At 42.8% G+C, this 72,089-nt stretch overlaps 1 protein-coding gene across 3 annotated transcripts; it reads left to right on the forward strand.

Annotated features, from left to right (window-relative positions):
• The first annotated feature begins 29,432 nt into the window (after positions 1–29,432).
• Positions 29,433–55,687, forward strand: MMD (monocyte to macrophage differentiation associated). 3 transcript variants are annotated; one of them, XM_078437337.2, is made up of 9 exons: positions 29,442–29,800; positions 34,469–34,691; positions 37,259–37,340; positions 40,682–40,842; positions 43,993–44,067; positions 45,816–45,917; positions 46,945–47,045; positions 47,750–47,819; positions 53,816–53,929. In XM_078437337.2, the coding sequence occupies exons 2-8, from the start codon at positions 34,537–34,539 to the stop codon at positions 47,809–47,811; spliced, it is 738 nt and encodes a 245-aa protein (XP_078293463.2). In that variant the 5' UTR covers positions 29,442–29,800; positions 34,469–34,536; the 3' UTR covers positions 47,812–47,819; positions 53,816–53,929. The 3 variants fall into 3 exon arrangements, with proteins under 3 accessions (XP_078293464.2, XP_078293463.2, XP_060502449.1); XM_078437338.2 differs by lacking the exon at positions 46,945–47,045 and having other exon boundaries at positions 29,433–29,800; positions 53,816–55,687; XM_060646466.3 differs by lacking the exons at positions 34,469–34,691; positions 46,945–47,045 and having other exon boundaries at positions 29,456–29,800; positions 53,816–55,687.
• The last annotated feature ends 16,402 nt before the right edge of the window (positions 55,688–72,089 follow it).

Raw genomic sequence — 72,089 nt, forward strand, 5'->3', positions numbered from 1 at the left:
AGGTTGTTTGTTTTTTAGTGATTTCTGACCCTAACAGTTCTTTCTCTTCTGTAACGCATATCAAAATGCCATGACACTCCCTTTCTCAGTTCTTCCTATGTTAACTTGTTTTATTTAAGGGTCTCATTTATTTCTTTTTAAAATGTTTATTTATTGGGGCACCTGGGTGACTCAGTTGGTTAAGTGTCCAACTTTGGCTCAGGTGATGGTCTCACGGTTTCCTGAGCTCAAGCCCCACATTGGGCTCTGTGTTGACAGCTCAGAGCCTGGAGCCTGTTTCAGATTCTGTGTCTCCCTCTCTCTCTGCCCCTCCCCTGCTAGAACTCTCTCTCTCTCTCTCCCCCTCTCTCTCTCTCCCCCTCTCTCTCTCTCCCCCCCTCTCTCTCTCTCCCTCTCTCTCTCTCTCTCTCAAAATTAAATAAAAATTTAAATATTAAATTTAATAAAAATAATTAAATTAAATAAAAATTTTTTAAATTAAATATTTATTTATTTATTTATTTTGAGAGACAGAGAGTGTGTGCATTGGGGGGTGGGGGTAGGGGCAGAGGGAGAGGAAAGAGAGAATTCTAAGCAAGAATTTGAGGGGCTCCATCTCATAAACCATGAGATCCTGACCTGAGCAGACTGGATAAATATACTGTATAAATACTGTGCTAAATTCCTATGTGCAGGGGGAGGAGAGAGTGATGAAAGATTCCCAGGAGCTGGTAATGTTTTGTTTCTTCTTCTCAATGCTGGTTATAAGCTTTAGCTTCTAAAAATCTACCTAGTACACATATGTGCCCTTTTTGGGTATGTATGATATATTACATCTGAGGGTTGATGGAGGGTAGGGGAGAGGGGAAAGTGGGTGATGGGCATTGAGGAGGGCACTTGTTGGGATGAGCATTGGGTGTTATATGGAAACCAATTTGACAATAAATTATACTTTAAAAAAATTAAATAAATAAATAAATAGATAAAAATAAAATTACAGAAAACCTTCTTAATTGAAAAAAACATTTTTTTTTTTAAGTTCTAGATAAAATTTAAAAACCAACCTGGGACCCCTACTGCTATTCTCAAAGCAAGGATCCTTATAGTCGGACGAGTACGAAACTTGCTGAGAGCCTGTAGGATCATTTATGTGGTTTGAGGGCCTCTTCAGAGTGAAGGGAAGCAAGAAGGAGAGTGGGAAACAGGAGTGACCTATAGACTTGGAGACCAAGCTGTGTGGCCTCATACTCTGAGGAGCTGGCGGCTGGTGCACTTCAGAGAATGGGGTGGGTGACAGTTGGAAACACAGCCTCCTATTCCCAGCCATCTCACAGGAGACGTAGATCACTGAGCAGCTTACTTTTTCTCCCTGAACTTCAGTTTGACCAACCACAAAAGGAGGCTGTTTGATCTAACTAGCTGTGACCTAATGGCTTTATTCTCACTGGCTTTCTGCTTAAGGAGACCCATAAAGGGAGCCGGTGGAGGCAGGGGAGTACTAAATACAGCAATGACTGTTGGATTCATTTTTCTTACTAGAAAACAAACATTTACAGGTCACTCTCAGGTCACCCAGAGACAGGATATAGCTGAGTGATGACAAAGCCCACTTTCCAGAACAGGATGGCCACTATGTGAGCTGAGCACTTGGGGCCAGCAGAATTGGAGCCTTCTTGTCAGTCGTTCCACAGCAAATTTTTGGTTCAGTTACAGCCCCGGTGGGAAAGCTACGTGGTCCAGCCCATTTCCCCTCCAGACAGTGTTAGTGATCTAGGGGTCAATGTCAGAGCTCCTGCTTCTCCATCCTGGGGATTTTCCTTCTAGGATCACCATATGCCACAGTCCTATCACCAATTTTTCTCTGCTATTTCTATACACAAAGCTGTGCGTGCACATGTGTGCAGTCTGGAGTCAACTGCCTATTGTTAAGCAAACTGATAGTTTAACTGGATGCAGCAGGATTTTTATACCAAAAGTTCCCAGGATATGCTCTGTAGAACACCTATACTCCAGGATACTTATACAAATCCCTTGACAACAGAGTATGTGGCCAAATATATTTGGGGAATGCTGGGTTTGGTAAAGTGTTTACTTTGGAACTTCTCAGAGCCTTTGATATGATTATGAGTGTTCAAGGGGATATAAAACTCTTCACTCTTTTTTTGTAGGGAATTCATGGTAATTTCTCAGGCCACCTAGTTTAGGAAAACTGGCAAATTCGTTCATTCAAACAAACATTTATGAAGTACCTACTATGTGTCAGGCACTGTTCCAGGCACAGAGAGGATGTATCTTTCGCACGATCCTTTTCAAAACATTTTAATTCTACTGGCAAGAGACGATAACAAACCAATAAAAAAGAAAGCTTCAGTGTGTAGTAACAAACATATAGAGGAATAGCCAGGGACTACTTTAAGGTGTCTCTGGAGAGCTATTTGATCAGAAAGTTGACAGTAAACATGAGTCAGCCACAGGAAGAGCTATGAGGAAAGCGTTCTGGGCAAACAGAAGAGTAACTGCAAAGTCCCAAAGGCGGGAAAGACTTTGGGCTACTCCAAGACCAGGTCAACTTCTGACCAGGCTGGTGGTGCTAGAGGGTAGTGAGGGGTGGAAACAGTGGTAAGAAATGAGGTTGGGGAAGATGCAGATATTGGATCACGTAGGGCCTTGTGGGGAACAATCAGGAATTTGGATCTTAGTCTAAGGACAATGAGAAGCCAGTAGGGGACTTTAAGCAGTGAGTTGCTGCAAAAGGAGATAGGGAAGTAGATGGATTAAAAATGTGTCTTGGTGGGAAAACTCTTGGCTCTAATTCCCCAGACTCCATACCTTTGAATTCTTTTTTTTTTTTCAATTTGAGAGAGAGAAAGAGAGAGAGAAAGAGAGAGAGAGAGAGAGAGAGAGAGAGACTTTTAAGCAGGCTCCGTGCTCAGCACAGAGCCCAATGCAGGGCTCAATCCCACAACCCTGAGATCATGATCTGAGCCGAAATCAAGAGTCAGATGCCCAACTGATTGAGCCACCCTGGAGCCCTCACACCCTTGAATTCTAATGCCTGTTTCCCAAGCCCTAATACTCCAGCACCTGAAACTCAAATGCCAATCCCTCAGATCCCATGTCTGATGCCTGTGACCCTGATCCCCGGTGTACTAGGACCAGGTGCCCCAACACAGAAGCCTTAGCACCCAGCTGCCCTGATTCTCACATCCCAGGCCCAGCTTAGACTGAGTGTGTGGAGAGGCCTCCAAACGCCAAAGCAGAAAGTTACCCTCTGAGCTCTAGACATACAATTCTAACTCTTCTGGAATATCACTTGAAACACCCCTCCTTGCCCATACCAGAATAAAACAAGCCCATGTTTTCTTCAAACCACCGCCCCCCCCCAACCCCCCTGCAGAAAGGAAAGAAATATGTCTTGGTGGGAGAACCTCTGGGGCTCTCTAGTTTTATCGTCTGACTACTGGTGCCTAAGCACATTATCTGTGCTATTCTTGTATTATCCTATGGTGGTTGTGAACTTCTGCCTCCTAGCTCAACTGCAAGTTCTCTCTCTGTAGGCTGTAAACAGAAAGCAAAGATATCCTGTGGCACTTGGGTGGCCCAATCGGTTGGGCATCCAACTCTTGATTTCAGCTCTGGTCATGATCTTGCAGTTGTGAGATCAAGCTCTGAGTTGGGCTTGGTGCTGGGAATGGAGCCTACTTAAGAGTCTCTGTCTGTCTGTCTGTCTGTCTCTCTCTCTCTCTCAAAAATAAAAAGAAAGCAAAGATATCTGGGTATCAGAAGACCCAAGTACCAAGTCTGGGCTCACACTAAGCAGCTGTGAGAGTATGAACAAGTCACTTCAACTCTCTGGACCTCAGGCACCTCATCTGTAAAGTGAAAACAAAGGACTAAGTGATCTACTTCTAACATTCAGAGATCCACATTCTATGCCTCTCAAGTCAGGGAGGGACATAACCAGACAAATAGAGAGAGGGGAAATGGGGATCTGCCCCCATCCCTTGAGAGATAGCAAGGAAGAAAAATTAAAGGTCAAAGGTTAACCTTTATGTTGGGTTTGTCGATGATTTCTTGGATATTACACCAAAAGCACAGCAACAAAAGCAAAATTAGAGAAGCTGGACTATGTCAAACAAAAAAGCTTCTACACAACAAAGGAAACAATCAGCAGAGTGAAAAAGCAACCTACAGAATGGGGAAGAAAAACACTTGTGAACCATATATCTGGTAAAGGATTAATATTCAAAATATACAAGGAACTTATACAACTAAATAGAAAAGCAACAACAACAACAATAATCCAATTTAAAAATGAGCAAAGGACTCGAATAGACATTTGGCTGAAGAAGGCATACAAATGGCCAACAGATCCATGAAAAGATGCTCAATGTCACTCATCACTGGGGAAATGCAACTCAAAACCACAATGGGGTATCACCTCATACCTGTTAGAATGGCTTTTATTTAAAAAAAAAAACTTGGCAAGAATACGGAGACACTGGGACCCCTTGTATACTGTTGGTGGGAATGCAAAATGGTGCAGCTGCTGTGGAAAACAACACAGAGTTTCCTCAAAAAATTAAAAATTAGGACTACCATATGATCCAGCAACCCCACTTCTGGGCTTTTATACAAGTAATTGAAATGAGGTCTCAAAGAGATAGCTGCTCTCCCATGTTCAATGCAGCATTATTTACAATAACCAAGATACAGAAACACCCTAAGTGTCCACTGACCAATTAATAGCTGAAGAAAGTGTGGTATATACATTAAAGGGATATTATTTGGCCTTGTAATAGAAGGAAATCTTGCTATCTGCGACAACAACGTGGATGAACCTAGAAGACATGATGCTAAGTGAAATAAACCAGTCACAGAAGGACAAACATGGCATGATCCCTCACCTGTGAAGTATCTGAAATAGTCTAACTCAAAGAAGCAGCAAGTAAAATAGTGGTGACCAGAGACCAACGGGAGAGGGAAATGAGAGTTGCCCTTCAACAGGCATAAAGTTTTAGTTCTACAAGATGAATGAGTTCTAGAAATCTGCTGAACAACATCGTGCCTACATTTAATAATATTGTATCACATACTGAAACATTTGTTAAGAGAGTAAATCTCAAGTTAAAGTGTTCTTACCACACACACACACACACACACACACACACACACACACAGGGCCAGGAGAAAACTTCTGGAAGTGATGGATAATATTTTATTACCTTGATTGTGGTGATAGTTTCACAGAGGCACACACATGTTCAAACCCACTACTTGTATACTTTAATTATATACATTAAATGTGTGTAATATTTTTAGAGTCAAAAAAGATTAGATATTGTATTAGTTTCCTGTGGCTGATATAACAAATTACCACAAACTGAGTGTCTTAGAACAGAAATTTATTCTTTCACATTCCAGAGGCTAAAAGTCTGAAGTCAAGGTGTCTGCAGGGCCATTCCCTCCAAAGGCTGTGGGGAGATTCCTTCTTGTCTCATTCTGCTTCTGGCATCTCCAGGAGGTCTTGGCTTGTGGCCAGATCACTCCAATCTCTGCCTCCCTCTGTTGGCATTTTGCCACCTCCTCTTCTGCCTCAAAACTCCCTCTGCTTCTTTCTTTCTTTTTTTTTTCTTCTCTGCTTCTTTCTTATAAAGATAATTGCGATTGCATTTGGAGCCGATCTGGAAAATCTAGGCTTAGCTCCTACTCTCAAGAGCCCTAACTTAATCATGTCTTTTGCCATATATAGCAATATTCAATCTTTTACCACATAAAGTAAATATTCATAGTTTCTGGGGGTTAGGACGTGGACATATTTGAGGCAGAGCATCATTAAGCCTGCTACAGATATCAACTACCACCGCACCCCAAATATGCCCTCATGCTATTTTCAGATATTTGTTCTTTATCTCCAGAATCCCCATGCCAGCATGACTTTTTTCTTTCATTTCTCTTTCATGGAGCCCAGTAAAAGACTTTGCATAGGTAGGTAGTTTTTTTTTTTTTTTCTGAGGAGTACTGCTCCCAAATAGAAACTTCTGGAAACAGTGCAGTAAGAGTCTCCTGGGCACTTCCCTTACAACTCAAAGATTGGAAAATCAGGCAGATATCAGCTGACTTGTAAAGCAGGAAAAAAATGGTAAGGGTTTTAGTCCCTACTCTGTACCAATCTGTTTTATGACCCTGGCTAGGCAAGTGTCTCCAGCTGTCTGGGCATTGACTTTCTACAGACAGGGGCCTAGCACAGTTGACTTCTAGAAACTCTTACTTCTAGGGGAGAAAAAGAAAACTGTGTTCCTCTAATCATCTCAGGTTCATTGGCCGGGGCCCTGCATATTAGAGTGGGAAAGACAGATTAAGAAGAGAAAACCATACAGAAGTTTTATTAGCACACGTGTATCACACATACACAGGGGAGTATTCAGTGATAAGTACCCTAAAGGGGTGGTTAGAATTTTGGCTTATATAGCAGTTAACAAAAGAACAATAAATTTGTAGTGAAGAGACAAGACTGAGGTTCAGAAGGAAAAGAACTTTGAGTTTTTATGGTGGTAAATTGCGGAAAGGTAAATATGTGGGAGACACTAAGGGGGAACAAGAGCTAGTTAGGAAAGTTTCTTATGTGGATTCCTCTGGTGCCACCTGGGAGCTGATAAGAGTCTCCAGAGTTGTCTCCAGTGGTTAAGAATCATCCTGTCCTTCCTAGTAGAGAGGGGAAGGCAGAAAGTTTTCCCCGTGTTTGGTTTTTCTTAATTTCCTCTAGCTCAAAATAAACCTTATGTCAGAGTGGCATATATTTTTTTATTTCATTCTTTTTTTAAAATATAATTTATTGTCAAATTGGTTTCCATACAACAGCCAGCGCTCATCCCAACAAGTGCCCTCCTCAATGCCCATCACCCACTTTCCCCTCTCCCCCACCCCCCATCAACTCTCAGTTTGTTCTCAGTATTTAAGAGTTTCTTATAATTTGCCTCCTTCCTCTCTGTAACCACCGCCCCCTGCCCCCCGCCCATGGTCTGTTAAGTTTCTCAAGATCCACATATGAGTGAAAACATATGGTATCTGTCTTTCTCTGACTGACTTATTTCACTCAGCATAATACCCTCCAGTTCCATCCACGTTGCTGCAAATGGCCAGATTTCATTCTTTCTCATTACTAAGTAGTATTCCTCAAAAAATTAAAAATAGAGCTACCCTACGACCCAGCAATAACACTGCTAGGAATCTACCCAAGGGATACAGGAGTGCTGATGCACAGGGGCACATGTACCCCCATGTTTATAGCAGCACTTTCCACAATATCCAAATCATGGAAAGAGCCTAAATGTCCATCAACCGATGAATGGATAAAGAAGATGTGGTTTATATATACAGAGTGGCATATTTTGGAGTTGCATGCTCTGAATACCCTTCAAATTCAACATTAAATACATTCTTTCTCGGGATCCTTTGAAGCACATATTTCTTCTAAGTTACAAAGGAAAAGCATAGCCCTTTGCCCCCTCCCACTACAATTTGGAGGAACACATCTGCCCTAGATAGAAGAATTGAAGTGAGATAAAAATCTTCATTTTCCAGTCCTGATAGCCCAGATCTGAACACTTGAGGCTTTTGCAATAAGGAGGGTCAAGTTTCAAAGATCACTATCTCTGCAGCAAGCTCCATTGCTGTTTTGGAAAAAGTTAAATCCTTCAGCTAACAAATGTTCTTAGGTTTAGCAACATATAGGGGTTGGATGACTGTTTCCGACTCCCACCCTCACCCTGACCCCCTCCATCCTCCTCCCCACATCCCAGCAGATCCTAAAGAAACCTTCCTCCGGTAAATCATTTAAATATCCAAGCTATCAATTGGAGACATTGTAACAGAGGACCAGAAAAGGCGCAAGGAAAGAAAAAAAAAAAAAACAAAAAACGACCCTGTCCTCTTCATCACACCCCTTTGCTTAAGTTCTAAAGGAAATATATGAACTTTAGTAACCAGGGGAAAGGAAGAACATAATACTAACTGAGCACCTATTGTGTACCAGGCCTTTTCCTGGCTATCTTACCCTCACACCTACCCTGTGGAATTAGACCTGATCATCCTCTTTAAAAGATACAGACACAACAACAAGAAAGGGGGAAACAACCTAGGTGCCCATTGTCAGATGAATGGATAAACCAAATGTGGTATACACGTACACTGAAATATTACTGAAACTTAAAAAGGAATAAATTCCGATCCATGCTACAACATGGATGAAACATTTGGACAGGATCCTTAAGACATTATACTAAGTGAATGGAGTCAGACACAGAGGGATATTATATCATTCCACTCACATGAGGTACCTAGAATAGGCCGATTCATGGAGACAGGAGATAGAATAGAGAATATCAGGGGCTGGGAGGAAGGGAGAAGAGGAGTTATTATTTAATGGGTCGAAACTTTCTGTTTGGGATAACAAACAAGTTCTGGAAATAAACAGTGGTATCGTGGCACACTGAATGCCACCAAACTATTCACTCAAAAATGGTTAAAATGGTAAAATTTATGCTATGTATATTTCACTACAATTTTTAAAAAAAAATTTTTTATGTTTATTTATTTTTGAGACAGAGAGAGACAGAGCATGAACAGGGGAGGGTCAGAGAGAGGGAGACACAGAATCTGAAACAGGCTCCAGGCTCTAAGCAGTCAGCACAGAGCCTGACGCGGGCTCGAACTCACAGACCGTGAGATCATGACCTGAGCCGAAGCCGGACGCTCAACCGACAGAGCCACCCAGGCACCCCTTCACTACAATTTTAAAAAGGACATGGAAACCATAAAGTTAACTGTCCCCAACCACACAGTTTGAGGCCAAGTTTTGAAACTCTGTCTGACATGTAATAAATTATCATGTGGAGAAAAAAATTCAGTAGATAATGGTAGGACTGATCTTCAGACAAAGCAGAAACTGCAACTGAATTACCAGTAGCCTTTCATGTCTCTTCCAAGCTAATTTCCTGACCTGTGGTTGTTTTTTTGGATGACAGCTGGGTGAGTGGAAAGAATGTTAACACATCACTCTTTGAATATTATCTAACCACATCCTCATCAAGTCTCTGCTGGGGGATGGCCTCCTCGTTGTGTCAGCCCCTAGTTCTACCTCTGTTTGAACTTTGTGAATAATTAAAGAATGAAAAGAAAAACAAATATGGCCCTGAAAGCCTTCAAATAATTGTCTCAAGGAGAGTAAATATGGTGATTCCCTTTAGCCACTGTTAGAGCATTTTGAGAAGTCACTAGACTGTAACTCTTAAGTTCATCTTTGTCTCCCAGCCCAAGTATTTGACACAATATCTGGCCCAGAGAAATATTTTGAATTTTTTTTAATTAACTGAATGAAATTTTGATATTTCAACCCCAAACCTGCCAGGAGACATTCCATAGGACCAGCCTAGATACTGGGTAATCCAAAGTCTCTAATGGGAATCAGTGATCTAAATGAATTCTTTGGTGGCGGTGGTGGTTGTATCCCTTCTACCACCATAGCAAACAGAGATTAAGTCTCCTTTCTAGTACATATCCTAGGCATGTTTATCAAAGGATAGCTGGAGAAGGTTTAAGTACTGTATCCTTTCCTGGTAACATTAATAGCTAATGTTGACAGCCTGACATGATGTGCCTACCTAAATAATGCAATATGGAATACCCAACATAACCTATGAAGCCTTGTCTTTTTGCCTAAAATATTTATCCTGGATCTAACGAAGTCTTTAGACTTAGTCTCCAATTTATGGGAAATATACAAGGCAGGGGAACAAGTTAAACAACACCACAAACAATTAAATAATGACAGAATGTAAGACATTCCTCAAGACAACTGGCCTTACTTTAAAACATTGGTGCCATAGAAAGTAAGATGGGGAAGGGGCTGCTGTTCTAGATTATGGGAGAGTAAAGAGATATAAAATCAAAATGCACGACATGAGCTCTCAATGGATTCTGGCTTAAAAAAAAAAAGCTATAAAATGGGCAATTAAAAACATCTGATTACGAACTGAAAATTAGGTATCAGAGAATTATTGTTTATTTTCTTATGCGTGATTCTTCTTTTTAAGGCATGCATGCTGAAGTGACAGCTTGGAGCCTGGAGCCTGTTTCAGATTCAGTGTCTCCCTCTCTCTCTGCCCCTCTCCCACTCACACGTGCATATACGCTCTCTCTCAAAAATAAACATTAAATTTTTTCTTTAAATAAACATCAAAATTAGGGGAAAAAATAGTCAATGCTTATTAAGTGACTATTTTCCTCATCACTAAAATGAGAAGAATATTAGTACCTGTCTCATAGCGTTGTTATGGAGATTAAATGAGCTGTTAATATAAAGCTTTAGAACATTGCCTGAGGAAAACATTCAATTATACAGCACAGATCTCTCAAGGAAAGAACATGGGGCTGTTTCAAGGCCATTTCCCGACAAGGCTGCAGTGAAGTGTTTCAGTTACAATAAATGCCAAAAAAAAAAAAAAAAAGATAAGAGACCAGCTTGGAACAACCCCCCCCCCCCCCCCCCCAGGAATTCCAGATTATTTAGTGCTTTCCTTTCCTGACCCAGGACACTCATGTCCTCCTTTTCTCATTACTTAAATATTCATTAATGCAGCTACTGATATTGCTTAAAGCACCATCTTTTAGGAAGTTGTGTAATAAAATGACCTCAACCCTGCCAGAATACTGTTTAGTTTCTAATGTAGGGGTCAGCTTGCTCAGGTCTGATAGCAGGAAACAGAAGCAGTCAAGCGAAGGCACAGCACCCTGGGCCGTTTTTCCCACCTCTCTGTGGAACAGCTGTGGGATCTGGGGACATAATTTTACCTCTCTGGGCCCTTCCCTTGTGAAATGGAGAGTTTGGCCACAGAAAGGATAAGGCCCTTTCCAAATGAGACTTGCTGTAACCAGAGCTTAGAAAAATCAGTTTCGCAACCAATCTGATTTTGTTCAATTACGGAATTTTTTTTAAAGAAAGTTTCTCACGCTGGGTAAATTACTTCCCTTCTAAAGTTTTATGGTTCTATTTTAAAAGTGTCCTCTGTAGCCACTCCCTGACCTGTTTTCCATCCCATCAGTCCGTTTATCTGATAATGCCTTGCGAGCTGAGGCAGGAGATTCAAGGTTCAAACAGTGGGGTGTGGGGGGCATTTTAAATTGCCAAGTCTGTCTCTCTGGCCCAAAATGGTCTAGTATACTTAGTTCAAGTCTCAACCTTCTTCCCTTCCTCAATTTCATGTCTCATGCATTATGGGAAACTTCAACTACCTACAGGTTAGGAGTAGTTAGATTGGTGGGTGGAACGTATAAGAATTCTGCTACAATCTGTTCAGTCTCCAAAACCATATCAGCCAAAGAGCTTAGCCATCAAGTCAGAAAGAATGGCCAAGCCCAAGTCTTCCAAGTTCCAGGTGATGGGATTTTATTGTATTTTTTAATTTTTTTTTTTAACGTTTATTCATTTTTGAGAGACAGAGAGAGAGCTCAAGCAGGGTTGGAGCAGAGAGAGAGGGAGACTCGAATCCAAAGCAGGATCCAGGCTCTGAGCTGTCAGCACAGAGCCTGACCTGGGGCTCGAACTCACAAACCATGAGATCATGATCTGAGACAAAGTCAGATGCTTAACTGGGTGATCTGAGTCACCCAGGCACCCCAGGTGATGGGATTTTAATCTTGTAACTGAATTGTCGAAAATGGGCCCTGGGTTTGATTTCTACAAGTTTCATGCAGGTCTGTGACAACCCCCATATTGCAGGTGGAAACCTCAGAGCAAACTGCAATGTGGATGACCTTGCCAGAACCTGGCCAGGTGAAGGACATCAAGGCAGGAAGCTAACTCCCACCCCGCTGCCCACCCTCCACCCATCCCGGCTGCTACCAGTCCCACCCCCAGCTCCCCCATGGAGTGGTTCTTCAGCATTTTCCCACTTAGGGAAAAGTTTATAGCAACAGTAACTTTGCATTGTGATTGATTTTTCACCTTTATTTCACACACTTTCAAAAATCTTTGAAATGAAGGCATGTCAAACTTTTTGGGGGAAGGGATTTCAAATCACGGTGGCCAGTTGTCTGTCATTGCTTCTTAAAATACATAGTGGGTTCGTCCACTTCAAGATGTAGCACTAAACCCAAGAAGCCCTGCAGAGTGGGAGGACTCTCTTCACCACTCTACCCAGCAGGCTGTGGGAAACGGACCTTGCTCATTGCCAAGCGTGGGTGGGAACATAGAAAAGCCTTGTTCCATTTTGCTAGTGCCATCCTGGCTTAGAGGCTGGCCTCCCTGCCTTTGCCCAGGACACCAGTATTTCTAAATCAGGACCAAAGGCAACAAAGTATAAACTCTACATTCCATTCCTTCTGCAGGAAAGCACTGGGAAAGTTCCCTTCTAGAAAAGGGGAAGGTGGAGGAGTATGCGGGCAGCTGTCCCGGGAACATGTTTTCAGGGCAAATTCTATCTTCCCATGGAAAGAGACTTCAAAAGGGGACTGGTTAGAGTAATGTGTTGTGTCCCCAAATGCAGTCCAATGTACATTCTGCTACAAAACAATTCCATTTTTGGGGAAGGTTGGGGAAAATGCATATTAATAACTCTCCTGGAGATTCACGCTGTGCATTGGCATGTTAAAGCCTACTGTGAGGAAACTTATTTCTGTTTAATTATGCAAGATTTCCATATTTGGAAATCTTCCATATTCCTATTTGACCATATAATCTTTTTAAAATCTTTTTTAAATGTTTATTTAGTTATTTTGTTTCCATGTAATTTTTTTTACTTCTTCTTTGATTTCTTGGTTAACCCATTCATGGTTTAGTAGCATGCTATTTGTTTATTTGTTTTGAGAGAGAGAGAGAAAGAGAGAGAGAGACCATGCAAGCAGGGGAGGGACAGAGAGAGAGAGAGGGAGACTGAGAATCTGAAGCAGGCTCCACACTGCCAAAGCGGAAGCCTGACTTGGGGCTCAAACCCACAAACTGTGAGATCATGACCTGAGCTGTGGCTTAACTGACTAAGCCACCTGGATCCCTAAAATCTCTTTTATGTAACACCTATTACCATCTGTTCTGAGGAGTACGCTGGTTTCATGGGAAATTGTGAATTTTTGGGTCAGCAAATCTAGGTGGGAATCACTATCTACCATTTCCTTGCTGTGAGTTCCTGGGAAATTTGCTTGACTTCTCTGAGTCTCTGGTTTGCCACCTTCAAATATAGGCAAATAATTCCAACCTCACCATGGTACTGAGGATGAAATAAGCAAACTTATTGCCTGGCCCCTGATGGGAGCCCTGATGACACCTTATGGAATGGAGGGCTGTGAGGCACTTTCTAGATCCCCTTCTGGAATAAAGGAAAGACTTGCTTCCCCAGCTTCTGAGAAGGCTGCCGGAGACAGCTTCTCAGCTCTTTTCAGAAACTGTCTCAGGGGCACCTGGGTAGCTCAGTTGGTTAAGCGTCCAACTCTTGATTTCAGCTCAGGTCATGATCTCACAGTTTGTGAGTTCAAGTCCTACGATGGGCTCTGTGCTGACATTGAGAAGCTTGCTTGGGATTCTGTCCCTCTCCCTCTCTCTCTCTTCCCCTCCCCTTCTCTCTCTCTCTCTCTCTCTCTCTCTCAAAATAAATAAAAACATTAAAAAAAGAGAGAGAGAAAATGTCTTTGCTAAAGAGAAACATCTGTCCCAAAGACATGTCCCACCCCCTGGGAAGCTGTGGATTGGGGGGTGGGGGGTGGTTAAAAGGTCTGACTCTCTCACCCAATTTTAGTCTGAAGGGCTATCTCAGATTCAGGGTTTCCCCATTGGGTTGAAACTTTATTTCAGCCTATCCTTTCCTTCTCTCCAATCCTACTTCCATTTCCTCCTTTCCCCTCCCTTCCCCTCCACCCTTCTTCCTTCTACAGGTGTTAATCCAAGAGCACTCCCTAGTAAACCTTCTTCACACAAATTGCCACCTCAGAGTCACCCTCCTGGGGTGACCCAGTCAGCACCACCATGATTCCAACAGCTCGCCTTCCATCAGGACTTTGATGGCAGGAAAAAGAAACATGCATGCCACAGAGGGCCTCAGGACCCAGATTCATGCACCTAATTAAGTTCCTTAAAAGAAATGCCTCTCAGGCTGAGAGAATGCCCTTCCCATAAAGGACTCTGACAGGCTCCCTCAGGAAGCCAGGGGCAGATAGTAAATATTTTAGGGTTGGCAGGCCATACAGTTTCTGCCATAACTACTCAACTCTGCCACTGTAGCATGAAAGCAGTCACAGTATGTGAGACAAATGACCATGGCTGAATTCCAATAAAACTTTATTCACAGAAGCAGGCAGTGAGCTGGATGCGGTCATAGGCCATGCTTCGCCAACCCTTGCCCTAGACTCTTGCTATTCAATGCAAGCTGGATACTAGGATCACTCACATCCCCTTGAATCCTGCTAGAACATGCTGAATCTCAGGCCCAGGCTCAGGCCCAGAACTTCTGGATCAGAAACTGTAATTTAGCGAGATGGTCAGCTGATTTATAATATGTACGAGTTTGAGTAGCAAGCGCTATATGGTGTCCACTGGGGCAAGGTCACAAATGAGTATCACCATGAGCTGGTTAGCTTCTCTCTGTTCCATAATTACAGAGGAAAGATTGGAACCTCGCCCATACCAGCCATCTTGCAAAAGTTTGCCCCCAGAGCAGGTCCATGCGTCCCTTTACTGGGCAAACCAAGTAAAGTCTGACATTCCAACTGGAGGCCAGTGATTAATTTAATATGAAGGACACACATTTGTAAAAAGATATAATCAAGCTGATATATTGGGCGGGGGGGGGAGGAAGAAACCTTCTTATCTTTAAAGGAAGGTAGAGTGACAGTCAGACATGAGAACTGATCTTCCTGACTCATGCATCCTGTTTTTCCAGTAGAGATTGCAATATTGCATTAGTCAAATGATTCTGTAACATCATTTAAATGACATAAAATGTCTGCTTGTGTCTGAGCATGATTCTGAGGGCGGACTTGTGCCAGCCCATCTGTTTCTCCGGAGAATATATCCAGAATTAATTCTATTAGAAACAACAGGCTTCTTTTGGCAGGATAGCCCTGGAAAACGGATATAAAAGGCCTGTGTGCTAGAAGAACTGTCCCCATAAGGGACATCACCAGCATAAAGGAAGATACATCATATCCTCCCCTCCACCCGTGCCCTGACAAAAGCCCAGAGAGGCTTTCTTGGCGGGACTTAACCACTCTATCCTCTAAAGCAGTGGTTGGCAAACTTTGTCTGTAAAGGGCCGGATAGTAAATATTTCAGGCTTTGTCAGCTATAAGATCTCTGTTACTACCTTGACTCTGCCACTGTAGCACAAAAACAGCCATAGATAATATGCAAATAAATGGGAGTGGTTTGTTTAATAAAACTTCATTCACAAAAGCAAGCAGAGAGCTGCATTGGACCTATAGATTTTAGCTGGCTGATCTAGAGTCTGGTCTAGACCAGCACTTCTCAAATTTGAATATGCATAGGAATCTCCAGGGTACTTTGCTAAAATGCAGAGTCTGATTCAATAGATCTTTAACCAGCTCCCACATAATGATGATGCTAGTGGTCTAGGACCATGCTCTGAGTAGCAAGGATTGAATTTAAGCCAGTAGTTCCCAACCTTGGAATTCTGGAGTCACCGGAGAGCTTTAAAATACTACTGCCTGGTTGCTATCCCCACACGCCAAAATCCTGATTTCATTGATGCAGGTTGTGGCTTAAGCATCAGGATTTTTAAAAGTTCCCCAGGTAATTTTGATATGTGGCTAAAATTAAGAATACTTCATAGCAGGTGAATAAACTACTCAGCGGTTTCTTTGGTAAACATTAAATTCACTACTCAAATTTCTAAAATGGCACACTTGTTCAGAGTGAAGTTATTCTTTGAGGAAAGAAAATATTTCTACCCAACAGGAATGACACTATTTCTTTTTCTTTTTTTTTTTTTTTAAGTCCATTTATTTGAAGCACTTGGGTGGCTCAGTTGGTTAAGCATCTGACTTCAGCTCAGGACATGATCTCACCGTTCATGAGTTCTAGCCCCGCGTTGGGCTCTGTGCTGACAGCTCGGAGCCTGGAGCCTGCTTCAGATTCTGTCTTTCTCTCTCTCTCTCTGCCCCTCCCTGCTCACACTCTGTCTTCTGTGTCTCAAAAGTAAATAAACATTAAAAAAAATTAAAGTTCACTTATTTATTCTGAGAGTGGGGGAGGGGCAGAGAGAAAAGGAGAGACAGAGCATCCCAAGCAGGCTCCACACTGTGGGTGCAGAGCCTGATGGGGGCTTGAACTCATGAATTGAAGACCATGACCTGAGCCGAAGTCAGACACTTAACCAACTGAGCCACCCATGCACCCCATGACACTATTTCTTATGTGTAAAGCAAACAAGTCCCTGAATTAGCTAGAGGATTAGATTTAGAGCCTGAACCAATAAATAAGCCTTATAGAGGGGATGAACCCCTTCCTCTGAAATTGGGGCAAGAAGGAAAACACAAGATTTTGTTAAGGTAGAGCCTAGAAGTCGGGGCATTCATGTCAACGGTTCTCTAGAGGGAGAGATATTCAACCAGCAAACACTTTCTGAGCACTTAGTGTGTCCCAGGGAAGGTCATCTACTGAGTGTGGGGAACAGTGTGGAGGACTTGAAGAAAGCCGTGGAAGTTCAGAGTAGCTTCTAAGAACACTAATAGAGAATGCAGAGCAGGGGGCAAACTTAGACTTCTCAGTGCTGTAATGGGCCAGTTATGGCTGGAGACATTTTTCAACAGAATGAAAGAAAGAATTTGCTGACAGTGAAACTGTCCAAAGTTGTCACTGGTTCCCATCAGAAAGGGTGAACTCCTAGCCACTGGATGACTTCAACCACTGGTGAAATCAGCACTTTCATCCACAAAACCTACATATCAAGAACAGTCGAGCAGGGTATTACTAGTAATTTTGGTATCAGCTGTTAAACTGCCAACCTTTGCAAACGAACAAGTTTAAAAATATGCTCTAGTCTTAGCTCTTCCGCAGAATAATGTATCTCACACGTGAGCATTATCCCTCAAGTGTGGGGCGATGGGGAAAAAGGGCTGCAAGCTGCTTGAGACAGATGGCAACGTGGCTGGAGGAACCAAGAACTGAATTCAGGGAGGGGATGTTGAACGGAGCAGTGGTTAAAAGTCCTTCTAACTCCTAAACTCGGCAATTCTAAAAAAAAATACCTGTGCTCTGTTTGTTTGTTTGTTCTGGTGAAGAAAGTGAAAGTTCCATGTGAGAGGGAGTATGAGAGACTACATAAATTATTCAGGGCTTGAAGTCCTTTGGGGAATTGCTCTCTGGTCTTTCAGGCAGGGATCGTCCCCCATATCCCAAGTCTGGGATAAGGCTGGGTCAAGGCTGCATTTTTTTTTTAACTCTATTTATTCATTTTGAGAGAGACAGACACAGTGTGAGTAGGGGAGGGACAGAGAGAGAGGGAGAGAGAATCCCAAGCAGGTTCTGCACAGCCAGCGCAGAGCCTGACATGGGGCTCGATCCCACAAAGCTGTGAGGTCATGACCTGAGCCAAAACCAAGAGTCAGATGCTTAACTGACTGAGCCACCCAGGTGCCCCGGCTGCATTTTTGATCTCTCAGATGCAAAGAAAGGCCACACATAAATATCTCAGCTGCCTCCATCTCATAGCTTCAAGATTTTCAAAAGTGACACCTCGTACATAGCTTGCAATATACCCTGTTCCTTAAAGCCCAGAATTGTTCGAGCTAGACCAGGTGGTGCTGCAAAGGATTTCATAGGTAGCAGGAGGCAGTGTGACATGGCAGTAGGCCTAGGGTCGGGCATCGGCTTTACCATGTTCCACGTGGCAACCTGAGATAAATTGCTTTCTGTGCAGTGCCAGCCTCATCGTCAGCAAAAGGAGGACAATGATGTCTACTTCAGAGGGTTATTACAAGGACATAATACACATCAAGTGCTTAGATTAGCACCTGCCAAGTACAAAGGTGAGTACTCAGGCTATGTTAGTTACTATAGAATCCCTGCCCTCTAGGAGCTGGGGGAAAGATCCACTTACATGGACACACTTTAATAACACATGCAGCCAGCAAAAGAAGAACATAAAACAAAACCCCAAATGGGCAGTGGGTATTTCATTACCTCTCTTTTACAGGTTCTACTGTTTATAAAGTTAAGAACCAACTTTTTAGCTTGACATCAAAGTCTTTCACGATTTGATGCCAATGTTTCTACACATGTAACACATTCTTCTCATTAAGTCAGTAACTTACAATTCAACCAAACCAGACCACTAACTGTGCTCCCATCCCAATGGGCTCTGTATCTTCCCACCTCTGAAAATTTACTTCATAATATTAATTCAACCTGTATGTCATGTACATTTTTTTTTTTAAACAAGAACTTTTTAAAAAGAGTTTATTTATTTACAGGGTGCCTGGGTGGCTCAGTCAGTTAAGTGTCTGACTTCAGCTCAAATCATGATCTCACGGTTTGTGAGTTCAAGCCCTGAGTCAGGCTTTGTGCTGACAGCTGGGAGCCTAGAGCCGGCTTTGGATTCTGTGTCTCCCTCTCTCTCTGCCCCTCCCCCACTTGTGCTCTGTCTCTCTCTCTCTCTCTCTCTCTCTCTCTAAGTAAACATTTAAAAAATGCTTATTTATTTATTTTGAGAGAGAGAGACAGAGAGAGCAAGAGCCAGGGAGGGGCAGAGAGAGAGGGAGAGAGAATCCCAAGCAGGCTCCAAGCCACCAGCATGTAGCCCAACGCAGGGCTTGAACCCACAAACTGTAAGATCATGACCTGAGTGGAAATCAAGACTCAGATGCTTAATGGACTGAGCCACCCAGGTGCCCCAGTATTTCACATACTTTTTATTTGCCTTTGCTGGTCAGTATCCTCTCATCCTTCATCATCCAGGCCAGATACATTCTCCATAAAAGTAAAACCTCGGCAGACAGAATGTCTATCCCTCTCTGTGGTGTCTGAATGCTTTGTGCCTCCATTACTATATTGGTATAGAATTATTTTGTGAAGCCCACCAGATTTCAAGTGTCTGAAAAGACAGAAATTGCTTCTTATTCATCTTTAAATCCCATCCTCTGACCCACACCATTACCACCTTTGCAATATGTGCAGTGTAGGCCATGGTACCTTACATACTGCAGGCATTAGACAAAAATCACAGGAGTTATGTGAGTCTCCGGGATGTTGCAAAGCATATAAATGGAATGGAGATTAGGAAGCATTCCTCTCTAGCCCAAATGGGGCAATGAAAAGGAGATGGCTATAACCCAGGGCCTGTGAGCACTTTTTAAAATTAGATATTTTATGTCTGAGAACAAATTCTTGCATACACTAAGTGCTAAGGGTTTTTCAGGTACTAGCCACACCCATCCCCCCCCTTCTAAAACAACTGCCCCCCATTCACAGATCTTGATGAAATGGTTGATGAATCACTGGTGTTTGTTCTACCATAGTCCATCCTCCAGCCCGAGTTGATTGGATCAGGACAGCCAATTCATAGAAAGCCTGTGGCCTCAGGAGATAAGTCGAGCTCAGCCAATGGCTCTTTCCACTGAGAATTTCAAATTGGGACTTGGTAACACTCATCCAGGAGCTATAAACACCAGAGTTGTTATAATAATAACAACACTACTATATTTATTGAGCATGTACAATGTGTCATCACTAAGCTGATTGTGTTTAAGGACATTATCTTACTCCTCACAATATCCTATAAGGTTGAGGCAGTTATTAGCTCTATTTTACAGATGAGGAAACTGGAACCAGAGAAGTTAAGTGGAAAATCTGGAGTCAAACTCAAGCAACCTGTCTCTAGAGTCTGTGCCCTTCTCTGAGTTGAAATGTTGGTTTCTCTAGGGCAGAGCCGGGCCAGATGAAAAGCCCTAAAGACACAGGGATGGTGCACCCCTTTGAAAGTCCCACACAAGCCAAGGAGTAAGCTGAGGAAGCCAGTGGATGGAGGAAAGCACAATAACAATAAGAGAAGCAAAGAGAGTTGCATAAATGAAACATCACTCAGCCACAGAAAGATCTCATTTCCCGTCAGCTGTAAAATTCCCAGGGGCTTGACAATATTGTGTTTCCTGCCCTAGGATTTCATGAATCCAATGACTTCTTATGATAAATTGACCTTTGCATGAGCTGAATCAGGTGGGACTTCTGTGCGATGAAAATAACCCTGTGCACTTGTTCAAAGTCCGTGTTACCATATTGAATATTCAGCAGGTGGACTCAGAGGTCACATTCATTGCACAGTCCCCCGCTCAGCTCAGCTGCAGCTCTTTAGACCCTCCTGCTCTTCAGACCCTCCTGCTCAGAAAGAATTCTCTACTCAGAGTCAGATTTAGTAAATAAAAATACAGGACACCAAGTTAAACTTGAATCTCAATTAACAACAGTTTTTTAGTTCTGCCACTTCATTAACTGTGTGACCTTGAACTGGTCCTTGATGTGTCTACACCTCAACAGCTTCCTGTATAAAAAAAAAAAAAAAAAAAAAAAAAAAAAAAAAAAAAATGGGTGTGGGGGAGGGGATGGCCAATAACAAAACATTTGTCCTGCCTCCTACTTCCAGCCAAGAGTTGTGGCTGTGGCTTACCTAAGATAGAGTAGGTGAAAAGGCTGTGTAAATAGGGAGCATTTTTTTAAGCTTAGCATTCCTTAGGGCTTGCATATAAACTATGGCTTTTATCAGTGGTGCTGTGCCAGTCAGTAAAGAAAAAGGTACTGTTATCACCATGGCATTTCCCTCACTCATGTCTCTGTTTACAAGGTCACAGGTATTGTCAGAAAAATACATTCTCTTTATTTCTCTCCCTGTTAAAAAACAAATTTCAACTGAGTAAATTTGAAGATCAAATTGGCTTTATTATTCATGAATCGGCCATCATCCCATCTAACAAATAGAAAGGAGTTCCACCAAGCTGTAGAAAAGGCTTTTGAAGGTGGAAGGGGGACCAAAAAAGGAAATTATTAGCAAAGCACAAATTGTTTCAGGCACAGTGGCCTTTCGAGGGGGGGAATGGAAAAGGTCTATTGGCAGGTTAACTCAATAGTGCTGAACAGGTAACCACGTCAACTGGTTAAAGGTTACCTTCCTGGAGGGTTGAAACTGCAGTTAGGTTAGGTATTAAGTCTTGGTTTGCAAGGTGGGGTTTAGCATAAATGACTCCATTTTGGGTGGGCTGTCTCCTTTTTAACATCATTAATGAGTCAGCTCTGGAAACACCAGTCTCTTTACAGTAAGACAGATCTCTTTTTCCACAGCTCTGTTTACTTCTCAGCAGAGACACTCTCCTGGGCTGACTCTTCCTTAGTCTTGGCTCTGAGTCTTTCCATGTTTCTTTGCTTTGCCAAACCTTATCTTCCCTGCCAGCATGGGCCTAGATGGCCCCCTCCCTACCTCTCAACAAGGATTGTGATTCCTGTTCAGAGGACCCTTAACTAATTGCTTGGGGACAAACTGGCATGGCAACAAAGAGATGGGCCAGATGGATATTAGCTTGAGATTCCAGCCAACTATGTGACTCCCTGATACAGTTAAGTTTATAAGACAGACGAGTTTTAAATTCAGTTTTTTGGGGGTTTTTTGGTAGATTTGTTTGTAAATGAACCATGTCTCTCCCTCATAAATATTACTTTGTGGGGTTTTCCCAACTTCAGAAAGGTTTAGTGTCTCATCAAAACCACAAAAGTCACTAGATCACAGTTTCCTACAAAGAAATTATGAGATAGTTGATGTTTTTTGTTTTATTAAGTTATGGAGTGGGAAGGACCCTGGGAAGAAAAATTCCTGAGATAAAATACAGAATGCTGAGTTGAATTTGAATTTCAGGTAAATAATAAATGAACAGCAAATACTGCATGGGAACAACTCATCCTAGAAAAATTATTTGTCAACTGAAATCCAAATTTAACTGGGCACCATGTATTATTATTTACTAAATCTGACATCCCTACCCAGTTTCCAGCTCTTATCACAGGTAACATTTAAATTCTCTGGTCCTCACAATCTTCCGTAAAATGAAAAGGCCAAACAAGATGAACACTTGAGTCTCCTGCCACTGAATAATTGTGTAATTCTATGACTCAAATACTAATGAACAACAAAATGTGATCTTGGGTGAGTTATTTAATCTCTAGGAGGGTCAATTTCCTCATCTTCAAAATAAGGATGATAAAGCCCATGTCACAGAATTGTTAGATAGACACATGCAGCAGGCTCCTACCTGTGTCAAGGACAGACAGAGCCCAACATTAGTTGAAGTGGTGAAAACAGACTTTCTTCAGTAGCTACTGACGGGTGGGGAAGGAGGTGAGCTCCATTCTGATGTGTACAGGGTGTTTAAAGGGAGAATGAGCAGGGCACCCAGGTGGCTCAGTCGGTTAAGTGTCCAACTTCGGCTCAGATCATGATCTTACAGTTCATGGGTTCAAGCCCCACATCGGGCTCTGTGCTGACAGCTTAGAGCCTGTAGCCTGCTTTGGATTCTGTGTCTCCCTCTCTCTCTGCCTCTCCCCCACTTGCGCTCTCTCTCTCTCTCTCTCAAAAATAAGTAAACATTAAAAAATAAATTTTAAAAAGGGAGAATGAGGAATGGGGGTGGGGGTGGGGGTGGGGAAACAATCAGAGCTCCAGTAGAGTCTGGAAGTGAAGAATTACAAAAGGTTGGTCAGTGTAAATGCAATGAAGCCAGCTGTGTCTGCAAGCTGGCAATTATTGAAGCCAGGATTATATCCTCCCATAGAGACTGGGAGAGGGAGGCCCTATCCTTCCTGATGATTGCATTTCAAAGGAATGGATTTCAGGTCCTAGAGAAAGACTCTCCTGAGTGTAGGAAGCACATATACATCTCAAAGGGATGGAGGAAGGATTTATAGAAAGGGAGGTCAGGGTTGTTGCAGGCTGTTGGCTAGAACAGTCAATTATTTTGACAGCTCAGAGTTTTTCCAGGTAGGAACTCAAAGGGGGACTGGGTAGTCCCAGGGATTAGGCCTTTGGGGCTGCTAGGAGCCTTTAGAGAGTTGATCAAGCCTCTAAATGCAGGGTTTTGGGATGGAGTCCTTATGTGCCTAGAGTTCTTTGCAATTCTCACCTTCAAAAGTGCCTGGCATAGGAACTTGTGCTTAACAAATGATCATTCATTTATTTATTCAAAATACCACAAGACCCTTCATAATCAAAATGTATCCAACCAGAATTCTTTTACAATTTACAAAGTCTGAGGATTAAAAAAAAAAAAGGATTAGGAAACTTGCTTGAAAGCCTTAGGAATTGTTGGCAGTTTAAAATAAATTTTATTTTTTCGGGCGCCTGGGTGGCTCAGTCGGTTAAGTGTCCGACTTCGGCTCAGGTCATGATCTCACGGTTCATGGGTTCGAGCCCCACCTCTGGCTCTGTGCTACCAGCTCAGAGCCTGGAGCCTGCTTTAGATTCTGTGTCTCCCTCTCTTTCTGCCCCTCCCCTGCTCATGCTCTTTCTCAAAAATAAATAATAAAGATTAAAAAAATTTTTTTAATCAGTTTTATTTTTTCATGAAGGTATCTCTTAAGGCGTGCCATCAGCGTTTTTATTGACATGGAGTTGGTGATCTACAGGCACGACCTACATACATTTAATTTATTCTAGAACTTGTACTGTATGTTAGCTCTCAGGTTGCCCTCCTTCATTTAGTCCCAAACAAAGATTTCTCAGTTTCTGAATAGGTCAGGGTACTATATTGACTTAATTATATCTGTATTGCAGCAGATCTGAGCTGGGTCTAGGGAAGAGTATATGTCCTATTTTTGTTTCTCTTTGCTCATTAGATTTCTATTTTTAAATGGTACTGAATTGTGAGTTTAACGTAATGTTCACAGAAGCAGTCATGGGTGAAACTGCATTCCTCTCTGAGTTTTCAGAGTTAGGCTTTCTACAAAGAGTCCTTCTATCCTTCTCAGATTCTCTCCTTTCTTTCCCCTCCCATTGGCATTGCCTCAGTTCTGTTCTTCATCACTTCTTGCCCGGATTATTCTAATCCTGTTTTAACTGGTCACTCTACTTCCAGCTTTACTCAGTGTCTGCTAGGGTAACCTGCATGTGACAGAAGCTCAGAATAAGAGTGGTATAAATGAGACAGAAATTCATCTCTCTTGCACTTAAAATTTTTTTTTTATTTTTTAGCGAGAGACAGCAGGGAAGAGGGGTAGAGGGAGAGGAGAGGAGTAAAGAGGAGAGAGAGAGAGGGAGAGAAAATCTTAAGCAGGCTCCGTGCTCAGCACTGAGCCTGATGCAGGGTTCCATCCCATGACCCTGGGATCATGACCTGAGCCAAAATCAAGAGTTGAGAGGCTCAACCGACTGAGCCACTAAGGTGTCCTGCTCTTAAAATTCTGACTGGCATGACAGGGCTGGACCAAAGCCATTAGTGCCCACGATCCTACCTCACTGCTCTGCTATGCCACATAATCCAAAGGCTTCTCTTTCATGCCCACACTTCAGCCTGTGGAGACAGGGAAATTGATAAGGGAATGGCAAAGTATGCCTTTTTTTGGTTTAAGTTTATTTATTTATTTTGAGAGAGACAGAGGCAGTGTGAGCAGGGGAGGGGCAGAGAGAGAGGGAGACAGAAAACCCCAACCAGGCTCTGCGCTTGGGCTAAAAATCACTAAACCATGAGATCATGACCTGAGCCGAAACCAAGAGCCAGATGCCCAACCGACTGAGCCACCCAGGCACCCCGGCAAAGTGTACCTTTAAAGGCGTAACCTAGAAGTCGCACTTCAGCTCGCATCCCATTGCCCAGAGCTTAGTCATGTGGCCCATACTTTGCTATAAGGCAAGCTAGAAAATGCAGTCTTTACTCTGGGCAGCCACGTGCCCAGCTTATACACTGGAGTTTCTCTATTAGCACAGATAAAGTGGTGAAGGATAATCACATGGTAGTAGCTACACTTGTGGCGAGCATAGCACGACAGATAGAGTTACTGGATCACTATGTTGTATATCTGAAACAAACGTAACATTGTGTGTCAACTGTACTGTGCAATAAAACAATATTTCCTGAAATAAATAACCAAATCTTTAAATGAGAGCGAGAGTGAGTGACAGAGAGACAGGGAGAGGGAGAGAAAGAGAGAGGAGAAAGATGTATAGTGGCACTGTCCAGTATGGTAGCCACTAGCCATACGTGGCTATTTAAATTGAAGTCAATTAAAATTAAACAAGAGTAAAAATGCAGTTCCTCAGATGCACCAGCTAAATTTCAAGTGCTCAACAGCATAAGTGACTAACTGTTACGGTATTGGGGAGCAGACATAGGACACTTCTATCATTCAAAGTTCTCCTGGATAGAGCTGATATAGACAACCCATATTCTTATCCATACCCCTCCCAAACAAATTTTATCAGGGGGTCTCTACTGCTTGCAGTATAAACTCCAAATCTCCTTGGCTTAGCACATTAGCACTTTATTTAATCTGAACCCCTCTTACTCCTCCATATCTGTCTATGATGCTTCTCCGCAAACACCTTTCATTTGTGTTATGTGGAATTGCGGGTCTTCCAACATGTAGTGCTTTTGCATATGCTATGCTCTCTCTTCTTTGAATATCAACATCTATATTACTTAGCTTAGTTACTCTTTCTCATCAAATCACTGGGTACTAAGTCCTAGTGTCGTCTCTTCTGAAAAGCCCCCCTCTCCCACCCAGCTTCAATATCATTAGAGATTTGTGTCATGTGCCCTTAAAGAATCATGAACAATACTCCATCATAGCACTTAACCACAATGAATAGTGATTTAAGATCAATTGTTTTTGTCTCCTACCACCTGGAGGTTCTTTGAGGCTAGGACATCTCTTACTACTTTGTATCCAGCACCTCATTAGACTTTCAATAAATGTATGATAAATAAAAATAATAATTTATTTGTTATTTTCAAGTCCTTCCTTTTCTGTATCTTTTAAAGAAGTAGATCTCCATGAAGACCCTTTGTTTTGCCCCACAGAGTGATGGTTGGTATTGCTAATGACAGAAGCCAAAAGAGAAAGACCTAATTTCTTTGCAATGAGAAAACACAGTGACAGACCTTCTTGGGGTAGAGGTTTTCCCCACTGGTATGGAAAAAAATATGCTGGGTGGAAAAATGGGGTTGTTTGAGAGAAAAAGAAATGGCAGCTCCCATAAGACATAGGACATTGGAGAAATAGATGTTTAAGAGTGATACACACCGTAATGCCCTTTTCCACATTCACCAAAACTTCAGTAACAGTTGCCATTACTCGTCTGTGCTTTTAGAGAATCATCCAGGTTTGTGTTTCTTCCAAGTAGAAGAAATGCACACAGCAGGTGCAAGGGTTTGTCCAAGGAGGCCTAGTTGCATTTGGTTTACAAATAAATTAATGATGCTGGGCCCAGTGGACACGCTCCAGTAGCAGGTGAAATTTCAGGGCATCATCTTTCAGTGTGTGCAAGTTTAGAAACGTTCATGGGTTCTCACACCAGCGTACTCTTAAACCCTGACTTCTTCACTTACACTTACAAAATTAAGTAACTCAGAAAGCCTCCCTAAACTTTCACTACTTTATAAAATAGATACGACATTTTGTCCCTTACAGGATGGTTTTAAGGATAAAATGAGCCCCCCTACATGTAAAAATTCTAGGACCACGTTAGGCAATTCAACAGAAAGTTGAATCTGTGTAACTATTCTATATCCGCCTTCCATGTGGTCCAGTCTCTGAAGAAATCACTTTCAAATAAATACAACTGAACAGCTGAGATAATAAAACGGGGATTCTAAACTTTACTTGTTGGAAAATATTAGAATTTAACCCATACTTGTAGCAGAGCTTCTCACAATCCCTGCCTGTTCCTCTCATGGCCCACAATTCTATGAACCTTCTCACTGAGCTAAATCCCTCCACACCTCGCAAAACACCTTTACTAATATTCTGCAGATTGTGGATTGTTCCCTCACTCAGCTTCATTATGTAAATCAAGGTAGTTGGTCTACCTCACTCCTTTCTCTCTCCTTTACATTTTAGTAACTGCTTTACTTTGTCATATTGGTGAAGAGACAGATTGAAAGCCACTCACAAAATAAGACTTGAAATCAGAAGTTCAGCAACCTTCCTGGGCATCTGATGAAATCACAGTCGTGAGCAGAGCTGCTATTTTCTGGTTGGATGATGGCAGCCAGAGGACTAGATTCCAGGTGCTTCCTAGTATGGTCAGCATCCTGTCCAGAAACTCTGCGCCCTTCAGCTAGCAGAGCAGGTGTTCTTCCAAGAGATTCCTCTGCAGCTGGTGCCTGGTGCATCACAAATTCTTTCTCCTAGGCACGGGCCATGCCCCTGCAAATGTGGGTCTGCCATTTTGCAGAAAGAACTGTATCTCTGAGCTCAACAAAAATGTCACATCCTGCTAGTGCACTTTCTTCCCCTCCCCAAACACTAATCTCTAAGTTGAATCTAGTACCTCTTTTCTCCAAAAATATTTGGGATTTGTCCTCAGAAACAGATCCAAACGGACATGTCACTTTAAAAAATAATGTGGCAGGTGTTTACATAATTAATTCAAAGCTGTTTCTTGTGTTTTATTTTTATCTTTTCAAGATTGCTTTTACATTTGGGGATGGGTTTCACCAACAATGAGGCTGATTTAAATTTGTGACCATATTGTTTACACAAGCCACTTTCAGTTAATATTCCTGCATTTCTGTGGACATGCAGAGAAATGACCCTGTAGGTCATGGAGTTTTATTCTATTAGTTTAATCTGATTTTTATCTTGCTCATTTTTTCTCTTGGGCAAATACCATTCACATTGATGTTTCTAAACCTAGGTGGCCCCGCACAAATTTTCCCCATACTAACCACTTCTCATCTTTGTTCAAGCCATTCTCCCCTTATGAAAGGCTGTACCAAATCATGCCTATCATCTCATTCAAAATCCATCTCCGGACTTCCTTCTTTCCTGTACCCTTTCCCCAAATTAGCCCCACCACATTCTCATAGCCTCTTTTCTCTGCACATTCCTAAGTAATTACTAGAATGTGACCTGAAATCATCTGTTGGTTCATTGTGTTTTTTTAAACCTTCTTAGAATTATTTCATATTGTTATTTAGATCTATTTTTATTAGTTATTTCCTTTGTAATCTTCCCCACCCCAATCAATTTATTCAGCCTGGTGGCCAGACAGAACAGATGAGAAAACTTTTAATCCATCCTCATATATCTCACTTGGTATAGAAAAAAAGTTTTGCTTGCTTGTTTGTTTGTTTGTTAAGACACATACTACTTAAAATCCTAGGGAGAGACAGTGTGGTGTACCAAAAGGATCTGAGGCTTTAATATTAGACAAAGATGAGTACAAATCCTAGATTTGCCTTTGGCAAGTTTCCAAAATTCTCAGTCTCCTTATCTGTGAAATGAGTAAGATAATGCCTATCTCCTGGAGTTCTTTTGGGAAATTAATGAAATCACCATGGAATGCACCTGTCCATTGGGAAATACTCAAGGAAAGGGAACTAGAATTCTGAGTGAAAGAATTTCAGGTTTTCAATGTTGCACTGCATGCAGAGTAAACACTCCTAACAAGCTGGCCTAATAGCCCCTTGAGAGTCACCGGTTTGGGGTGTGGGAAGATGGGTGTGGACAGGCTACCTACCTAGAGGGGAGCACACCTAAATTCCAGGAGTGATAAGGGAAAGGATCAAGAGGTCACCCATCATTCACTTTCCTTTGAACGTCTCTTCCAGCAAGCCCTCTAGTTTTAGGTTTAGCGACAGGATCCTGATTCATGTCTACTGTATGGTCTGTTTGGAAACTGCCTAGATTTAAAAAAAGAAGAAGAGGAGGACGTCAATAAAAAGATCGCTGTAGAGGATATCCCCATCTGTGGTTCTCATTTAATCTCAGCGTTTCTTAGGGATACCAACCTTCTCACATGGCATACAAGGAAAGGTTTTTAACTCTGCCCTGGAGCCTCGCACAGTAGCAAGAGCTGGCTCTCAAAATGGTGCAGGAATAAATGAATGGAGCTATGGAGAAATGAATGGTGAAGAATGAATGAATGACACACAGCCAGGACTAGAACGCAGACAGAAGTCCTTGTTTGCTGCTATTTTCTTCACAGCAGCTTTGAAGAGTCTTCGTCCATCCTCTTCTTCGCAATTTCTCCTCCTCTCCCCTCTGCCCCTTTGCTTTACCTGGTCCACCTCGACCCCTTCGAGGAGAGCGCCGCCCTTCCAGCCCTCCTCCTCTCCCCCTAAGCCCGCCCCTCCGCCGCGAGGCCCCGCCCCCAGCCGCGAGGCCCCGCCCCTCCGCCCGGGCCCTGCGGGATGAATGGCAGCTTTGCCGCCGCGCCGCTCCGGGTGCTGATTGGCCGTCCGGCTCGGTGACGCGCTGGCGGCCGCGGGCGCACGCAGGCCGGCGGAGCGGGCAGGGGTGGGGCCGGGCTCCGGGGCGGGGCGCGGGTGCCCGGGGGCGGAGGAGCCGGGAGGCGGGAGGCGGGAGGCGGGAGGCGCGGGGGCCGTTTAAGCGGCCTCCCTCCCGCCCCCAGCCGCCGGGTCTGGCCCCGACCCTGTCCCGACCCCCGGCCTGGCCCACTCCAGCCTGCCCCGCCGAGCGGTCCGCCGGGCACGCGGGCGGCCTCCGGAGCAGCCCAAGCCCATGAGGGCCGCGCGCCCTGCCGCCGGCGCAGACGAGACGGAGCTCCCGGCCCCCGAGGAGGAGCGGAGGATCAATGCGGTTCAAGAATCGATTCCAGCGGTGAGAGGGATGGCGCCCCTGCCCCGCCGGCCGTGCCGGCAGCGGGTCCCCGATCCCGCCTCGTCCGGCGTGGGTCCCGGCTCCTCACCTGGATCCATCCCCCCGCGGATCCCGCGCCTTGGCCGGGGACCAGCTCCCCGGGGATTCCCCGCCCTGCCGTCCCCGGGCGATCCCCTTCCTCCCAGCATCGGGATCTCGTGCCTGACCCGGGTTCCCGGACCCCGAACCTCGAGCCTGCCCTCCTCCCAGGGGATTCCACTGCGCACCCGACTGCATCCTGCCGACCCCCATCCCGGCAAGTGCTCGTGCCTTGCTCTATGGACCCAAACCGCAGCCGCAGACGCCGACCCCGGTTCCGCCAACCCCGGCTGTGGCCTCCACCCCAAATCCCCAGCGTGGGGGGGGGGCTCCCGGGGCGCGCGGAACAGGGGTCGGGTAGCCGCTGCGCCCTGCAGTTTGATTTGTCGTAAACCGGGGTGCTGGGCGTTTTAGTGCTTTGTCTGTGATCGGTCCTAGCAACAGGGAAACTGAGGCATGCTCCACTGGGTTAGCCTTGCCCAGCCAGGTCCGGGCCTTGCTGGTTCTCTGAGCTTGCTGGCTTAGCGTCCAAGGGCGGTGCTGTGTTGGGCACTGCGAAGGGGCAAGTTAGCATTCGGGTGGTAAGAGCTGCTTTGAGGCGCCTGTGTTAGGAAACGAGGAGGAGGAACCGAGGAGGCGCCACCGGAAGGTTGGCCGGCAGCTCATTCACTGGAGGGCTGGTGGGAACGCCAGCCTAGGGAGGCACCGTGGCCTTAATCCCGACTCGGGTGTCTGCCATTTAGCCATGGATGGGGGCTGGCCCATGGTTCCGAGAGGAAGCTCTGGGCTTTTTTTCTAATTCTTCTTCGTTTAAGTGGGTGAAAGTTCATCTCCCCTGTGTTTCACTCTCCATCCTTTGTCTGAATCTGTCAGCCGTGGCCCCATTCCCAGACCTTCACTAGCAGGCAAGCTTGGTGTGCAGTCATGGGAATTTGAAAGAAGACAAGGAATGCATGAAATCCTCCAAGGAGGTTATTGTTGAGGTTTTAGACGTTGCCTTTTATTTCAGAATTTCAAACTGTACTTTTTTTTTTTTTTTCTTTCCAACCCCCTAGTATTCCCATGCCCACTCACCCATTATGCTTCTCTCATTCCTCCCCCCAGGCCTCAAAGGTAAAGGAGCCAAAAATGCATAGGAAGAGTTGGGGTGGACTGTGCCATTAGAAGGGTGAATCAGTTTGAAGATTTGGATTAACTTCTGAATATTGCTCATCACTCAGGGTGTTGAATGCCTGGCAATATTCCCCGGGTGGGAACATGGTATCAGTGCTTCTAAAGGCAAAAAAGAACCATGATGTCTGGCTTTAGAACTGAAGTCAGGAATGAAGATTGGAGGGGTCTTAAGGGAGAAAGGAACCTGCATTCAGACATGATTGGTAAAGCCCTGTGCATGTGGTTTGTTTGATTTGGTTTTACTTCTTTGCACATCTTGTGCTCTTCCTGTTTTCAGAGAACAGTGGAAATATTCTGTGAAATTACCCTTCCTTATTTGATTGAATTTGTATTTCTTTCCTGTCATTTGAATTCTCCTTTAGAAAGAAAAAAAAAAGCCCCCCCTTTTTTTTGCCCAAACATTAAAACAAATCTTCAGAAAAATGAAAAGAAAAAAAAAAAAAAACCACCTTCATTTAGGATCCCACTATCTCAGTTGGTTGAACTACTTTTTGCTGGATGCTAATTTATCCAGCCCTTATTATCAATGTAGTAATGTGATTTTGCACTCCACTTCTTTCATTTAAAAATGAAAACTAGAGGTATTTTCTTTTGGTGTGGCATAGACTTTGTAATTTTCTCAGTGACTGCACAATAGGAATGGATATTTAACATATATTTTTTGGATGGCATCTACACCTACCCTGATTTTCTCTGAAGATTGAATGATCACGTAATTGCTTGTTTTTCTATTACAGACTAGACTGGAAAGCCATTTCTAAGGATAAATTTGTACTTGGTTATGAAGCCTGCAAATACAAATTAATTTAAGAAAAATCCTGGTTTTTGTGGTCTACAACATTAAAATGTTGAGAGTGCTATTCATCACCCCTTAGAGCATTGTCCATTATATATCTTTTGAGCATTCAGAAAAGTTATAGGCAGGTAAGTTACAGAAAAACTGGAGGGAAGGACATACTGTCTTTGAATGCATGTGTCTGCTTCCCCAGATAGATTTATCGGTACTCCCTTGAAGAGCATTTGATTGCAGTAAAAACATTTCATTAGGCTGTAGTTTGTGGCTGTGCCTAAATTACAAGAAATGAACACCTTGCTGGTTTGTTCTTAATAGAAACTTGGTGGTCATTGTGGCTTTGGATAAACTTCTATGGTTCTGCCATTTCCGCAGAAGAAGGCTGTAAGGAAGTGTAGCCCACTGTGCTAAGCGGAGGGTTTTATGCATGCATGGCTTCTCAAAAAGTTTAGGATATGAAAAGTGCCACTGGGACACAGAGCATATCTTCCACATTTGAGTCTCACTCCACACCCTCCCCCCCACCCAGAGTCATTTTCTCCCTATGGCAGCATCCCTGACTGATCAGAATAGCTGCTAACATTTATTGAGTACTTACTTGTGCCAGGCAGTGGCTGGGTATTTGCATATTACTCGTCTCCTTCTCAACTCTAACCCTGGAAGATAAATGTTATACCCATTTAATGGAAGAGCAAATCGAGCTAGAGAGTAAAAGGGAACTTGCCAAAATCACATGGCTGGGAAAGGGCAGACCATTTATTTCAATTCAGTGTTTTGTCCCTCTCCACCACCCACTGCTGCCGGTTCGCCTGTTTCTGTCTCCCTGCCCACACCACAGCATCCGTGTGTAAAGCGCTGAGGCTGAGGGTCCGCAGAGCCTCAACTGTATTGTGTTGGTATATATACCCCTTTCTCCAGCCTTGCTACTGAAAATCCAAGAAGGATGCTCCTTTCCCCAGCCCCAGCCTTGTGATCTGATAACCTGGTAAAGTACCTGATTCGTGAGCATTAGGATGTCTTCCAGGACAGCCTGTTGCCTTTTTTTAAATTTTATTTTATTTTTTATTTTTAAATATGTTCTCAGAACACTGAATTACAGGCATGGAGTAGTCTTCTTATATATATGCCTCTCTCTTATTCAATAATTAAACTAAATGCCTTCTACCACTATCATCACCTCTGGCAGTGGACACTATTCCTGAACACCACACCACGCTCACGCATAAACTGGCTAATAATAAGGTGCTGTGTGTCGGGGTTGCCTTACGTTGCTCCATCAAGTGATGTTGAAAGAGCCCTTGGAACGTCCGTGGTCTTTGCCTTTTCATGAGACTTAAGGTTCTTTTGGCCCTAAAACTGCCTATTTCTCTTTATTACATACATAGCCTGTTGGATCCCCAGTGAAACTAATTGACAAGGGGATACCTCTCGATTAAGACAAAATAGTTAAGCGACAGCCAGAATTTCTATTTATTCACTCAACACTTACTAAGTTCCAATAGTAAGCTGGGCATTGTACTTGGGATTGGAAAGAAATGGTAAACAAGAAGGGCTTCGTGGAATTCACATTACCATGGGGAAAGATGAAATAAACAATACAAAGGTGGGGAAAAAAAGCCCAATTTTTACTAATTCTGGTAAGGGTCCTGGTGGGGTGGGGAGGGCTGAAATGATACTTTAGGTAGGATGGTCAGGAAAACCTCTGAGGAGCTGACACTTGAGCTGAGCTTGACAGGTGAGGAAGGTTGAACCTTCTGGAGAAGAACGTCAGAGGCAGAAATAAACAGCAAACACAAACGCCCTGAGCCAGACAAGACCTTGGTGTTTTAAGGAGCAGAGAGGAGGTGGTGTAGCTGGAGGGTGGAAAGTGGGAGGAAGGTGGCACCTGGAGGCTGCAGCAGTGGTGGGGCCCAGGCCACCAAAGGCAGGTTTTAAGCTAGAGTTGGGGTGTGTGCTATGATCTGGTTTTCATAGACTATTGTGGCTGCCAAATGAAGAAGACAGTATATGGGGGGACAAGTAGGGAGACTGATGAAGAGATTTGTGTTTTATAGATCAGAGAGGTCGATGTCTTGATGTAAGGTGGGGTCTGTGGAACTGTCTAGAGTAGGCTGATCTGGAATATACGTGGAAGTGGTATTGACAACACTTGTATTTGGAGAATGGGGAACACCTAGGAATCAAAGACAGCTTCTGGGATTTGACCTTGGGCCTCAGAGATCTACAGATGAGATGCGGATCTAGTCTCTCAGAAGGCCCAGTGCTTTGGGCTATCTGTTCTTTCTCTCCAGAGTTTTGAAATTTTGTCACCTTTCTCCCTGAGTAAGGGAGAAGCGAGAGAGAGTGTTGAAAGGAAGTGAGGAGATGAGTGAACAAACGTGACTAAAAACTTTATAGAAGTGTGGTTCCCACACCCAGGATTAAATCGCCCTCCCTCAAACCCAGTAAAACACTCTGGAAACTCTCTTCTAGGGTTACTCTGCCTGAAGTAGAGGCAGCTTCCATAAATGGGCACTGTTTTCCATAACACTTGAGGACCTTTCTCATTCTTTTTGGAGGAAGAGAATAGAATAGGTTCCTTGTGTGGGCGTTGATTTGCATTTTACTTCTGCCTTTCCATCTAGGTCTTAGGAACGATTTCTTCAGGAGGCTATGTTGGAGGCTTGATTGTACCCCGCCAGATCAGAGACAAATGGACAAATTGCACTGTCAATTTCCCAGCAGAACATGTTGTGCCATGGTTTTCACTGAGCCCCAGACAGTGATGGGCTCCTCGCAGACTTGCTCTTCGCTGGTCTTAGAAGCAAATCTGGCTCTGTCCATGAGAGACTACCTGAAGTTACATGGGTGGGATATTTTTCTCTACAACTTACGAGTTTATTTTTACCCTGAGTGATTCCGGGTGGGCAGGGACTAAGCTGTCATAAACATGGCCACCCAGCTTCTTTGCTTTTAGGAGAAAATGTGAAAGTCTATCCCTGTTGCTGTGTAATGGCTTGACTATTTTTAGATTGGGCTGCCAGAGATATAAATTGCTATTTTAGTCCTCAGCCTGGTGGTGGGTAGACAAACCCTACTTACTGCACCCTAAACAGAACACTCTCAATCTACCCTCCACCATCTTGTTCTTTACCCTTTAAAATTACTAATAGGGGGGCACCCGGGTGGCTCAGTCCGTTAAGCATCAGACTCTTGATTTCAGCACAGGTCATGATCTCATGGTTCATGGGATTGAGCCCCATGTCCATGCTGACAACATGGAGCCTGCTTGGGATTCTCGCTCCCTCTTGCCCCTCCCCCACTCTCACAGGTGCTCTCTCAAGATAAATATTGAAAATATGTGTGTATATATATACATACATGTATATATATATATATACACATATATATACATATATATATATATATATATATATATATATATGATTCCTAATAGGTTATGCGACTTACAGCTCTGTTATGTCTCGGGGTAATGATGAGGTAGATCCTTGAATGCTTGGGACACTTTGAAAGCATTCTTCCCAAGAGTGCAATTATTTTCCCCTTTACTAATAACAGCTCTGTAGCAACACTCTTGCCCCTTAGGAAATTAGTAAAATTATTTAAAGGATTATCAGGGGAGAAAAAGATTTATTTATGTATGTGCAAGAATGTCTTGGATAAAATCTGAAGCTGTTAACTGCACGTTTCTGTTAAACAGTTTTCAGACCATCTGGCGAATTCCATTCAATCCGTACATATTCTGCACACGAGTTAGATAACTAACTCATTGGTGGTGCAAGTGAAATATCTTCACTGTCCCAAATTCATTCCCCAGTGGATTTTCCATCTGAACTCTGTATTGGGTTAACAGGAACTGCTGTCTTCTTTTTTATTTATTTGCTCTAAGGATAACAGGCCCTTTTAATTCAGGGAGAAAATGCTAGTCTTTTGTTCCTAAGCCAGGCACTGATTAGGATGCCTTGACCATGTGCTTCAGCCAATTTTTGGCATCCTGGCTCTGCCGTTTGGTTCAGCCTGGTACCATTTTTCATCATGGCGATTAATAAGGTGTGACTAGTCAGAACTCATTAGTGGCAAATAACAAAATCTCCCCCCTCCCCCATCTTAAACTAGCTGAAGCAAAAGGATAATTTATAGTGCAAAGGCTGTTGACATCTTGCAGGCTCCAAGCCCAGGAATGCAGTGGCGCCTCTGAGACCTGCGTGCTGTTGGGGTTCTTTTACCTCTGTTGGTTTCTCTGCATCTGCTTCTTTCAGGCAGCCGCTTTATCTGCCTGAATTTACATCTCCCCTTTTCCAACAGAACAGACAGAATAAACCAGCATCCCTCAGAAAACATGGCATGGGTGTGGGTTGGATTTGGGGAGAGCCTCACCTACACACTGAAGTGGAAGAATGCTTCATGGTTTTCACTGTGCACTTGTTTCCACAGAGTTGGCCCAAAGGGAAGTGTGGAATGTGGGTATGTGTCTATATGTATAACAGATATTGGTATTTAGATACATACACATATTTGTGTGTATATGTTTGTTTTTTTTAAGTTTATTTACTTGGGGTGGGGAGGGGGGTGGCAGAGAGAGGAAGAAAGAGAATCCCAAGCACGTTCCGCACTTTCAGCGAGGAGCCTGATGCGGGGCTCGGACCACGAACCATAAAATCATGAGCTGAGCTGAAGTCCAACACTTAACTGACTAAGCCACCCAGGCGCCCCAAGTATGTCTGAATTGTATAGCCAGAGTATCAGGTAGTAGTCATATATTTGGATTTGGAAGCAAACTTTTAATTCAGGAAGAATGCAGGTAAAAACATATCTCTTGTTTAGGCAGCCTAGACACAGCCCAGCATCATTTATTTAAGCTCTCTGTGCTGGCACAGGTAATACAATATAGGGAAACCAGTTGGATGGGCCTGCTAATTGTGGAATGTAGCGTGTAAAGATCGACATGTATAAAGGTTTATGCATTTTGAGAGAGAAAATTGAAACCTTGTATTGTGTCCCTTTTCATCGAATGGAAGTTACAGGCATTTAAAGTTAAGAAAAATTCCCTTGTTTTTTTCCCCTAAGATTTAAGATTTGGTTGTGCCTTTTTTTTCTTTGTAATTTTTTTTAGCATGGGGGTGGGGTATGAGTTGAAGGGGGTGGATAGGGTTTCTATTTGCTTTTGGTTGGTAGAAGGTTTTTCTTTTGACTAAACTGAAAGAATACTTAATCCAGTGAACTAAGGCATTTGCTTTCAGATCATGGTTGTTGGCTCAGTTACACCTGTTTGGTGGCTTTGTTTTTGTTCCCGTAACTAGGTATTTCCAGCAGTCCCCTCTGCAATTAGAATGGACCAAACAATATTGGCAGCCTTCCCCATTGTTCTTCACACGCTTTGAGCTTTTTCACGTGATGTCTTTTTGTTTGGACAGGTTCATGAACCACCGGGCCCCAGCCAATGGCCGCTACAAACCAACCTGTTACGAACATGCTGCTAACTGTTACACGCATGCAGTGAGTATGCGTTGTCTGCCTTTTGCATCCTTCCCAAAGGGCCCCGGTGGGAGGGCGGGCTATTATCTTTAGTCCCCTCAGCCCAGTTAGTTGGATGTGCCTACCTCTGTGACCTTTGCTCTCAGGATATCAGTGCTGGGTCATGTTACCAGAAACTGTGAACATGTCGAACGCGTTGAGTGCTCTGATCTACAGTCAGCAATGTCCGTCCTAAACTGACTTTCTCTGACAAGATCTTCCTTAAAAGAGCAATAGTAGTAAGTACTCTAGTTATGGGAAAACCAAAGAAAACTAATTTATGAGGACTGTCACCTCTGAAATGAAGTGACTCACCCTTTCAAGACAATCCGCTGTGTTCGTGTGGCCAGGAGAGTTGACGGTTTTGATGAAAAGGGTGCTTTTTCTTACTAAATGATCCCTTGAAACAGGTAGGCACACCGTCCCAACCTCTGCAGTGCCCATATTATTCCACATCTTGAAGGAAAAGCTGATTTGATCCCTAAATTCTTAGTGAACTTTTTTTTTCCTTAAAAAGCAAAACATGCTCATTATAAAAAACTTATAAAATATTGAAGAATATATAAGAAAAACAAAACTACCCAGACATAAATTAACACTTTGGTACATTTCTTCTACTTGCGTGCTGTGTTCAGGAACATGTATTTTCATGGTTTTCCTGTTAACGTATTATTGACATTTTCTTGTGTCATTGTGAATTTCCTTTTATCTATGGCTTCATTATTCCCTTTGAAAGTTGCATTTAGTGAGACTTTTGAAGGAAAGATTGTGGCTGCATAGTCTGAAGATACGAAATAGAGAAGGAGGCCAATTTAATCCTTTCATGACCAGTGTTTAGAATAGGCTAATGTAATTATTTTAGACAACGTTAGTACAATACATAGGTTACATACATATGTCTTAAGAATTAAATTTGCCTGAATTCCAGTTGTGCCTTTTCATGTCTTTAATCTTCCCCAAAGAATAGTTCTAGTATTTTCTGTAACAAAACAATGATGCCAAATAACCCCCAAATAAACTTTGTGGTTTCCAGTGGACTCCTTTATAATCTAATAGAACAACACCATTTGGTCATTCCTTAGCATAAATCAAAGTTTATAAAGCATTGGTTTTATGTACTGTAATGATGGAATTCACATATTACTTAATACTGAGACATCATCTTCATCTATCACTGAACGTCCTTGTGCCTTAGGTGCTAAAAAGACTTTTATTTAAATAATTAATATGCTTGAATCTAGTTAATGAGAAAAATTACTAGCTGACATGCTTGCCCTGTATTCTGTAGAAGAGCTTCAATAATGAAATTTGGAGTAACCTCTCTAGTGGACAGTCTCCTTAGACCCATGGCTTCGCTTCTGGGGAACAGGAAAGATTCAGTGGAATTCTCTAGACTTGATGTGACCCCTGTCTTCACTTTAGTGACACACTTATGTAAAGTGAGCTTTCACCAGAGGGCCAAAATGTTTAGAGTACCAACTTGGACTAAAGAATGCACACCTAATTTGATTGTCTCCCAAACCTGCAGGATGTCCAGCTTTTATTCTTGACCAGATGTTCGATGAATTTAACAGCTAAAAGTAAATTATTACTTCTGAAGATAATTGTCCATAGACCCATAAGAAGAAGTTGTGTGCTTGTATGTGTGTATGTAAATCTAGGGCAAGATTAGGATATAAGGAATATAAAAGCCTGAATAATAATTTATGTGGCCTGTTCCTTCACTCATTGCTCCAATATATATCCATTATTTTTTTCTATTTACCAATTACAAAACACTGATGAAAGTTACAGGTATAGTGCCTTGATAATTTCCATACCACTGATCAATAAAAGTAATCAATGAAGTGTTTTTTACTTAGCATTATATCGAGCACTTAAACTACTTAAATATCATAGTTTGGCTATAGAGATGCACAGTTCACCTCTAGGAATATTATTTGCTAGAGATGGACCGGATTGGTCCCTTGTGTCTTCTGGGTATGTCATAAGTTAAGGAATACTTGTAAAAAACAAAGTTAGGGAAAAACTGACAAAACCTCCATGTTAATTTTTTAGAAGAGAAATGTCACCTTATTAAACTTTACTAAACTGTATCCCTAATTTTTGAATTTCAGAGAGCAGTAACATTTCTTCCATCATCATCATTTTATTTAAAGAGAGGGTATTTTAACATGAAAAAGTAGAAAGGACATAATCTCAGAAAAAATGAAGTTCTGTCTTATGAAGAACTTACCTTTTTGTCTTTGATTTTTCTCATACTGTCTGGGCCAGTGAAAACTTCAGCATTTGAATATTTAGTGCTGATCTTATCTAGGGGATAGGATATTTTTGTTGGAAGAGGGCAAAAGTAGGTGATGGGGGTGTGGAGAGAAGATTGCTAAATTTTGCATTCTTTGCCAGGTACGTGTACTCTAATATCTAATAAAGTAGTTTATTTTTTCCTGAGGATGTGTATTAATATAAAATGTTTGCTCCTCTTCAATTTTACTGAGAACCTACAACGTCTCTAAAAAGATGGAGTCTTTAAAAGAAAAAAATTCACTAGTCATACTCATACTCCTACGACAGACATTGAAATCGGTGTCCATGTGGAGTGTAAACTATGGTACAGGAAAGAAAAATCCCTGTAAGGTTCTGATTTCTTAAAATTACTCGAGTAGATGAGAGGAGAGTGGATTACCCTTGCTTACTTGAAAGGTGCTATTAAAAATGAAATAACCCAAAAATGCTTTCACTTTGCAGTAGTTCCCAAATTGGTGGAATGATCCAAACTAAAAATCGGGACATATGACTTGCACAGTTGATGTGTGTGTGTGTGTGTGTGTGTGTGTGTGTGTGTGGTGTGTGCGCATTAGGATACTTATTGACTCGATTCATTGGCTTAACCCTTTGCTGAAATATTGACATGTCAGTAGTTCATGGGGGAAATAGGAAAGAACATTTAAAAGCAAGACCTCCCTGGGAAATCTGGGTGTATGCTTGGCATTTGAATATTTGAAGTACCTACTCAAAATCACATTAGACAATAGGATGAAATCTGTTCTTCCGTGATGAAATCAGGATAAAGAACATCTGCTTTGCAACAACTGAGTAATGTCACATCTTTTACCACTGACTTCAGTACCTGCTGGTGGGCACAGTTCCTGGGCCCTGAGCAGCCATAGCTGACAACTCAGTGTGGCTCTGGTGAGGATTATCCAGGAGAGGCAAATGTTTAAAATTATCTTTCTAAAATTGTCCCTGCTAAACCTGTGTATTTTTAACAAAGGTCTCAATTTAGGAAAACCCAGGATATTTACTTTTCTTTGCCTTTCCCTCAGTTCCTCATTGTTCCGGCCATTGTGGGCAGTGCCCTCCTCCATCGGCTGTCTGACGACTGCTGGGAAAAGATAACTGCATGGATTTATGGAATGGGCCTCTGTGCCCTCTTCATTGTTTCCACAGTATTTCACATTGTATCATGGAAAAAGAGCCACTTAAGGTACCGTGGATAGCACGCTATTTCAACAGATCAGAATAGTCGACTCAGGTTAGCCTCCTGTACTGGCATGTTTCGTCAGGTTGAAGCAGTAGAGGAGCTAGATGTCATCTTGCCTTGTATTCGGGAAATTTCCTATGGATTGGACATACTCTGAGGACCCCCATATGTATCTAAGAAAGCTGGCCTTTCTCAGAAGCCGCCGACAAAACCGCACTGTTTCCCCAGGACTTACAGTGTGGAATCCTGAGACCTCTTAATGTTGTCGGGTGCGCCAAGGATGCCCTAAGAGCGCAGCAGCTGTGGGGTAGTGACAGAGTACAGTGAACTTGGAGTCAGTCCAGCCCTGCCACTTACCCTTTTGGAAGTCCCCTGACCCCACGGAACCTCTGTCTTCATTACTAAAATGAGACTAACAATGCCTGACTCGCAGGGTTCTGTGATAGGTGAATGAGACAGTGCATGCCAAAATCATCTGAAAATTGCAAATGACCAGGACTTTGTAATGTAAGGAGATTTGCTACAGTTTGGGTTTATTGTCTTGCAAAGTTCAGCTTCCAGAATTGGGTGCTGTGTATCTGTTCAAACAGAGTTCACAGATTTTGCTACAATTAGCTATCAGGTACTTTCCAAACCATACCAAGCCCGTTAGCCTCCCAACGAGGACATAAAAGCATTCCTCCTCTGGGTGAAGGATTAATTTGGGGGAATACAAAAGATGCAGCACACCATTTAGTTGCTTATGGAATAGATTCTGTACAACCCCAAAGCACAACACTTCTCAGAAAAGGAGTATTCCAAGCAGACTTAGAGTGCTTTAAAATAATAGAATATAGCTTTCGGTTTTACAGAATGTCCAAAGAAAAAAATCTCAAACATTCAGACAATCCAGTATTTAAGAACAGGGTTTGAGGTTCGTGAGATGATTACCGGTCTCCTTATGTGTGGAGTCACAGTTTCATAGCAGGAAGGATTCTTAGGGGTCATTAATCCAGACGCCTTAATTTTCACCAAGGGACACTGAGGCTTAGAAGTGGTCTACCTTGCCCAGGTCAGTGACCCCCAGCAGTGTCTGATCATCCCAGACCTCTGACTCCCAGTCCTGAGGAGTTTTTCCACCACACCCTTCTCAGTACTGCTTACAGTTACCAGCCGGCCACCTTTGCCTAGAAGGTGGCAGTTCCTTGGGCCAAAAATGAAACCACAGCATCGGATCATGAGGGCTTGCTGAGGCATACTCACAAGAGAGCCCCAAAAGTACCTGTCTCTCCTGCACACACTGTCACAGAGATCAGAGGCCAGAGCACTTCGTTATTGTCCTGGCACAACCCAGTGCCTGTGGTTGTCTCGGCTGTCTTGGCTTTGATGTCTAGACTTCTGAATCAATAAAGAGTTGTAGATGCATACTTGAGTATTCAGGGCTCCCTCCCAGGGGCCGGAGAAGAAGGTGTAACAGAAACCAGGCTCTCTTGAACCTTGAAATAGCACTGCTAGAATCATAAGCCACGTGTGGATTTTTGCTCTGTCTTAATTTTTTTATAGATCCAAATATAGCCTTCATTTATAAAGGCAAGGGAATGAGCATTTATTGAGTACCTACTATGTGCTAGATACTATGCTAATGAACACATGGTCCACGTGATCTCATTTAATGCTCACACACACTCTATGATAGAAATGTTGTTATGTCTATTTTCCCTGTGTGGAGAGTAAGGGTCAGAGAAGCCGGTCATGGATCTTGAATAACATTACAGGTCTGACTTTACCTTCTGTAACAAGAGCCTAATAATCTAGAGAGCAGAATCAGAAAGGCCTCAGACCTGGCTAGGAATCACAATCATCCAAAGAGTTAAAAAAATAAAATAAAATAATAATAATAAGATTCTTCTCTTCCCTCCATCCCCTACCCCGTGTTCTAGCCCTTTTATACATTACAATCTTCTGGACTGGAGTTTGTGACTATTTTATAAGCTCCCCAGGTGATGGTGATACGCAGTCAAGTTTGAGAAGCATTAATGTAGTGTAAGCCTTTGAGACCCGTGACCTAAATTATTTTGCCTTCACTAACATGACTAACGCTAACCGTGACTAAAATGTCCTCAACTTGCTTTGGTCGACATTGTGTGTGTGGTGAGGCAAAATGTAACAGTAGCACTCCACCAAATCACAGCTCTCACCACTTGGACACTGAAAATGGATTCAAGACGATGCAGTGCATTCACACTTTTAAATCACTTCAGTAAAGGGCAGGTTCTGTCTAATCCATTTGGGGACTAGACCTCAGTGAGCCAGATCTTTGTACACGTCCTGAATTTTCAGTTTTGGAAGGAGGAACTCATTTAGAAATCCAGGTGGCTACCTGCTTGCAGCAAATATGCCTCTTAATTTTTTGTTTGTTTTTGTTTTTGTCATTGTTGTTCCTAAGTTAGTTTCTGAATTTCCTTTATTACAACGTATCATCTACATTAAGCTATTTGAAGTGAAACATTCTTTGAAGGTATTCTAAAAAGGCATGAAAAACCCCTTCACATCCTGCACTATGACAGGGGTTGAGGGGTGGTCTGCCCTCGAGGAGTTTTCTTTCTCAGTTACATAGGCTCTAAAAGAAACGGAAAACCTCAGAAAAGACAGGTTTTGGGGGTGCCTGGGTGGCTCAGTCGGTTAAGCCTCCAACTTCAGCTCAGGTCACGATCTCACGGTCTGTGAGTTTGAGCCCCGCATCGGGCTCTGGGCTGATGGCTCAGAGCCTGGAGCCTGCTTCCGATTCTGTGTCTCCCTCTCTCTCTGCCCCTCCCCCGTTCATGCTCTGTCTCTCTCTGTCTCAAAAATAAATAAACGTTAAAAAAAATGTTTTTAAAAAAAAAAAAAAAAAAAAAAAAAAAAAAAGACAGGTTTTGTTTGTTTGTTTTTTAACCACTTTGGAGTTCCTGATTACTCTATCTCAAATATGGTGAGTATCGCATGTGCAAGCTTAAGAGTAATGTAAAGCTTTTACTTGTGGCTTCATAATATTAAAAATACCTTTGAAAGCCAAGTTATAACTGCCCCAAGGAACTAGAACAGGAATGGAAATTACAACACGGTGGAGTGGTAACCCATGCTGCCAGTCTGAAACTTTTCTGAAAACTTGCTAACTTGTTTTTCCCCCACTAGGACAGTGGAACATTGTTTTCACATGTGTGATAGAATGGTTATTTATTTCTTCATTGCTGCTTCTTACGCTCCATGGTAAGATACCTTCTTTGTATTTTTGAAGGTAGCGTTTTGGGGATAGAATTTCTGTCCCCCTTCCCTCCCTTCCTCGGGTCCCTGCCCCAGCCCCCATGCATATGCCCCCCACCCCACCCCCTGCCAGTACACATGCATACATGCTTTTTTAAATTTTTTATTTACTTGGGTCAGATTGCAGATTTTAAGGGGAGAATGTTACTGCTGTTCAGAATACATACCTGGCACTGGGTTATTCAAGAGGAAGCGCTAAGAACTTGTTCGTAGGTAGCATTCTGTCTTTTGAAATATGTCACCCTTGCTTTCCACATTCTTTTTCTGCTTTTGCTGCTGTTCATAATACTTGGACATCTAATTGTTTGAGTGGAAATCTGTAAATACGTGTGAGGAAAACAAGCTCGCTTTTGAAATTTACCGTTTTCAATTCACTTCACAGCACGGTAGCTACTATATATGGAGTACATGTCTTACTTCTTTAGCTTATATGAGTAGAAGAACTAAACAAATTAGCTGTTTAAAATATCTAGTATTCTGGCGCAGTGGGTGGAGCGTGTGACTTTTGACCTCAGGGCTGTGAGTTTAAGCCCCACACTGGGCATACAGATTATTTTTTTTTTAAATGATATATTAAAAAAATATATACCTAGTATTCTCTTCATTTTTTTTTTTTCTTTTTATCTTTCTGCTCTTTTGGTACAGATGAGGTAGAATCTGTTGTTGCCTTGAAACCTAAATTAAAGGAACATTCGATTCCCTCTACGAAGACATGATCCAGTTTTAAACACTCAGAAATTCATGTTGTGCCATGAACTGCTAGGGTCACTAGAAACAACAGGCCTCTACATTCTGACTTACGCAGCATCCATCATTAAAAAGAAACCTAATTGTCTGTTGGAGTAAAAAGTGTTCCCTCTCTAATACTTGTCACTAAATTATAGGTCTGTATCATATTGGAGCGAGAACAGTTACAGGCTTTGGGGAAGTGCTCCCCAATTTAAGTACATAAAATTTTTTAAAGTTGGCTGAGGAATCAAATATTACAGTAAGGAACTTGTTTTCATGTAGTTTTCAATAGGCAGGTGGTGCCTTTTCCATCTGGAAATAATCGTTTCGTAGCCGTAGCCAATCAGAATAACGTTTGGTTTTCTTCTCATGTCCATTCTTAATATGAAATGAGTACAAATGAATTTGCAGCATCTTAAAACTCAAGCTTTACAAGAGTCCACAGTTAAAATTCTGACAAAATGTCTTTCATAACATACGTTGGGCTAATTCATGTTCTCTCTTGGCCGAGAGATTGGTAATGCAGGTACTTGGTCTGTGTATTAGGTATCCGCTGTGGGTATGTGATCCTGGCTCAGGATTTTGTTCAGGGTTCTCATTAAGCTCTGTAAGCGGTCCGCTTGCAGATACATTATCAGAATTGAGCTAATCTGACAGCAGTCTGCCTCATAAGGCAAGTCAGGCATCACAGGTGTGATGGGACTCACTTCATACCTCCTTTTAGCTGGTTCTGTTTTTAAACCACAGTGGAACAATTCGAAGTCTTAAAGGTCGACTGACAATTTTATCGTTATTAACTTTGCCCAAACTGCCTGAATACTTCCGTGGCATGTTGGATGCCTTTTCCTCCCGGTTTTATGCTAGCGCTTGTTCCCCCAGTTTTCAGGCCTAGAGGAAAACACGGGTCCTGTGAATTCCCTTCATTTATCACTTCTGTTCTTTGTTGTCATGTTTACATTTTTTAGGTTAAATCTCCGTGAACTTGGACCCCTGGCATCTCATATGCGTTGGTTTATCTGGCTCATGGCAGCTGGAGGAACCATTTATGTATTTCTCTACCATGAAAAGTAAGAGAACGTAATTTACATTTGATAGTTTAAAAATTAACTGCCTAAATTTTATCGACATTACAACATAATTTGCTTTATATTTGCACTTCAAAATAGTAGAAATACATAAATAGAATATATATTGCTTTTAACAAATCTTTGAAACCATTTGGTATTCGTTGTTGGTAGACAGATTGCTGTGGAAAGAACTGAATGGCACACGTGTGACAGGAAGCAGTTGAGGGACAATCCTCAGGTGACTGGCCTTATCAGCGAACTTAGCCTTATTCTCTGTAATCTACGCTTAGCCCATGAGAAAAGTAATTGCTTCTCAAGCTTTCTATGAAGATTGAGGATAACAGATAAGAACAACACTTATCTAGACAGGAACCCAAAAGATGTTCCAAACTAAGCTTCCCTGAGAAAGGGGATATTTGGAGAGGCATTCTAATCACAGGGCACATTTTTTAACCCATTATTCATTGCCCATAGTCAGAAATGTGAAGCAATATAAAAAGGAAAGCCTATTGAGATTTAGCATGATGGCTCTAGAGGAGACCTTCAAAGTCATCTATTCCTGCCTCATGGTTAAGAAAAAAAAAATGAGAACATTTAGGATGTGCATCAAATTAGCGATTCATGTAGAATTAGGACCCAAGTGTTCTAGTTCTTGTTCCATGGCTCTTTTCATTACTTCAGATGCCTGAATTGGAGAAACCCACAAGCATGAAATCATTGTCTTTGAGTACAGTTTATTAGCTTACCTGTTGTTGTTGGCAGATTGGCTCTCAGAATCGAACATGTTGTGTTTATCACAAAGTATTAAGTTATTTTCTCTTTTCAGAAGAAAATGGTAGTTTTCACTAACTTCTGACTTTGAAATTCACTTAAATGCATTTTTTACTACAATTAGCAATTCTGAGTGGTGTTATGTAGTGTATATAAATCCAAGAGAACAGTTTGCTTCTTGGGCCCAAACCCCTAACTTATATCCTTGGATCAAATAGAAAGTAGAGTAAAACAACTATCTTTTCTCCTATTCCAGGCTTCCTAATGTAAAGCAAACCCACAAACCCATTCTTCCCCAGGTCCCTGATAAGGTTACTTCATGGTGGACTCTTGAGTATAAAACATGGAGAATGAGATGTGAGTCACCTATGGCCATTCGGTTGGGCAGATATTAGGGAGTGCCTAAAGTGCCAGGCACTGTGGTAGGCTTTGCACATCCAAACATAAATGAAATTTGGCCCCTGCCTCCAGGGAACGTAGAGCCTCCTTTGATTAGGCTGAAATGCAAGTTAAATTTCAGTGGAGTATATTTCTTAGTGTTTTCGGACATTCTGTAGCCTCATGGGATGAGCCTTACAAGTTGGGAGTTTGTGCAGATGAAAAATAAAGAGACAGAAAACTACATGCTCTTCATTCCTTAGGGCTCCTGCCCCTCCACCACTGATAAACCTGGCCCCATACGGCATCCCTGTCCTGTCCATCATGATAATTTCAGCTTCTTGTAGCTGTGGATTGGGGCAGTAATGAGGGCAAACGCTGGGAGATTGGAAGCGGGAAAATGCATGGTGGATTGGATGCAACAGTAACTCCTTTTGGCAGAAAACATTTTCCAAGTTGCTAATGGAGTTTGATGCCATTTCAGTCCTGAGAGGAATGCTAGTTCACTGTCACTCAACTATAGTGTTTTAATCAGAGCCCTAATGGTCTACTGGGAAAATATGGTTCATTGGGATAGTTGAAGACTTTGCATTTCTCTTTCAAAAGAAAAAAGGGAAAGCTGGTATGGGACTGGACTAGGTATTATAGGAATACATAAAATGAACTGCCTTTCTATCCTGCAGGTATAAGGTGGTTGAGCTCTTTTTCTATCTCACAATGGGGTTTTCTCCAGCTTTGGTGGTGACATCAATGGTAAGAAATGGCTTCATAATTTTAGTTATTTCACCTAATTTCCTTTTTAATTGCTGGGATTCTTCATGTGTGTATAGATACGATATGTAGTTTTTCTTTCTGAAATTATGACATGTCCATTAACTAGAGACTCCAAAGAAAAAGTATGTAAATAGCAAAGTGCCAACGATCTGTTTTAGCTACTGTTTGGAGTTTGGAGAAGTTCTACACTGAAGTGTGTTTCTTTCCATATGGTAATCTTCCGTATGTGTTTCTTTGGATAACCTCATGGGTTATGTTATCTTTTGGATAACCATAACCATAACCCATGAGGTTATGGGTGGAGGGGTATTTCTGCCCGAAATGGTGTCTTAACCCTAAATCCACAGAAGAGGGTAAATTTTTTTATGTCTTAAAATGAAAAAACTATAAATTACTGACTTTTTAAATCCTAAGAATTAGAGGGACCAGATGTGTGAACATTTTATTTAATATTTCCCAAAAGTCTTCACTTTTACTTTCCTTTCACTTGGTTTTAAGTCAAATTATTTTTCTTTCTTAGTGCTTTTTTATTTTAACTTTGCTTGAAAATTTCTTTTATTTTTTTTTTAATATTTATTTTTGAGAGAGAGAGAGAGAGTACGAGCAGGGGAGGGCAGAGCGAGAGGGAGACACAGAATCCGAAGCGGGCTCCAGGCTCTGAGCTGTCAGCACAGAGCCTGACGCAGGACTCAAACTCATGAACCATGAGGTCATGACCTGAGCCGAAGTTGGATGCTTAACCAACCGAGCTGCCCGGGCGGCCCTATCTGTTAATTTTTTTTTTTTTTTTTAAGTTTATTTATTTATTTTGAGAGAGAGAGACAGCTCGAGTCTGGGAGGGGAAGAGAGAAAGAATTCCAAGCATGGTCCACATTGCCAGTGCAGAGCCCGATGCAGGGCTCAAACTCGTGAACTATGAGATCATGACCCAAGCTGAAATCAAGAGCAGATCTTAACTGACCGAACCACCTGGGCACCCCTCTGTCAATCTGAAAGAAAAACAGCATTGTGGCCTTGTGATCCCATCCAACTGGTTACTTTGTGCCATTAGCTTAGTGCCATCAGCTCCAGTATCCTACGCTCTACACTGTTTGGCATCAGCCACTATGTTGTTAATTAAGGAACTCACACTGTGTCCAGTTTGAATTCTTTTCTCAGTCTATAGAGGTCAGAAGACTTGTGTCTACCATTTCACTCCTGAGCTCATGGGCATATTATAAGAATGCACATAGCTCCTGCCCTGGTCACCAAAATACCTGTTAAAGGTTTAGGAGTTACAGGTTTGCTTGCTGTTTTCAGTAATACGTCTTACGAGAATGTCACAAGTTGTGTTTCTTTAGGATTAAAGAGCTTTATGGTAGCTTTAATAATTACCTAGCATTAGAAATCCATATAGTTTAGCTGGTAAAGGTAACAGGGAGTAGTGAGGGGAAGGAGATGAATAATGGAAATGAGAAAATCTGCCTTGCAGGCCATCTCGTTGGAGGGCAAATCAGGACACCCAAAACAGTTTAAGCAAGGTCTGTATGTGTAGGTTACTAATCACTAGAGTAGGACATCAAATAAATTCCCTCTGGCTACCATAAGAGCAGGTTTCTCCAGTATTTTTACTAGCCTAAATCTTGGCATTTTCACAAGTTGTACAGTAGTCAGTGACTAATGTTTATGATAGCCAAACAGGATAATCCTCGCATTTCCCCCCATAGACCTTAGCACCAAGCAGGAAACTACAATTCATGTTCAATAAGAAACTCTCATGAAGTTTTTATGTCTTTGGGGAAAGTGTAGGCTGCTGTGGGAGCACATGAGCCAAGCACCAGAGGAAATGGTGTTCAAGCTGATTCATAAAGACAAAAAAGGGCCTAGAGATAGTAAGGATGATACAAGTGGAAGAAGAAAGAATGTAGCATGAAGGGAGCCCTGAGAGGAGAAAGCACTAACACCTTTGAAGAATTGAAAGTAGTTCATTGTTTGGAACATGAGGGTGTGCACCTGTTTGTGCCTCTGGGCATGAGGCAGGTAAGTGTGCAGGTAGCACAAGTCTTGTGATAAAGCTGGAGAGCTAGACAGAGACCAGATCAAAAAGAAACTCATAAGCCATGTGAACTAACAACAGTAAGACTGGACACTCTAAGCTTTGGTTCTGGTCAGAACCAAATGACTTATTCTTATGCCATAAAGAATGATATAAAACTGGAAAAAGTAGATGAAACAACTGTTTCTTGGTATTGGACTCCAGACACAGGACTGTATTCCTTGAGGGAACAGAAACCAAAAGATGAGCCTCAAATTCGCCCCAGTTTTCTCCCTGGGGACACTTTCCAAACTGCGACAAAAGAAAGGGGAGCCAGAAAGCAGCAGTCAGCGTGGAAGAAACAGAAATCAGCATTTCAGCTACTGAGCCTGCTGCAGTTTTGGGGTAGGATCCTGGAAAGGAGGGAGCTTCATAGAGAGGCATCTCCGGAAATCTACAAAGGGGTTTCCCTGAATCCTTGCCCAGATACTAAGCTGGATTTGCACAGGGCAAGACTCTGCATGCCCAGGTCAAGAGTAGCTATTGGAAAGCTGTGAGATAGGTAGAGATTCCAGAGGTGCCTGGTGCTGGAAGATGTCAGGGTCCAACCAGCCAGAGTGGCCATGCTGAACAATTCAGGTGTTCAGCCGAACCTAGAAAGGTAACCTTCGTGTCTTAGGAGAACTGCTCTAGGTCTAGAGTGAGGACTGCCCTGGAATTGCCACAACAAATATACCTGATCCTCTGTACATAAACTGCCTACAGAACAAAACTCAACATTCCTAAAAGGAAGACCACAGAATCTGTACTCCCAACAGCTTGCGTCCATTTATTCAAACAAAGATTAGTAGATAAACAAGAAGCAAGAAAAGGTGACACCACACACCTAAGGAAAAACAAGTCGATAGAAACAGATCCAAAGAGGACAGAGATGTTGAAATTTTACATACAAGGACTTCCAAACATAATGAGTAAACAAATGAAGAATCTCAGAAAAGATATGGAACTATAAAAAAGGAACCAAGTGGAAATTCTAGATTTGAAAATGATATGTTAAGAAAAAAATTCATTGGAGGGTTTAACAGATTAGATACTGCAAAAGAAGAGATCCATGAACTTGAAAATGCATAGACATGCTACAGGCTGGGGGAAAATACAGCAGTTGCTTTCTCTATATGTATCTGGTAAAAGACATGTATATGAAATATATAAAACACTCCAAATGAGTAATAGTCAGTCCTATAAAAATGAGTAAAACACTTGAACAGGCACTTCACAAAGAAATGTACTCAAGTATCCAGTAGGCCCTTGAAAAAGTGCCCAACACCATTAGTCATCCTGGAAATGAAAATTAAAACCTCAGTGTGCTACTAGAATATATCCCGTAGAACTGTTAAAATCAAAAAGACTGACAACACCAAATTCTAGCAAAGATGTGAAATAACTGGAGCCCTAATTCATTGTTCAGGGGAGTATAAAATGGTATAACTATTTGGAAAATTGTTTAGCAGTTTATTATAAAATTAAGCATAAACTTATGACTCAATAGGTACTACCCATCAGAAATGAAAACATATACAGAAAGACCTCCATAAGCCCCAGATGGGAAGAATTGATAAACAAATTATAATAAATAAATCAAGGGAATGCTAAGTGGTAAAAAGGAAGGAATGATTGATATACATAAGCACATGCAGGAATCTCACAAATACAAAAAAACAGACATAAAAATGTACATACATTATAATTCCATTTATGTGAAGTCTAAAACAGATTTGGTCTGTGTTAATGCAGTAAGAATAATGGTTACCTAGGTGAAAGAGATTGTCCAGGATTGGGAGGGGGTGTTGGGGTAGTTATCTATCTTGATAGGAGTATGGGTTAGCTAGGTGTATGCATTTATCAAAACCCATGGTGTTCATGTAGTATTTATGCATTACACCCTGTAAATTAATCATCAATCAAAAAAATGGCCCATCCCTCCCACCCACCCACCCCACCTCCCCAAAAGAATATAAGCCCCAAAAGAATATAAGCTCAGGAACCAGACTGCCTTGATTCAAACCCCATTCTGACACTTAAAAACTATGTGGCCTTGAGCAAATTATGAAACCTCTCTGTGTTTTAGTTTTCTCATCTGTAAAGTTGGGATAATAGTACCTAATTTAGGGTTGTGAAGATTAACTGAGTAAATATATGGAAATGCTTCAAACAGTGCCTGCTGTAACAAAGTAATGACATGGGTCATGATGAAAATGTGTTTTAGGATTAACTATGTTCTGGTTCTTTGAAAGTTGATAAATTTGGTGTCTTAGGGAGCTATCTTTAACAGAATGTTATGTCAGAACCAACCTGTATACTTGGCTTGGTCTCACGCTTATTGTTTTAGCAGAAAGAAAAGAAGAGTGGTATCTTTTGGGCAGTGACCAGCTCTATGACTTTGTTCAGGCTACTTCATTCCTCTGGTTTTACTCTCTTCATCTCTAAAATGAGGAGGTTGTGTTATGTTAGATGAGTGGCTTTTACTGTTTAGGAATTATATGCCTCCTTAAAAATGTGATGAATACTTTCTAGAAAAAAAAATGCCCCTAATGCACATACCAGAGGATTTTGTATAATTAATGGATATTAATTGCTTTGTAACCTTTAGGAAATGATAAATGTGTGGTATTGGAATTTTTTTGTTTTGTTTTTTTTTTGTTTGTTCTGATAAAAATCAATCTGGCTGACTTTCCATCTTACCAAGGTTAATGAAAAATCTGGAATCAGTCGATTTGGGTTGGCTCCTTCCCCATCTTTTGATCCTACAAAAACCAGGGGGCTTATGTGAACTTTGAAGAAAGGACTGATCCTCATCTGTGGCCCTGGGTCCTCATGCCTGGTTCTTGGCTCATGGTTGTCCATTGCTGCCACTGTCTAGGCACATGGGGCCCCTTCACGTTGGTGGCTGCATTAGAGCTTTCCCACGCTCCCTGCTGGACTTGGCTGCAGTCCAAGGCTCCAGGGCTCACAAGGTTGCAGTCATCAGTGCCCAGGCCTCTGGGACACCCACACACCTGTCCCTTTCCAGGGCCTCGCCACAATCTGGCTTAGGTTTCCACCACCTTGCAGAACCTGAGACTTTTCTATTCCTAGTCCTCAGGAATCCAGGGGACTGACTTGTTTCATCAATCTACCCCCCCGCCCCCCGCCCCGCCCCGCACCTCCACCAAACCCTGCCTCTGTTCTCTTTCCCTCATTCACACAGACCAGTTTAATTTTGAAGATGGGCTGAGGTCTTGGAAAACCAAGAGCAACCTAAAAATTCTCTTTTTTATGTTAAAGCACAAAACTTCCTGCTAAGCTAAGAAACGCCCAGGCTCACAGACAAAAAGGCCTGGCAACATGTAGAAGGTTAGGAAGTATGTTATCCTTAAACGCTCTCTGATCTCCGAGGTCACATGTAGCCCTGATTTCCTGTGTCAGCCATAAGGAAGCTGTAAGCTCACACAAGCAGGGGGGAGTCTCAGAAAAGGAATCGGTGTGGTCCAGCGTTTGAGGAGGATAAGGGAAGTGAAACCCCGGGCCCAGATGTAAATTCTAAATGGAGTGGTGTGGCCGTGCCTTAGTAGGGAAGAAAGCTCTTAAAGGAGAAGATGAAAGCCAAGGATTATACTTTATTAAAATGAATTCCCATGTCTGGATGTGATTGTAATCTGCTTCAACATGCTGTAGATGAGTAGAGTGTGGGTCCCGTAACCCGACTGCTTGCTCCGGTCCAAGATGGTCAACCCCCAGGGTAAATCCAGGTTGATGGATGAGAGGCTTTTAAGTTAAGTTCATGATTACGGACCGGGATTCAGCCTGTGCAGCTACTTCATTGTCTAGAAAATCAGCAGGCTCAGGGGGAATTGCAATTATCTCTTTAGTTTGTCACATCGAGTAACATCAAAACCTCTTTCTCTTTTTCCTCTGTTGACAGAATAACACTGATGGACTTCACGAACTTGCCTGTGGGGGCTTAATTTATTGCCTGGGAGTTGTGTTCTTCAAGAGTGATGGCATCATTCCATTTGCCCATGCCATCTGGCACCTGTTTGTGGCCACGGCAGCTGCGGTACATTACTATGCCATTTGGAAATACCTTTATCGCAGTCCTACAGACTTTATGCGACATTTATGACCAATCTGTACTAGGTCTCAAAACCAGTATTATTTCAATTATGGCACTTGGGAGTGGGGTAAGAGCCGAAGGTTGCACAGAGGGAAAAAGACAACTGCACTGACTTCCTTTATATCTTTTGAATATAATTACTGTGAAAGTATAAAAGCTGTGTTCTGGAATTTCCCTCTTCACAGCAGATAAATAAGGTAGTGAATTAATTATTCATTCCATTCCACTATCATGAAGGACTCTGGATAGACTTGGCCAACTGATGTTTACAAAACAGAATTTTGTATTTTAATTTTACAGATTTTACTACATAATTTTTCTAAATTACTAGGTCAGGTTGTAAAAGTCAGTGCAATAACAAAGCTTCCTTTTTACGAGAAAATTGTTTCTATCACCTTCCCATTAGCTGTGTGAAGAATCATGGACAGAACCTACACTACTTTTACCATGTTTCATCTTGGCATAACATGGTTATTTTTTAAATAGAAAGTTTCGTTTTTTGTAAATTTTTAAAGAATATTTCATCGAAGCGCATCTCTGCGGTTCCTCATTCATGTGAATTTTTGCAGCAAGCTGTCAACATTCCACAAATGAACAAACATTATACCTCTTCTGATAGTTTTATTAAGCATAGAGAAATTGCCAATTTTTAAAAACTGCGGTTTTCCAAACTTTTCTGCCAACCTCTGACTCTGAATTCCATGCTGCTTTGGGCCATATACTTGACCTCGTTTGGTTTACCAGTGATAGAAAAGTATTTTGATATCATTAACTTTTTCAAAGGACTCAACTTTTTCTCTATGCCTTTGCTATGTGTTCTTCAGGGTCCCTTTCAACAGTGGATGAGCATTCATGTCTGTGTTACGATGGTATTATTGGAGGGGCCATCCACGCGAGACTCCTGAAGAGTGTTATGAATTACAGTGAATAGTGGTACTGCCTGCTTGGTGCCCGTCAGTTAAGTCACTGTCACTTAGCTTACTATTATCAGTTTGGTACTCATTTTCAATTGTGGAACTAGATGCACAAATTCACATTCCTATCTTTCCCCTGCATCTCCTGATTTACTTTTTTTCTTTTCCGTAGCAAAATATCTAAAAGCATTGTTTGACAGATAGAAACCCATGCACCTGTAGTTCATGGGTTATATCCTAGCTCAGTGGAGTGGTATTTAATATATCATTTTTGGTTTTTGCCCTCAGTGTCTTATATTAAGATTAACCTTAGTTGCTTTGTTTATTAATCTCCTGTTGGTGTTTTAATAAATGAAATAACCTTGCCTTTAGAATGGTGCTGGTATTGACTGTTTGCAAGTACTGGTTTTGATCAGTGGAATAGTTGGTTTGATGAAACATTTAGGCTTACTCATTGAAGTTTTGTACTGATGCGGCTTCAAAAGAGGGTTTATTTTGGGTGTGCATATGTAGAACTCTCTCATTTGGGAAGAACTGGTATTTGCTGGTGAATTCTTAAACAGGCAAGGCGCCCAGTGATAACACCAACCAGACCACCCCTACCTGCATGATTCTGACCATCCTGATGCCTGTGGTTTTGTGTGTATTCTGTTTTTAATATATTAACTTTTGTGAATTTAAAGTCTGCTCAAAAGTAACACTGTCAAAACCACTAAAATGTATGTAAAAAATTGTGCTGTAGACTAGAATAAACTTGTTACTTGGATTTGTTCCACTGTCTCTGAATTAGATGACTGTGGAGATGATAATGCATTTTTGAGAGCTTGAGCTCATCTAGCGTTGTAATCTGTATACTCGCCTTTTTTCTTTTTCTTTTGAAAAGTCAGGATGAAAAGAGAAACAAATGTGCCCTGTCCTCTAGAACTTTCTAGCCCACTTTTTAATCATTGAAATGCCAGAGCCAGCTCAAACATTAAAATCAGCACACGTTTCACTTTAAAATATGCTAAAGATTGTAAATTTTATAAATGATGTATCTTTACGAAGAGAAGTCTTTTGGTTTAGCTTATGGAATACATTGCAAGGCTGAGGTTACACACTTTTATATAAGCAACCAAACCTACATCATATCGCAAACAAGTGTGTGAATGTCCGAGCTCACTCCCTTTTCCACAGTGCAGCGTCAGAGAGGTTCAACTCCTTCCCCAGAGTCAGGGAGTTGGGACAGGCACACAGGTCCCTCTGGTTCCAAAGCCTCCTACTCACCATACACCACTGCATTTTCAAAGCCAGCAAAAACAAACCAGTCAAGAAACTTGAACTGAAAATTCATCTGCAATGGCCATGGGAAAGAAAACACTATTCATGCAGTTTAGAGCCTCAGTAGACCCTCAGGCAACCCTCCATCAAACCTAATCTTGAAGACCAAGTATCTTGAAACATTATTATTCCCTATAATTCTGTCCCCTAGTCCCACCAGGGTAACCTCATCTGTTTCTAGAGCATCCACCCACTCCTGTGCTCTCTACCTTCCTGATCAGTATCCTCAGCCTAAAATTATTTTCTGAAGACCAGACCCCTCTCATCAACTGCCCAGATGGCCCTGGGCCCCCCACCCCTTCCTGCTGCAAGGAGCTGCCAAGCCCTAGTGAGCTGCCCTCAGACTGCTGAGACCACCTCAACGTACCACTACTACCCATGTACCCTTGCTACTGACTCCATCCCTTGAACAAGCACAGCCTCTTACACTGCAGGTGGCATTATCTTCCCAAAATAGAATCTAAGCATGGCTCTCTCCTGCTTTAAAACTTCCACTGACCCTTAGCCTGTAAGACTTGGGTCCACCCCCTAAGCATGGTGTCTTCCCATGCTGACTCCTTCCTGATCCTCTCTCTCAGACTAAAGCCCACAAGACACCAGCCCCACCACCTTCCCCCTCAACAACATGCCCTCCTGGTGCTTTTGCAACTGCCCTTGTAGCTGCTGTTCCTCCGCCCAGGATGCCTTTATCCCAGCCTTTCTCCTACCCTGGCAAACATTTCCTCATTCCCAGCCGCCATCAGATGCCTTCCTCTATGGCTGCACAGCACTGATATGGTGGCCTCTGTCGTGTTGCGTTGGGGCTGAGTTTGTCTGCTCCTTCTTGTCCTGGGCTGGGCTCCCTCAAGGCAGGAGCCGAGTCTCATCCACCTCTGCTCCACTTGTGGCCTAGCACTGGGCTTACCAGAAGGGTGCAGTGAGCAAAAGGAGAGAGGGAGGGGCGGGTTAGAGGAGAAAGACCGACGATGAAGTGTGTTTAGGACAGACCTGGTTTGGACCAAGTACCTCTTGTCCATCATGAACACCGTAGCAGGCTCTCACTGACTCCCTGGAGATAACTATTTCTAGGTCCCTTGGCCTGACTGGCCTCCCTGACCAAGGGTCAGCTAGAATGTCCATAGCAAATGCAGAAAAGCTGATGAGAAATTGTCACAGAAAATATTAGATAGTGTGTCCGAAATAAGGGAACAACTCCAACCTTATTTACTGAAGCTTCCAGAGAACCAACTATCACCGATTTATAAGCCGGGAAAATTATTTTACTACCTACTTCCCTTAGGTCCTCTTTTTCTGAAAGTATTGATAAAATAAAAAAAAAAAAAAAATAGCACTCAGTTCCTTAAGCCTTAGTGTAAATTGCCCTCAAAAAGCAGCAACTTTACATAACTTTTAAATATTATTTCATATATTTTTACTCTGAAAATACATAAAACACTTGGGAAAACAGAGCACGGAAAAATTTTAAATTACCCAGAGTTCACTCATCCTAATACATTTTCATGTATTTCCTATAAATCTCCCTTCCCCCAATTTATAGGACTTGGTTTTTGTACTATATGATTGTAATTTGTATGCTGCTCTTTTCTCCACTTATTTTATCATAAACACTTAAAAAATATTCTTCTATAGCTTTCATAGCCGGCATTTTTTTTTTAATATATGAAATTTATTGTCGAATTGGTTTCCATACAACACCCAGTGCTCATCCCAAAAGATGCCCTCTTCAATACCCATCACGTACCCTCCCCTCCCTCCCACCCCCCATCAACCCTCAGTTTGTTCTCAGTTTTTAAGAGTCTCTTATGCTTTGTCATAGCCGGCATTTTCAAAGGCTCTGTCTTTTTTTTCTGGACTGGATATGCAGTCTATTTTGCTTAATCATTGACTTAATTTTGGATTTTTATTTTTTACTTTATTATTTATTTTTTAAACGTTTTATTACCCATTTTTGAGAGAGAGAGAGAGAGAGAGAGAGAGAGAGAGAGAGAGTGAGTGGGGGGGAGGAGCAGAGAGGGAGACACAGAATCCGAAGCAGGTTCCAGGCTCTGAGCTGTCAGCACAGAGACCAACGCGGGGCTGGAACCCACAAACCACTAGATCATGACCTGAGCCGAAGTCGGATGTTTAACCGACTGAGTCACCACCTAGGCACCTCAATTTTGGATTTTTAGATTGTTCCCAGTTTTTATTATAAACAGTACTGCAGTGGCTGCAGTGCATAGCTTTGTGATTGGGTGTGTAAGGTAATAATAATAAACAACTGAGGGCTTCCCATATATTGGGGATTGTGCTCCTTTGCATGGATTATCTCATTTAACCTTTATATAAATCCTTATGGGTAGATAATTTTATTATCCCCATTTTACAGATGAGGAAACAAACACAGATGAATGAGTTTCCTTGTCCAAGGCAAGTGGCAGAACTGGACTGAACCCAGGAAGCCTGGCGTCTGTTTTCATTCTCGGGAGTGCAAGTCCTGTTAAAGGTTTCCTAATGGGTCTACCCAAGGGAAGACCTCTTACAAATAAAACTCATTCCAAACCTCCACATTTTTACTGGGTGTCTCTGGGTTATGTCTACTCTTCTATGCCAATTAGGTGAAGAGTGGAACACGACTATCCCCAAACGAAACTGACCACAAAGAGGCTGGTTCACCTCCCTCCTTGGGAAGCCAAATAAAGTCTCCCAAGAGGGCCCTAGGAATGTTTTTAGTTTAACGGGGTTAGAATTACTGCATTCATGCCTTTCTGCTGCTCTTGCTATTTTAAATAGACAGTGCCAACATGTTCTTACGTTCTGTGCCATTACCACCTACATCTCTGCAATGTATCCGTGATGTTATTTTCCCAAGAAACAGGGCTACTGTGCACTCGAGCCGCTTTGCAAGGCGAGTTAAGCTATTCTCATCAGGAGCCTGTTCACCTCCCATTTTCCTCCGCAGCTCATTATCCCGCACACTTGCACTGCAGTCAGAAGGTTTAAGCTCAGACTGGCTGGGCTTAAGAGGGCCTTGGGGAAATATGCTTTGGAGCCTTACCTCATCTGCTTGGAGGGATCACAGGCCTTCTTGCCGTTCTGCGCCAGGCCAATCTCCGTATGCCCAATCAAACATGTCCGTCGCTGAAAAGGTCAGGAAAATGTATTCATCAAGAGGATTTGGTTCTCTTAAAATCACGAGTGTTTTCTGAAGCCCATCTGTGAGCTGTGTGCTGAGTTGGCGTGGACTCATCAGCCAGCCTGTGACAGATTGGGTGAGCTGAGGCAAGTTACAGATTACCCTCGAGCCTCAGTTCCTATCTGCAAAAGGGGTATAGCACTTCCCTCATAGTGCAGTCATAAGGATTGAATAATTACCAGAAGTGTCTGGTTTATGCATTCTGGCATATGATTGGCACTGGATAAATGCTAGCTTTCTTCCCATATGGCCAAGCTTTAAAAGTTATGGTTATAGCCCACCTGCAGAGATTTTTCATGCAAAATCAACCTGAAGGAAGAGTTTCATTACACTCAAAAAACAATAAAAATAATAAAATAAAAAATCTTGTGATCTTTTAGCTCTTAAAAGTGGTCCTGGGTCGGGGTACCTGGGTGGCTCAGTTGGTAGAGCATCCGACTTCAGCTCAGGTCATGATCTCACAGTTCGTGAATTTGAGCCCCACATTAGGCTCACTGCTGTCTGCGCAGAGCCTGCTTTGAATCCTCTGTCCCCTGCGCCCTCTCCCTCAAAAATAAAAATAAAAATAAAAACTGGTCCTGGGTCAAGTTATAGCCAAGGCTATACGGAGGCATGTGGTCACTCCCGGCTTTCTAATGATTTTATGCCCTTTGTAGCCAATGTTCCTCAAATATTCACTATTTCTTGAGACAGGAGCTGAGCACCACATGGAAAATGAGAGAAAAGGAGGAAGCTGGGCAGTTCTCCTTTTGTGCCCAGATGGGAACGTGCATACTCCACTGTCAGACCAAAGTTTAGTTCATTGGACCCACACTCTTTGGACAGCAGTTTGGTCACCATCTGCTTTTCTGAGAGTATGCCTCTTGGGAGACTCACCCACCAGACCCACCCTTCAAGGCTCATTAAAGAGTTATTTCTAACTGCAGTGCTATAACGTCTTCTCCATTCTTGGTGATATTTTAGAGTCCCTTAGTCACACATTCATTCAACAGATATTCTGGGAGTATCAGGTATGTGCCAGGGACCCGGTCTAGACATTGGGGATGCTATAATGCAAAACCAAACAAACGAAACAAAACGAAAACCTTGCCTGTTGCTGTGATTCTCTGCCCCTCCTCTCTTAATCTGGATTTGAGGCCTCGTAGATTTTTCCGGATCTGGTTTTGGGCACCATCCAGATGCCCATAGCCAGTGTGTACAGACAAGGAGAAAGTGACGATGATCAAGCTAGCCATTCACCTGGGGTGCCCTTGTGCGAAAGTGTGCGGGGCTGAGTTCGGATTCCCTGGCTGATTCAGCTCTTGCCTTGGAAAACAATGAAGAAACTCATTATTTAAAGGAACCCTGTGGTAAACTCTGCCCTCAAATGTATACTCCGCCAGCCTGAATGACAGCCCTCCGTTCAGCAGCATGTGTGTTAAACAAGTCAGGTTCCTTTGAAGCAGAGTTTACCTGGCCTCCCAGGCGGGGAATGATGACTGAGAAATCGCTGTTCCGGGCAAGATGTTTTCCTTCCCTGTTTACAGCGTCTGGGATGCCTACAGCCCCTCGGTCATTCACCGCAGTCCTGCCGTGAGTCACACACGTGTTAGTGGCCAGGGCTACAGTACTGAGTAAAGTAAGTCTCTGCCCTCCAGGCTCCTACAGTCTTCTGGGGAGAAGGACAGACTGGGAACAAATTAGCAATTATAATGCAACATAATTACAGTGTTTGTATTGGATGCTATTATTGGAGGAGGAAGTGATTAACTCTCCCCAGGGGAGTCCTTCCTAGGCAGTATCTCAGCTGAGACTTGAAGGGTGAGGGAGGAATTACAGAGAGGGGAGAAGTGAGGGGGCAGTGGGTGGACACAGGGTAGGGGAAAGACAACATTCCAAGCATAGGAAGGAGCTTGTGCAGGGGCATGCAGCAGGGGGAGGCCGAACTGGTTCAGGAACAGCAGGAGGTGCCCTTGGGAAATGCTGCATAGGATGTGTGGAAGAGGAGATAATAGCTATTCAGTGCCCACTGAGGGTCCCTTATATAGGAGTCTGCATATATATATGGAAGATGATCTCGTATGCCTGTGAATTTTTCTGCAGCAAACTGAATCCCGGATGGGCTTCTTTGTCCCAGTATTTCTGGGCTTCCTTTTCCTTTGTTCCACCCCTCAGAGCCACGTAACACCATCGAATTCTTACCGAAGGCAAATCCCTGCAGTCCTGTATTAAAATTGAAATAACACATGGTAAAGTGCATTATGAATTGGTTGGGCAGATCATCCGTCATTGGGGATTATTATCCTTTCCTGTTGACGTAGGTAATCAAGATCTGAGGGTATTTGTGGAGACCTTCATCTGGGCATCCAGTTCATTCAGCAAAGAATGAGCCCATCCTACGTGCCAGATGCTGGTCCAGTTGTTAGGGATACAGCAGTGAACAAAACGGATATACGTCCCTGCCTCGTGGGACTGACATGGTTGCTGGGGGTGGGGGGTGGGGTGGGGGGTGGGGAATAGACTATAAATAAAATGTCTAAGTAAAACATCTTGTAATGTTTTAATAAGTGCTATGGAGAAAAAAGGCAGGGGAGATACTGAGCAGGGGTGGGGATGTGAGCTCATAAATAGGGCACTTGGGGAAGGCTGCACAGAGGAGGAGGAGGTGTGGCTAAGGACCTTGGCCACAGAGACACCTGCTGGCAAAGACATTCCAGCAGAGGCCACAGTAAATGCCTGGCACAGAAGGCACAACTTGAGTATTTTGAGTGAGCAGAGAACAGCCTTGGCTAAGAGGACACAGGGGTAACAAAGACTCTCTCCTTCAACCAAACTTGAGTTAGGCTCCTTGAATCCTCTTTCTGGCCAGTCCCTGACCTTGAGCTCTGTCCTTGGCCCATTTAGTTCAAGTTTAGCAAGTATCCTGCTGTGTCAGCTCAGCGAAAATCCCCCTACTCTCAGTAGTGAATGAAATCCCTCATTTACCGAAATTGATATCTTACAACCTTGGCTTGCCTTCAGTAAGACTCTTCCTAGATCTGGCCCAAGTTTCTCTTCTTCGCTCATCAACTTTAGGAGCTGGAGCCTGTCAGAGATGAAGACTGGCTCTCCACAGATGGGAAGCACAGTTATGGTTCTTCACCGATGTGTTTTGGGGGTTGTGACCTGGCAACCAGTGGAGAGGAAAGAGAGGAGCAAGTGATTTGGCTGTGCTGAGCCTTGATTTCGTCATTTTGAAAGGGAGGATTGTGCTCTCAGCCTCAAAGGGCTATGACAAGATTACTTGCATAAAGTACCTAACACAGGACCTGCCAGTCAATCAGTGCTGAATTCTGTTCCCAACTATCCTTCATCAGAGGTGCTCTGAAGACTGTGCAAGAGCCCTTGGCTAGGAATTAGGGCAAAGGGGTGCAGGCGGATTGCTCTCCTCCTCAGCTCGGTTCATCCTGTATGAATGGCGGCCCTGCTCCCAACTGGGATTCTTGTTCGGGCACATTTGCTGCCAAGTGCTGGCTCTACCAACCAGGTCTTCCCTGGCCCCGTGTGGGGTCTGTCTTGTTCTTATCTTCTCTGAGGAACTTGCTAGCACTGTCTGTTCTCCCTTCTTCTATCTCCCCAGCCCTGGCCTCCCTAACATTGCTGTGCCTTGGTTTCCATCCCACACCTCCCCAAATTTCTGGTCTGAGTCTTTTTTCCACCCCCCTGGCTCCTCCCCCTCTACCGGTCCTTAAATATTGGTTCCTCCAGGGTTTTCCTCAGCCCTCTAATCCTCAGTGGCCTCACCCACATGCATAGTGAGGATCTTTAGCCTCACACTCTGCTGTCTCCCAAGTTCTTAAACCCATTTGCCCACCAGCTATTTTCACATGGATGTCCCACACCCACCTCAAAGTCAGTGTCATCCACACCACCCACCCCAGCACATCCCATTCCATCCGCCCCTCCCACCTCATCCCACCTGCCCTACCCTACCCACCTCACCCCGTCCCATCCTATCCCTTCTATCCCACCCACCCTACCCCATCCATTTCATCCACCTCCCCATCCACCCCATCCCATCCACCTCGCTCATTCCATCTCACATACCTCTCATCTAGTCTCTACATTTCTACCTGAGGGCTCTTTCTAAAATGAGAATCTGGTCTGATTCTCTAATATCATTCCTCTTCTTCAGGATAAGCTTAGTGCTGGATCTGGTACCTACTTACCTGTGTGGACTCACCTCTCCCCACTCCCAGGTAGCCTCCAGCCAATCAAGAGGCTTGCTATTTCTCAAATATGCCACTGCTTCATCATGCCTCCATGCCTCTGTACATGCTGTTCCCTCTTCCTGGATGCCCTCCCTGCCTTCACCTTCCACCATCCACATTGAACATCCCTGTTTATCCCTCAAGTCCAAATTCAAGTGTTACCTCTTCCTGAAAGTCTTTTCTGACTCTGCTGGGCTTAGAAAGGGCTCCTCCTTCACATTCTCCTCAGGAATTCCACTGTGATAGTTATTAATCATACTGCATTGTGCTCATCTGATCCGTACAATAACCATCAAGTAAAGGCAGGTTACTAATCCCTGTACTGTTGATCCTTGGGAGGTTCTTGACACATAGGATCTACTTAGAACATGCTTATTGAATAAGTGAATGAATGCATGATTAAATAGAGACTTGATAGTCAATGACATCCTTTTGTTAAAAGGACATCAGTAGTGCTGAGAAGACAAGAAACTGGAGACCAGGCTGTCAGATGTGTCCTGATGTCTTCACAAGTGACAGCAGAGAGAAAACCTTAAGCCAGGCTCAACTCTAGATAACCTCCCTCCCACCACCCAGAGTCTGTCTGGGCCACCTCCCTCTTCCATCTTGTAAAGTTCAGCTTGAGCAAAACAAAATTAAGAGAGTAAAACTTTTTTTTTTTAAATTGCAATGCTGAATTAAAAGGACCCACACTCCTTGAGATCACCTGCTCTCTGAGATCGTGCTTCACCCCTTAGCATGGATGATCAAGGATTGACCCCATCCCTTTCTTACAATACTGTTCCCTGAAGCAATCAGAGCCAACTGATAACACCTTCCGGTGGGATGAAAGCTATGTCAAACCAGCCAGACCAACCAGGAGGCATCCTGGAGAAGCAGAAAGAGCACAAGTTCAAAAGATCTGAGGTCCCATTCCGGCCGGGATCCAGCCAGGATTGCTAACGTCCTTCCAGCTTTAATTCCTGGGCAGCAGACAGCCCTGGACTATAGCCACTCCCACAAACCCAGGTGATTCTGAGAAATGCTGTAATCAGAACATCTTCCAGCTTGAGACATTCCTCATTGGAAGTGTTCTAAGTGCCTTCATGGCCATCACCTCACCTTCTTTTGCAGTTTTTTTGGGAGGCCATTTGGTGGCAAATGTTCTAATTCCTCTGTTACAGTTGGAGAAAGTGAACCTCCTAGGTAGTAAATAACCCAAGACCACACAGTGAATTGTAGATCAAGCCAGGACATGCACCTGGACAAAAATAACTTCCGAACGGCCACTCTACTAAGCCTTCTACGAAACATCATCTGCTCTTTATTTAAGTCTGGGGGGAAATTAAATTTGGGAAAAAAGAATAGAAGCATAATTAAAGGATCTGGCAAGAGAATATAAAACCCAGAGGGAACAACTCATTCCTTTGTGCTTTTTTTTTTTTTTAGCTGCTTGAGCACACACATGATTTTTCTTATTCCTTATTCCCAAATGTTCTTTTTTTCCCCTCTTCTTTCTTTCTTTCTTTCTTTCTTTCTTTCTTTCTTTCAGTCAAATCTTAAAGCACTGAAGCCCAAACCCTTGAGCACCTGACTTCGTTGGGGCCTGACCTTCCCTTGATTTTCTCTGCCAGGGCCTGACCAAACAACTTGACTCTATTCTTACAATGTTTTTAAACTTTTTATTATGAAAAATTTCATGTTTACACAGAAGGAGCTGTGTAACTGTGAATTACACAGCAACTCCACTCTACACAGAAAGACACATAATGCAAGGCAGAAAAACCTAAGCCTAAGATGAATTTCCATCTCAGGAAATTGTTACCCATCCTTCTTCAACTGCACTGAAATAGGATGAACCCAGGACTCGAAAGAGAGTATCTGCACCCAGCTTTCCCTCTCCGGAACCGTGTGGCTTTTGGAAAATCACACTGAGGGCTGGTGTCTTCACTTGCAAAATAGGAATGATCCAACTAACCCCACAGGATGGCTGTGACAATGAAGTGAGATCATGTCTGTAAATGTGTTTTGTAATTTATGAAATGCTCTGAAAATGTGAGGAGTTCTTATTACTATTTCACAGGGCCCTTGGAGCACGGCCATGCACAGCGTGGTTAGCACGCTCAGGAATGTCGACAGAAGGCCTGCATGACAGGAGTTCTGCCATACCCACCCTCTGTTCACACTTGGTCCTGAACCTTCCTCTTATGTCATTTTGCTCTTCACCCACTTGATTACCAACTTTGCTACCCACCACTCATTTCCCTCCTTCCTCTGAGGACAATGTGTCCACCAGTGTTATCTTCCCATCTTTTCCCAGGCTGTTCGCCTCACCTCCTATTTTTTCCACCCGGAGTATATCAACTTGGGCTGCCTTTGTTTAGAAAGGCGTTACTCCGCAGGGCACCTGTGGTCCTCTTTTTCTAGTGACGTCCTGATTGGTAGCACTCCTCTGCCCCCTACACCCCACCCCAGCAATCAGGACTCAGGCAGGAATCAGCATGGGCTTAGGAAGGAGGACAGAGAAGAAACCCCTCGCAGCAGACTCAGCGTCTTTCCTGTAGGTCAACAAGGAGGGGCCTGCTCTCTTAGAAGGGACCAAAGGTGAACAAGATGAAACCCATGACCTTACGGAGCCAGGGGGAGTGGGGGAGCTGACTATAAATGAGTAAATATACAAATAAGTAAAATTAAAAATAAATAAAATTTCAAGATGACAAGGAAGTCATACATAGTTAGGGACTGGCAAGGCAGTGGAGATAGGAGTGTCTGATTAAGATAGGGTAGTCAAGGTCATGGGTAGTGGCTCTAGTTTTATAAGTGCCCTCCCACCCCACCTTACTGTGAACAAGGAAGCTAAGAACTCCGCTTGCTGCTGGCAGTCATCCCATACCCTGAGGGGAGCCAGTTCTAGGATAAAGCCATCACTGTAGATAACAGAACAGAAAAAGGAGAAAATTGCATCCTTAATGCTATAGTTAAGCCACTGTACTCTTGAACCCTAAAGTCTACCTGACTCTGGACCTTCCAGTTAGGTAAGCCAACAACTCATTCAGGCCATTTTGATTTGGGTTTCAATGCCCAAAAACCAAGGGTGTTGTAAATGATGCATGCCTCTTGTGGGTTATAATCCCCACCCCAGGCAACGTATCCATCTAGCCACATACAGCTCTTCCCAGGAAGACTCTGAAAAACTGTGAAGTGTCTCCATCTTCTTATATTTCCAGGGACACCATTACCCAGGTGAGGCACGTGTTAATGTGCCTAACATATTAATGATACTTGAAAAATGCCTATTGAACTGAAGTGAGCGGTTAAGCCAGAGCACGGTTTAAAAGAAGAAAAGACACAGGCCGTCCTAGTCTCCCAAAAGACAAGGACATTCCAAAATAAAACTTCACAGCCCTTTCTAGGTCACAGAAAGCTTTCGCATACCTTATATCATTTAACCTTGTACTACCCCGGGATCATCATTTTATGGATGAAGGAATACAAACTGAGAAGGATCAAGTCAGGGGCATGGCAATTAGGTGATACTCAAAGGTATTTTGACCCCCGTTCTCTCACTGATTCCTGGATTCTGAAAATTAACTGGATGATATGGTAGACATTCAAGTTCCAGGTAAACCAGAAGAATTCCCAAAGAGTAATATGTGGGCTTCTTGACCTTGGAAATCAAAGATTCTGGAGATGCTGGCATGGAAAATGTGTTTGTCCAGACTTGCCAGACACTGGAGGAGCCACATATTTGTGACAGGAATACGAGGACCCTTTTCTGTGTTACTTCAACCAAGGTTGGCTGTAAATGCTACAGTTTTGTGGGAGAGCAGGGTAAAATCTAGTATAGCTCTTTCCTCCCATCCTTTCCCTTATCATGCTGGCAATAAGTTTATTGTGCTTTTTTTCACTGTACAATGAGTATTATTTTTAAAAATTTATCCCACTTTTTAAATGTCTATTTATTTATTTTAAAATAGAGAGAGTGGGGAGTAGGGGCAGAAAGAGAGGGAGACAGAGACTCCCAAGCAGGCTCTGTGTTGTCAGTGCAGAGCCCCAGGTGGGGCTTGAACTCCCAAACCGTGAGATCATGACCTGAGCCAAAATCAGGAGTTGGAAGCTTGACTGAGCTATGTAGACACCCCTGAAATTCACTTCACTTCTAATTAGCTTAAAAAAAATTTTTTACTGTTTATTTTTTGAGAGAGAGAGAGAGAGAGAGAGACAGAGCATGAGTGGAGGAGGGGCAGAGAGAGAAAGGGAGACACAGAATCTGAAGCAGGCTCCAGGCTCTGAGCTGTCAGCACAGAGCCCGACACCGGGCTCGAAAACACGAAGCATGGGATCGTGACCTGGGCCGAAGTCGGACACTTAACCGACTGAGCCACCCAGGCTCTCCAACTTTTAATTAACTTTTAACTTCAGAATAATTTAATTTACAGAAAAGTTGTGACAACAGTAGGGAGTTCCCCTATAACTCCACATCCAGTTTCCTCCATTAACATCTTACATTAAGGAGATATACGAGGCGCAGTCAACCCAAATTGATGTTATTATTAACTAATGTCAATACTTTATTTAGATTTCCTTAGCTTGTATCTAATTTCCTTTATTCGTCCAGGATCACATCCAAACTACAGTAAGTCATGTTGTTTCCTTAGCCTCCTCTTGCCTGTGACAGTTTCTCAGACTTCCTTGTTTTTGATAACCTTGACAGTTTTGAGGTGTACTAGTCAGGTATTATGTCGAACGTTCCTCAACAAAGATTCATCTGATGATTTCTCATAGTGAGACTGAGGCTACAGGTTTGGCGACGAATAGTCACAGAGGTCAAGTGCCATTCTCATTACATCCTACCAAGGGTACATACTGTCAACCTGACTTATCACTGTTGATGTTGACCTGGATCACCTGGCTGAGGTCAAGTTTCTTCACCATAGAGTTACTCTTTTTTCTCTCCATACTATGTTCTTAGGAAGGAAGTCACTATGCACAGCTCACACTTAAGGAGTGGAGAGTTATGCTGTACCTCCTTCAGAGCAGAATATCTAAATAAATGATCTAGGTTCTTCTTCAGAGATATCTGGCTGTTCTCCCACGTTTATTTATTTATTCAATCATTTATTTATATCGGTATAGACTCATGGATATTTATTTTATACTTTGGGTTTAAATACTATTTGATTAATTTTGTTGCTGAGAATGTTCTAGCTCTGGCTGGTGGTGGCTCTTTCCATTGGCTGATGGCACTTTTAACCCAAACATACGTTCTGGTGTCTTTTTACGTAAGAGCACAAAGAATCAGAAGAACTAAATTTCCCCTCCTCTCCCCTACCGCCCCCCTCCTCCCTCATCTCTACCATCAATTTCTGTGTCACTTTGGTCAAATCTCAACTTGTCTTTTTCTTCGCCTCAACAGTGAAGTTAACACCACCTGCTTCCCTTCGCCTCTGCTGTGACTGTGAAGCCAGAATAAAGTGATAAGAAAGGACTCTCGAAAATTTAAAACAAAACAAAGCAAAACATGCAAATACCTCATTTTAAATCTCTGCCTCCCGTCCCCACTCACATCTGTAGAGCTTCACAGTTCAAGAACTCAATAAATATTCTCTGAGTGAAGGCATGGATGGATACGTGAGTGTAAGAATGCATACATGCGTCCTGAGTTGTGACAGCAGATAAGCAAGGGAAAAGAGAGGACACAGCCTGGGTTTGCCAAGAAAACATATGATCTCCAACTCAGCTCATTTCAGAGCAAGTTCACAGACTTGTCAGGTGGGCTTATGATGTGCAAACCCTGGCTTCGGAGAAGCAGGGATGCATGACACAGAGCATCCCATCGGGGGATTTATAGTCTAGCAGGGATCCAGACATACAAACAACTATTCACAGAGGATGTGAGATCTCTCATGCGTATCAAAAATGCATCCCTATTTTGTTATTTTCTGTAACTTGACTTAATCTCTCCATCCTCCTGGACCCCTCCTTACTGAATCCTCAGTCAAGCCAATTCCAGGATGTCAATTCCATGTTTTCTTCTTCCGGGGACTTCCAAGGGCTGTGTCTCCATTCAAGGTCTCGTGTGCTGGGTGGGCATGAGAGGTGGGGGTGGCACTGAATACCTGGGTGTCATTTATCACCCGTGAGCCCACCTCTTCCTGATCCCCAGCTGTGGTTATCTGTGGAGTGGCTACCTGCCCATCAGCTTCCTCATGTCGCAGACGCCGTCCGGATCTACCTGCTGGCTATCTGTCACCATCTGCCTTGGAGACAGAGGGAAGTCTGGAATTCTCCCACACTGCTTTGGAGCCTAGGAAACTGCCAGTGGCTGTTTCAGGTGCTCTTTGCTCTCAGCCTCTCGCATAATCATCTCTACCTTCTGCCCTCAGACCACAAGGGTATGACAAACACCTTCCTGGGTCCCAGACAGGAATCAGGGAAGGTTCCTCTACTCTTGCATACTCACACTTACCTGGGAACACTGTCATCCTACCCCCTTTGAAGCTGGCTCCGGGGAGGGCCCCTTCCCCGTGCACTCAGCCTCTGCTTTCATTTGAACCTGCTGAGGTCCTTCCTCTTGGGAGATGGATGTGGGCAGAGGGGAGCCCGGCTCAGCAAGTACTCCATTAGATCTTTACAGCTCATACCTGGACTGCAATGTCAATCTTAAGACCCAATAGCTTTACAATGTTGTTCTTGCTTCTCAGTTCCACCTGACTCCAGAGACCTTGTCTCTAGCAGCCTGTATGAAGAAAGATCACAAGAGGATAAGAGAAGACTTGGAGGGGAAAAAAGCCAGATGTAGAACCAGTGGAGAGGGTAAAACAGCATCTTCTCCGTCTAGGAATATAATGTGATGAAGAAAGCAGGACGGGGGCAGCCTACCCTCACCATCAGGCACCTCATCCATGCACTTCCCTCTTCTCATGCCTCTTTAGGCAATGTAGACTCTTGCCTAAAGGAGGTGATTCCTCTTTTGGTCTGTGTTGGTGACCTTCTGAGATTAAATGAGAATAAGCCCTTAGGTTTGCCTAAGTCGTCACAGTTTGCCAAGCACGTTACATCACTTAGTGCATTCAGTTAGCACATCCCTGTGAAGAGGGCGGCTACTGTCACCCCTCCCCCCTTTTACAGATGAGAAAACCAAGGTTCAGAAAGGTTAAGAGACCTGGCCTGAGCAAACCAGAGAATGATAACAGTCCCCAGAACTTACAGTCTTATTTCTAAATCCTTTGTGAGCCGTGTAAAGGTGTGCATCATCACGTTTGGAGAAGGAAGAAATGGGAAGGCCGAAAGCCCATCTCACTCCTAGAGCTTTGGGGAAATCGCTATGATGTGACAGTTACAACAAAACATCCAATTCTTCAGTGTTAGTAAACCACTGCCCTGCAGGGCCACAGAGGGGAGTGTGTCACAGAGAAAAGGGTGCAAATTTTGGGATATTAACTATTTGTTAACCCAACATACATTTTTAAGTGTCTATTAGCATTGGATGGTGTTCTAAATGCTAGGAATATGAAAAATGAATAACACAAGATTTTATTTTATTTTTTATATTATGTTATTTATTGTATTATTTTTAGTTTATTCTCTAGTAATGAGAGACCTGTGAACAAGTAAGTGAAATACAATCTTATGTGAGATTTAATTTACACAGAGTTTGATTCCATTTAAAGAGGGATTAATCAGTCCTGGGACGCAGAGGTGGGACGCTTAACAATTGAGCAGTGTATTGGGCTGGATCTAAAAAATTGGTGGGTTTTGACACATGAATGGGGGGACAGAGTGATTGAGGAAGAGAAGGAGTCATGGGAAAAGGCCCAAGGTGTGAAATGACATGGAATATCTTAGGAGATGCACTTCTGCGTAACGGAATCATTATGTGCAACAAGGGACGAAGATAGGACATACTGATGAAGTCAGAGAAGTTAGTTCACAGGGAGCCTAGGAAGCCATACCAAGGAGATCAAATTTTGTCCTCTAAACCCCACTAACCAATACGGTAGCTACTAGCCACATGGGATTATAGAGCATTTGAAATGTGGCTAGTGTAACTGAGCAGTTTAATCTTTAATTTTAATTTATTTAAATTTAAAAATGGATTCAATTCGGTTACTGGAAAACTTTTAAGTATGTTTGGAACAACTTGGATAAGCACATGTGCTCTTTCAACTCCATTGTAAATTGCATGAAATCTAAATATAAGTCAAGTCTCTCCACTGAAAAATTAACATCTGGAATTGAGATATGTAAGCATAAAAATATACACCAGATTTCAAAGATTTGGCATGCAAAAGGAATATAAAATATCTTATTAGTGACTCTCATATTAGGTACAGGTTGCAATAATATTTTTGATATATTGGGTTCCGTAACAGTGCTCGAATTAATTTTTAATTTTGCTTTATTTTTTAACTTTAAAATTTTTCTAGCAGCCACACAAAAAGATTACATATGTGACCCATATT

The sequence above is a fragment of the Panthera onca genome, chromosome E1 (assembly GCF_046562875.1).
Source record: "Panthera onca isolate mPanOnc1 chromosome E1, mPanOnc1 haplotype 2, whole genome shotgun sequence".
In the NCBI taxonomy this organism is placed as follows: Eukaryota; Metazoa; Chordata; class Mammalia; order Carnivora; family Felidae; genus Panthera; species Panthera onca.

Excerpts from the sequence above, each read along its gene's own strand:
- MMD (XM_078437338.2), top strand. The coding sequence starts at position 34,537 with ATGGACAAATTGCACTGTCAATTTCCCAGCAGAACATGTTGTGCCATG. Across the intron at positions 34,692-37,258 it reads GACTACCTGAAGTTACATGG|GTTCATGAACCACCGGGCCC; the intron begins GTGGGATATTTT and ends TTGTTTGGACAG. Across the intron at positions 47,820-53,815 it reads CTTTGGTGGTGACATCAATG|AATAACACTGATGGACTTCA; the intron begins GTAAGAAATGGC and ends CTCTGTTGACAG.